The sequence below is a fragment of the Oncorhynchus kisutch genome, linkage group LG18 (genome assembly GCF_002021735.2).
Source record: "Oncorhynchus kisutch isolate 150728-3 linkage group LG18, Okis_V2, whole genome shotgun sequence".
NCBI lineage: Eukaryota > Metazoa > Chordata > Actinopteri > Salmoniformes > Salmonidae > Oncorhynchus > Oncorhynchus kisutch.
Window position 1 is genome coordinate 30,377,702 of NC_034191.2, and position 55,000 is coordinate 30,432,701.

Below are 55,000 nucleotides of genomic sequence, written 5' to 3' on the forward strand. Positions count from 1 at the left end.
GAGAGAGGGAGAGAGAAGTGGAGAGCGCAGGAAGGGCGGGAGCGAGTGAGAGGAGAAGCGAGGGAGGGAGAGGGAGAGAGGAGAGGAGAGAAGAAGGAGGGAGGGAGAGAGGGATAGAGAAGGAGAGAGAAGTGAGTAGAGGGAGAAGAAGGAGGGAGGGAGGGCGAGAGTGAGGAGAAGGGAGAAGTGAGGGAGAGGAGATAGGAGAGGAGGGAGAGAGGGAGAGAGAAAGTGGGAGAGATGAGGGAGGGAGGGAGAGTGGGAGAGAGTGAGGGAGGGAGAGTGGGAGAGAGTGAGGGAGAGTGGAGAGAGGGAGGGAGATAGTAAACTGAAAGGAGGTCAACAATGCTGTCTGTGTGGGTTGTAGGGAGAGGAGAGTTGAGAACGTTTTGCAGGGCAATGATAGAGTTGGTTACAGCATAAGTACATACAGTACATAAGTACATACAGTACATACAGTATATACAGTACAGGCTAATACAATGCTGTGTGTTGGTTGAGGTAAAGAGGAGTAGAAACCATGATGACGGAGTGTAATATCTGTATTTCACATTCCTCAGTTTCACACCAGAGGATTCCTCTAAAATATTGAAGAGGAGAGTGAAGCTTGTTTTTGACGATAGTGTGTAGAACGCAGAATGCTCTTCCTCTGAGCCCAGTGGAGCATAGCAGGTCTTTAATAGGGGTATTTCAAATATCTGTGTTAAATAAGACAGTAATGTTCAAAAGAACATCACATAAAACACTTCCAAGGAGGCTGTTATTCTTCAAATAAAGACAGAGAAGGCCAAACAGAAAGAAGCAGAGGGGGGTTCTTTTTCTTGTTTTCTTTTGAACTAAAATCTATTGATTTTGTGGGTCTCATGTGAACTGTAGACCTTGTTAAAGACTCAAGGTTGTTACGGAACCCACTCTGCAAAAACTGGTTGAATCAACATTCGATTAGTTTCATTTCAACAAAACAATTTAAAGTGATGATGTTAAATTAACCAACTTTTAACCTAAATCCAGTGACGTGGTGACATGTTTTGTTGAATTCATGCTGCATTCACATTAGTTGACAACTCAATCAAATGTAAATCAAAACTAGACTAGTCAAAATTAAGTCTGTGCCCAGTGGTTAGCTTCGATCACTTTGTTTTGGGGAGCATTTGAGGTTTTTAGCATACTTGAAGAAATCTATTGGCACTGTGAAATGTAATGGCTTACTCCAGCCCTCTATAAAACAAAGCTGTTATTTTCTAAAACCAAATCTCCATCTTGAAAAGTCTGTATTTTCACTCCAATCTATTGCTGATACTGTAAATGAAGAGAAAGTGCAGGGTGTTTGATCAGCCTGCAGTGTGCAGTGTGCAGAGCTGTATCCTAATGAGCTCTAACTCTTTTCATCCTCAGATGAACTGAAGAACACTTTGATCTCTAATCAACATATTAGTCCACATCTCCGACTAACAGATTCCAACTGTGAGTTCCTCTATGCTTAATTGGTAGGTAGAATATGATTTTTGTTTAGATTTTGCACACGTACAATAGTGTACCTTTAATTTGTGTCGGAAAGAGATACTGAGAGTGTCAGAGCGTGTGTGTATGGTTCATTCCTGCCAGTCCTTATCTCTGCAACCTGCTTGTTAATACTCTGTTTCACACAGACACTTGGCAATTACTCACTGCATGTGCAGAACACCCCTGCTGGGGTAGCACAAAGACCTGCCTCATCCCATCCCACCCCCAACCACAACCCTATCTACAGCCAGTGAGCCTGGAAAGCAAGCTGTTGGGCCTTTCATGTTCAACTTGTCATGTGCTATTTGCCTCTCTGCAGTGTACATATGTACAGATAACTGTCAAAATAAAGGAAACACCAACATAAAGTGTCTTAATTGGGCATTGGGGCACCACGAGCCGCCTGAACAGCTTCAATGCACCTTGGTATAGGTTCTACATGTGTCAGGGAACTCTTTTGGAGGGATGCGACACCATTCTTAATTTGATAACAATATTGGTGCTGAAAATTGTCCATCTCCGCAGGCAATACAGATGACTTTTGTGATTTACATAAATTCTCTGAAAACATATGGTTATATTAGCAGTACTGCACTTTTCAAGTTGCCTACTTTTGGTCAGCTAATGGCCTAACCACCGATCAAGCAACATTATGGACTAAAGGTTAAAATCCTGTTGCTGCAGGATTATTTTGCTGTGACAATATGTACAGTCTAAAGTGTGTGTGTGTGTCTCTCTGTTGGAGAAAGAGTGCTTTGGGTGCATGAGAATCAAAGTGCATCGCGGGAGTTTAGAGCATTGTCCGCTCTGGAACCTTCTTGGGCCCTCAGCACTGAGAGACCTGCTTCTCAGAGGTCATCATAGAAAGGAATCATATAAATAGAATAAGCAGAACCAAAAACAGGTTCTCAAGTCACTTTGGATAGACCAAATGTATTTAGCTAAACCGTGATCTGACTGGCTAATCTATCTCCTCTGATTTCGGTTATAGCTTTCAGCCCCCACTCCCCCTTTCCACCCACTCACCCATCTCTCTCTCTCGGTCTCTCCAGGGTCGCTCCGTCACTGTCACCTCACAGCGTCATAGTTTTATCCCCATGGCCTCTCTTTCAGGAGCATAGGGCCACAAGGCCATGTTCTGTTTACCATACTTTCAACACACACACAAAGCACCCAGACAGGGCATGAACACTATGCCCTCAATGGTGACCCGCTTAGCTACATTGTCTGTAAGTGAGTGGTCAACCGAGAGGAACGTACACAAAGAGGGTGTGTGCGTGTGCGTGTGTCCGTGCATGTGTGTGCGAGCGTGCATGTGTGTGTGCGTGCGTCCATGTGAAATTAAGCAGTTCGGCTAGCTTCATGCACTGATATAGGGAAGGTTTGTCATTTGAGGATATAGTTCAGTCAAAGATTTGTATCTGCGGTTCAGTATTGGGGTAGGGAAATCTAAACCCTAGAGTGGTAGAATAAAGAGCTAATATTTGCTATTATATTCATAGTGTTTTCAATTAGCTCTACCACTCCTCAGGCTCAACCATCACTCTGGTGAGGATGATCTCTCCCTTGGGACCAAGAGGGTACATGGAGTACATGGAGGTAGAGTTATAATTAGCTAATGAAGACTCAATGTATATATGTGTGTGTGTGTGTGTGTGTGTGTGTGTGTGTGTGTGTGTGTGTGTGTGTGTGTGTGTGTGTGTGTGTGTGTGTGTGTGTGTGTGTGTGTGTGTGTGTGCTCACACACCCAGGGGAATGGGAGCTAAGGTAGCGTAGCCAAACAAAGTATAGTCATCATATTCTTTCAATTAACTTTAGGCAGACATGGCAGCGCGTTATGAACAGATGTTTTGTTCGTTTGTTTGTTAGTTACTCTGTCACTGTTATGTTATGTAGCTGCCATGGAGGAGAGGGGACTGAATATTCAATTAGCTGGTTCACCTTCTACAGTAGCCTATCTATGTAGCTTCAATGGGATTTTTAAATAATCCATTTGACTGATCTCTATGTCTGCAGGTGTTCAGACATGCTGTGGGTTTTGCATTGTGAACAGTCATTGTGAACAGTTGGTAGGCACACTGTTTGGGATGGAAACTTTAACAAACAAACACATGCTTGCATCCTCGCATCCTCGCCAACTCCTCCCCAGGTGACTTCCGGCGCCGACAGAGATGGCCGCCTCGCTTCGCGTTCCTAGGAAACTATGCAGTTTTTTGGTTTTTTTTACGTGTTATTTCTTACATTGGTACCCCAGGTAATCTTAGGTTTCATTACATACAGTCGAGAAGAACTACTGAATATAAGAGCAGCGTCAACTCACCATCAGTACGACCAAGAATATGACTTTCCCGGAAGCGGATCCTGTGTTCTGCCTTCCACCCAGGACAACGGAATGGATCGCAGCCTGTGACCCAAAACAACGACGCTGTAAAAGAGGCAAACGAAGCGGTCTTCTGGTCAGGCTCCGGAGACGGGCACATCGCACTCCCTAGCATACTACTCGCCAATGTCCAGTCTCTTGACAACAAGGTTGATGAAATCCGAGCAAGGGTAGCATTCCAGAGGGACATCAGGGACTGTAACGTTCTTTGCTTCACGGAAACATGGCTCACTCGAGAGACGCTATCGGAGTCGGTGCAGCCAGCTGGTTTCTCCACGCATCGCGCCGACAGAAACAAACATCTTTCTGGTAAGAAGAGGGGCGGGGGCGTATGCTGTATGGTTAACGAGACGTGGTGTGGTCACAACAACATACAGGAACTCAAGTCCTTCTGTTCACCTGATTTAGAATTCCTGACAAACAAATGTGGACCGCATTATCTACCAAGGGAATTCTCTTCGATTATAATCACAGCCGTATATATTCCCCCCAAGCAGACACATCGATGGCTCTGAACAAACTTTATTTGACTCTTTGCAAACTGGAATCCATATATCCTGAGGCTGCATTCATTGTAGCTGGGGATTTTAACAAGGCTAATCTGAAAACAAGACTCCCTAAATTGTATCAGCATATTGATTGCGCAACCAGGGCTGGTAAAACCTTGGATCATTGCTATTCTAACTTCCGCGATGCATATAAGGCCCTGCCCCGCCCTCCTTTCAGAAAAGCTGACCACGACTCCATTTTGTTGCTCCCTGCCTACCGACAGAAGCTAAAACAAGAAGCTCCCACGCTGAGGTCTGTTCAACGCTGGTCCGACCAATCTGATTCCACGCTCCAAGACTGCTTCCATCACGTGGACTGGGATATGTTCCGTATTGCGTGAGACAACAACATTGACGAATACGCTGATTCGGTGAGCGAGTTCATTAGAACATGCGTTGACGATGTCGTTCCCATAGCAACGATTAAAACATTCCCAAACCAGAAACCGTGGATTGATGGCAGCATTCGCGTGAAACTGAAAGTGTGAACCACTGCTTTTAATCAGGGCAAGGTGACCGGAAACATGACCGAATACAAACAGTGTAGCTATTCCCTCCGCAAGGCAATCAAACAAGCTAAGCGTCAGTATAGAGACAAAGTAGAATCGCAATTCAACGGCTCAGACACAAGAGGTATGTGGCAGGGTCTACAGTCAATCACGGATTACAAAAAGAAAACCAGCCCAGTCACGGACCAGGATGCCTTGCTCCCAGGCAGACTAAATAACTTTTTTGCCCGCTTTGAGGACAATACAGTGCCACTGACACGGCCGCAACCAAAACATGCAGACTCTCCTTCACTGCAGCCGAGGTGAGTAAAACATTTAAACGTGTTAACCCTCGCAAGGCTGCAGGCCCAGACGGCATCCCCAACCGCGCCCTCAGAGCATGCGCAGACCAGCTGGCTGGTGTGTTTACAGACATATTCATTCGATCCCTATCCCAGTCTGCTGTTCCCACATGCTTCAAGAGGGCCACCATTGTTCCTGTTCCCAAGAAAGCTAAGGTAACTGAGCTAAACGACTACCGCCCCGTAGCACTCACTTCCGTCATCATGAAGTGCTTTGAGAGACTAGTCAAGGACCATATCACCTCCACCCTACCTGACACCCTAGACCCACTCCAATTTGTTTACCGCCCAAATAGGTCCACAGACGATGCAATCTCAACCACACTGCACACTGCCCTAACCCATCTGGACAAGAGGAATACCTATGTGAGAATGCTGTTCATCGACTACAGCTCAGCATTTAACACCATAGTACCCTCCAAACTCGTCATCAAGCTCGAGACCCTGGGTCTCGACCCCGCCCTGTGCAACTGGGTACTGGACTTCCTGACGGGCCGCCCCCAGGTGGTGAGGGTAGGTAACAACATCTCCACCCCGCTGATCCTCAACACTGGGGCGCCACAAGGGTGCGTTCTGAGCCCTCTCCTGTACTCCCTGTTCACCCACGACTGCGTGGGCATGCACGCCTCCAACTCAATCATCAAGTTTGCGGACGACACAACAGTGGTAGGTTTGATTACCAACAACGACGAGACGGCCTACAGGGAGGAGGTGAGGGCCCTCGGAGTGTGGTGTCAGGAAAATAACCTCACACTCAACGTCAACAAAACTAAGGAGATGATTGTGGACTTCTGGAAACAGCAGAGGGAACACCCCCCTATCCACATCGATGGAACAGTAGTGGAGAGGGTAGCAAGTTAAGTTCCTCGGCATACACATCACAGACAAACTGAATTGGTCCACCCACACAGACAGCATCGTGAAGAAGGCGCAGCAGCGCCTCTTCAACCTCAGGAGGCTGAAGAAATTCGGCTTGTCACCAAAAGCACTCACAAACTTCTACAGATGCACAATCGAGAGCATCTTGTTGGGCTGTATCACCGCCTGGTACGGCAACTACTCCGCCCACAACCGTAAGGCTCTCCAGAGGGTAGTGAGGTCTGCACAACGCATCACCGGGGGCAAACTACCTGCCCTCCAGGACACCTACACCACCCGATGTCACAGGAAGGCCATAAAGATCATCAAAGGACAACAACCACCCGAGCCACTGCCTGTTCACCCCGCTATCATCCAGAAGGCGAGGTCAGTACAGGTGCATCAAAGCTGGGACCGAGAGACTGAAAAACAGCTTCTATCTCAAGGCCATCAGACTGTTAAACAGCCACCACTAACATTGAGTGGCTGCTGCCAACACACAATAATGGGAATTGATGGGAATTGATGTCAAATATATCACTAGCCACTTTAAACAATGCTACTTAATATAATGTTTACATACCCTACATTATTTATCTCATATGTATACGTATATACTGTACTCTATATCATCTACTGCATCTTTATGTAATACATGTATCACTAGCCACTTTAAACTATGCCACTTTGTTTACATACTCATCTCATATGTATATACTGTACTCGATACCATCTACTGCATCTTTCCTATGCCGCTCTGTACCATCACTCACTCATATATCTTTATGTACATATTCTTTATCCCTTTACACTTGTGTGTATAAGGTAGTAGTTTTGGAATTGTTAGCTAGATTACTCGTTGGTTATTACTGCATTGTCGGAACTAGAAGCACAAGAATTTCGCTACACTCGCATTAACATCTGCTAACCATGTGTATGTGACAAATAAAATTTGATTTGAGGTTGTCATGGGAACCGGGGCTGCCCCCACCCCCTTCAGTCCCTTTGTCTTCATTCACTCTTCAGTCCACCACTTTGCCTTGCAAGTGAGATGAATTCAAGTGATAAAGTAAAACTTAGCAGAAACTGTTACTCTACTTAAGACGTCCGATATTGACCTATGACAATGCCTTGGTTTGGTTTGTCTTTAACAGTCATGATCAGTTATGTCATTTATATAACAGTGTTATGACAAGACACTCCAGAGATCCTATAGAATAAACACTCTCTATAGAGATACTGTTGGAACAGTCAAGATCTACACTCTCTCTGGTTGAAGATCTCTCTGTCTAATCTACTTCTAATGCACCTCAATAATCTCTATTCAGATCATCCAGGAGCAGGGTGGGAGGTCGAACAACATCCGCATTTCTGTCCCTCTTTTTTTCCTGACTCTTTCACTTTATCTCTCTCTTCTTTCTCTAACTCCCTCCCCCTCTCTATCATTATCCTCCTACCTCTCTCCCCTCACTTCCCTTCTCCCTTCCCCTGACTCACAAACTGAATATTTCTCTCTCCTTCCCACCATTCTATCCTTCTCTCTCTCTCTCTACCTCCCTTTCTCTCCTCCTTTGATGTCATACCCAAACTCTCCCTGAGGGGTCAGGATGTGTAAACGTTGAGGTCTCAGATTAGCTTCTCCCCTCCTGGCTGCGTTGAGGATTCAGGACAGACAGAGCTGCAGACTTTGTCATAGTACAGCTACAGTATGTGCAGTGATGGGCCCCAGTCCGGGGCCTCCAGCGACGGTCTCCAGTCCGGAAGTCCCTGCACCAGAGGCGCCACCGAAGTGGGGGGAGCCTCAAGCGGAGCGGGGCCTGCGTCCCACACCGGAGCCCCCACCGAGAGCAGATGCCCACCCGGACCCTCCCCTATAGGTTCAGGTTTGCGGCCGGATTCCGCACCTTTGGGGGGGGGGGGGGGGGGGTTCTGTTTAGTATCTGAGCCTGACAGAACTGTGCGCTTTCGTTTTTTGTCTTTGTTATTTTGTTTGGTGTCGTCGAATAAAAATACGATGTACGCATACCACCCTGCGCCTTGGTCTCCTTCTACAAACGGAGCCGTTACAGTATGAGGTAGCTAGTTTATTCCCATTGGTGACACTTGGAATATACTGTGGTAATTAACGTTACAAGACAAACAGCCTAATTTTTTATAAACTATTTGTATCAAATAAAATATAATGGCACAGCATCCCTGCTGCTTTTCTTTTGTATGCTTCAAAATGCGTTTTACAAACAGAAAGTTGTGCAGTCCTGGGATACTGGTCTCTTTCAAAATATTTGTCTCTTTTATAAACACTCCCTGACTGACTGACTCTATAGCTTATCCTCAACCTGTCAATAATGAATAACCGAATAGCGTGTCAATCAATAGTACTGTACTTTAGCATTTCAGCTGAGGTCAGGGCCATCACGGACACTGCTATCGAGCCTGTCAGTCAGTGGAGAAAAGAACTCCTGATTATAGTGCTGTGGTACAGTATACAGTCTGGAAGGACATGAGAGAGATTGTCTGATATAATTAGCTAAGGTAGGCTACTCTTAATGCTTTTGACTGTTAGTGTTATGTCTCTTGGTTGGGGATTGTTTTCAGCATTACTCCTTAAACAGGAAGTGTAAGAGGGACAGGAAGTGAGCCACAGAGGATGTGGTCGCACAATTTGACGTATTACCCCACATCTCTGAGTCACTGGTGTGGCGTACCACCAGTGTGCACTGAACCAAGCCGGCATACCACCTCTGTGCATCAAGCAGGTTTCCAGCAAACCAGTGCTTACTGCTTAACCAACAACAATCTACCAAAAAAACAGTGTCTATGACATTTCCGAGTGTTGTCTGTGCAGATCTGGCTAGACATACTGCACAGTGTGTGCGTGTGACCAATGGAGTGTGAATAGAGGACTTGTTGCCGCTAGCATTTGGCTAGATGAATTCTCAGAATTTATTGATGTCATAAAAAACAAACTGCGTCAAAGTAGATAAGTGTTAAGATGACATTTGAGTTGTTTACGCCTTTTAATTCATTAGAGGATAACATTTGAGGCTGAAGTGGGTTTCGCCTAAATACGAGTCTGTCTGGTCAGTGGTCACAGACGTCAGTCAACTACACCCTGCATTCTACCTACGTCATGATGGGGTTCAGGAGAGGGACAGTTTAGGAGGACAACAGAGGGAGGAAGTGAAGCTTTAAAAAGATGTTGAAGCCAAAACTTTCATTGGGCTCTTGAGCTTCTCTGCATCCTGATAGCAATAGACTTCACACATGTACTGCATGTTAGCCATGTTATGTCAAGGTCTCAGTGGTGGATGTTGCCTAACAGAATTTGGGATCATTGTACATTAAAAAGTTGAATTGAAATGTAATGTAATATTGTTGGATGTGGGGTTCAGGGATGTGGTTGACACCAGAGTGGATGAGCTCATACTCTATCTGAAAAAGCAAACTGAGGTAGTGTTTGCCTTCTAACACAGGTCTTGGATCATTTAACTCCACACTGATCAAGCCTTTAGTGATTCAGAGACAAAGAAGCAGAACTGAAGTTATGTCAGAATTGAGGTGATCTCATCCCACATCAAAAAGGTTACTTGAGCTTGTGTCATTGTGTGAAACTTTTGTTTTGAAGTAGTGGTAGGCTGGGTTTAAATGTAGACTCCACCCCCCTCACACATGTAGTGTTGTGACTCCTGCGAATGGTGCCATGGTGACCGTGGTGGGTGAGGAGAGGAAGTGAGGGTAGAGGAAGGATGGGGAGAGGTTGGAAGGAATGAGGAGAGGATGGGGGGGGGGGCGTACACAGGGGGCAGGCAGTGTTGTGATGATAGTTCCCAGATGGAGGAGGGAGAACACACAAGGGGGACACAACACACAGTCCTGTTGGACAGCCTCTGACACTACTATCATTTCAGTCTTCCACACTACAGCTGGTTTCCATTCCCATCAGGGAGGCAATGAGATTTAGAGGGCGGGGGCCATTTGTTTATCCAAGCCCCACAAATCAGTTCTCTACACATAAACTATGACTATGAATGAGACATGAGGCCTCCCACAGTTTCCTCTCTCCTCTCCTCACTTCACCTCTCCCCCTCTTTATCTAGCTCACCATCTCCTTGGTGACATCATACTGTATACGTGGCTGGAGATTGAGCTAATGTACTTCTGTTTTGCGTTTTCCTTCAGAAAACCAATCAAAAGATCAATATCAATAGATCATGTAGAAAATAGAAATCAGCTGTCAAAATCTGTGTTTAGTGCACCATCATCAAATGCTAAATACTTAATCATGAATCTATTGAATCTATTATAAATCTATTAATAGTTTGATTTCTCATTCCCAGTTCAAACACACCCTGTATGTAACGGCTGTTGGTGGAAGAAGGTGAGGACCAAGGTGCAGCGTGGTACGTGTTCATCTTTTTATTTTGAACTGAACACTAAATAATAAAAGAACAAAGAGAATGACCGAAACAGTTCAGTCTGCTGCAGACATAAAAACAACTACCCACAAAACCCATGTGGGTAAAAGCTACCTAAGTATGGTTCTCAATCAGAGACAACGATAGACAGCTGCCTCTGATTGAGAACCACACCGGTCAAACAACAAAGAAATACAAAACATAGAAAATGAACATAGAATGCCCACCCTAGTCGCACCCTGGCCTAACCAAAATAGAGAAAAAAAGCCTTTCTATGGCCAGGGCGTGACACTGTATTAAACTAGTATGACCTCCGCTGAACGATCAACGCTCCGGCTGTGAGATGTGTCATTCATAATGCATACTGAACACTGGTTGTATAATTCAGACATTCTGTTCTGCAGGAGCAGACTGGGGATGTGTCCCAAATGGCACCAAATCCTTATATAGCGCACTACTTTAGGCCATAGCCCTATGGGCCCTGTTCAAAAGTAGTACACTAAATAGGCAATAGTGTGCCATTTGGATGCAACCTGGGTGTTATTTCCAGCCAGTGTTTTTTACATTTAGTCAGCACTCCTGGGGAGGGAGTCCAGATTTAGCACCACGTCCCTGGATCAGTGTTCAATAATAGATGAGGAGCCTAGCCTAGCATGTGTGTGTGTGTGTGTGTCGGGTGTATGTGAGTGTGTGTGTGTCGGGTGTGTACATACCCATGTGTGTGTTCGTGTGCGTATATGTGCTTCAGTGTAGACCATTGTATGCCTCGTCAACTGCAGGGTCAATGCTTTGGCAAAGCCATGACAGGTGTGTCCTGTCTCTAGGGCAGACAGGGAGAAATTATTCATTCATTTATGCATCTGCCAACACACCTCATTTGTCTGGAAAGGTTGTTTTAATAGAGAACATCTCTTCTACAGTACATTCACTATTTTACTATAGGATGGAGAACAAGAGACCTCTGCTTAATGCAAGAAAATCAACAGAACAGTAACACATAACCATCCACTCTGTTACAGCAATTATTTATATGTTATGGTGTAACTATCATTAGAGGACAATGAAAACAGAACACAACACATGACAAGGAACATACAGAGAAGGGTCATTTAGGGCTATGTTCATGGGGAAGGGTGGAGGTTGTTCACCCCCCATTACAGGACACTAGAGCTGCTAGATTCTGCCCTTCATGGCTCTTCTTATGTCAGAGAGTGATTTGTGTCATATTCTCTATGGCACCGTTTCTCTTATCGGTGTCCTCTGGTGTGTGTGTATTTATGTTCCCAGAACTCTCAAAGACCCCAGCCCCTCTCAAGGACCATTCCCCACCAGTTCCTGAGTTCACGTGGTACACTGTGTGTGTGTGTGTGTGTGTGTGTGTGTGTGTGTGTGTGTGTGTGTGTGTGTGTGTGTGTGTGTGTGTGTGTGTGTGTGTGTGTGTGTGTGTGTGTGTGTGTGTGTGTGTTCCCAAAACCTTGGGTCATGCGGAAACAATGTATTGTCCATAAACAAAACAATAAAGGGTGTGTGCTTGTTTTTAGATATCCTGTGACGTCCTTCGAGGGTGTGTGTGACGTCCCTCAAGGGTGTGTGATGTCCCTTGAGGGCCATAACATGTCCTGAGAAGCAGGTGTGTTGAACAATCTATAACAAAAACCTCCAGGCACCATAACCCCTATCCTTACTGCATGTCAACTCTCTCTCTCTAGATACACTATCCTCCCTGTCACTCCTCTTGTTCTCTTCCTCCCTTTCACTTTCTTCCCTTTCTTTCTAATCAGCAACCCTCACTCCACAGACTTAGAATATCATTTGTCATGACTATTAAAAAGATGAGTGAGGCCAAAGTTCTGTTCCCTTAATTTCTTAATTTCTCTTCTTTGGTTCAGCCTCATGAATAACATTAGCTGTTGTCTTCTTGTGTCTCGCCAACTGAAATCGTCTCATCATAGGCTCAAAGATAAACAGCTGAACCACATGCACCAACAACAGACTGCAGTCTGGTTAATGTCTAAGCACACACACATATACCCACACAACACAACACAACACACTTGGATTCAAGCCACGTATACGCTACGTGTATTACCTTACAACAGTTATTCAACATGTTTTCTAGGAATCCAAAAGGATGGGGGGCGGAAACCTTTTATGAAAGGTGATGACAAACTCCTCTAGAGAAAGTAGCAACCAACACAGACATTTACCAAACACAAAAGGCACACACTTCTCTTTATGGACTTTACAAAGACCTAACTAAGTGTTCAATAAAGCAAAATAAATTGCCAAATGTATGAAACAAGGGGACAAACACAATGTTCTGCTTTCTTGTCGTTACTATCTGCCTAGTTAATTACACTGACTCATCCACCACAGATCCTCATCATCAGTCCTCTCTGACAGGCTACATTTCGCTGTCAGTCTGGTCCTCACCATCAGTCCTCTCTGACAGGCTACATCACTCTGTCAGTCTGGTCCTCACCATCAGTCCTCTCTGACAGGCTACATTTCTCTGTAAGTCTGGTCCTCACCATCAGTCCTCCCTGACAGGCTACAGCTCTCTGTCAGTCTGGTCCTCACCATCAGTCCTCTCTGACAGGCTACAGCACTCTGTCAGTCTGGCCCTCACCATCAGTCCTCTCTGACAGGCTACAGCTCTCTGTTAGTCTGGTCCTCACCATCAGTCCTCTCTGACAGGCTACAGCACTCTGTCAGTCTGGTCCTCACCATCAGTCCTCCCTGGCAGGCTACAGCTCTCTCAGTCTGGTCCTCATCATCAGTCCTCCCTGGCAGGCTACAGCACTCTGTCAGACTGGTCCTCACCATCAGTCCTCCCTGGCAGGCTACATCACTCTGTCAGTCTGGTCCTCACCATCAGTCCTCCCTGGCAGGCTACAGCTCTCTGCCTGTCTGGTCCTCATCATCAGTCCTCTCTGACAGGCTACATTTCTCTGTCAGTCTGGTCCTCATCATCAGTCCTCTCTGACAGGCTACAGCACTCTGTCAGTCTGGTCCTCACCACCAGTCCTCTCTGACAGGCTACATTTCTCTGTCAGTCTGGTCCTCACCATCAGTCCTCTCTGACAGGCTACAGCACTCTGTCAGTCTGGTCCTCACCACCAGTCCTCTCTGGACAGGCTACATTTCTCTGTCAGTCTGGTCCTCACCATCAGTCCTCCCTGGCAGGCTACAGCACTCTGTCAGACTGGTCCTCACCATCAGTCATCTCTGACAGGCTACAGCTCTCTGTTAGTCTGGTCCTCACCATCAGTCCTCTCTGGCAGGCTACAGCTCTCTGTCAGTCTGGTCCTCATCATCAGTCCTCCCTGGCAGGCTACATTTCTCTGTCAGTCTGGTCCTCACCATCAGTCCTCTCTGACAGGCTACAGCACTCTGTCAGACTGTAGTCAGACTGCCATCATTTTCAGATAGGTCCAAAACAGCAACAACTGCATCATTATCACCCCATACAAGCAGCGGTTTACGAGCACTACCTAACATATATTGCCTCCCTAATGTCCCTCTATTCCTTACATCTAGCCATACTATTTCACATAGAATGACTTCTTTGAAAGAGAAAATGTTGCTGTACATCCATAAGTTAATTTGATATGTTTTCGCCTCTGACAGTCTGACACCGAGGGTTTCTGCATGGGAGCTGGGAGGCGCCTGCCTGCCTCGCACTTGAAGCATGAACAGTGCAATGCATTCTGACGTTTCTCTCGCTCACACAGCTGTTGAGGTTGAGGAGCGAAGCTTGCGCAGCTCTGCATGAAATGACTGATAATTCAAAGGCGCGCGCCGAGAACACCATGCATCCCGATTTGGAACGTGCTGTCGGAGAAAACACTTTGCGTAATTTACCCAGGAATGCACCTTGAAGAAGGCAGCCATTCTGTAGCCGAGCGCTTTATTTTGAAACAGTGGGTCTTTTCCAGTCAGTTTCTGCTTCAACGATCTGTTTTCAATAAGGATGTACAGAACATCTAATCAACCATAAAAGGCTGGAGATATCAAAGTGGAAATGTTACTCTGGGAAATAAAGTGGGGACTGTGACTGTGCGCATTCTGGTTTCTCCCAACGAAAGCAAGTAGTCTATATGGTTACGCGCACGTTGTGCTTTGTGAGAACAAGACATCAACCAACCGAAGATGGTCCGGTTTGTTCTTTGTGCTTTAATATTAGCTTTGGCTGACTTGAATTAAAGAATAACTGTAGGCCTATATAACATCCGTGGAATTGACCGTTTATTCCCCACCGTTCAAATGCTGGAATGGCTAGTGGTTTTGTGTATTGTGATTCTGGTGGCCGTTATTTGGCCAGCTTCGAAATATTTTGGTACCCAGGGCGAGCCAGACGCACTCTTCCAGGGGCTCGGAATTTCACGGCGGCAAACGAAGGAGAGGGTCTCGGAGAGGTGCGTCTCAGACCGGGAGGTCCCGGGGGACTGTGCTAATGCCCAGACACCGGACTTGGAAGGTGAGAATAAAGTCCCCGCTGTTGCGCTGATATGCAAACCCTCGGCGCTGGCCAACTATCTCTTCAAACACTGCAGGACTTTCAGCAATTTCACGGCGTGCACCGGATGGACATGGCGGGCGAGTGCGTTTCTTCAGACAGTCTACGGCGCGTGCTGGCCGTACAAGAGCCGGGTGCATTTCGTGCGAGACTACTTGCAGTTGAGTGACGATGGTCTCGTGGCACTGGACTGGGCAGTATCGGTGGCCGGTGCGTCGTACCAGAAACGGAGGAGAACCTCGAGTAATTCCACGAGCCCAATCCTCCTCATCATACCCAACTCTTTCGGGAAAATCACTAGAAATGTGCTGAAGGTAGCCTAATGATTTAATGAATGATGAAATACCATGCAATACCTTCTCATAACCAGGCTTATTCTTGTTCATCATGTGAAAACACCCTCAACCATAGTGTGCCCGGTGCCCACCTACACCTGTTATTAGGCCTACAGTATGTGCTAAGGCTTGTCTTATGGTCTTAATGGGGGCAAAATTATACTAATTGTCTTGCTCCTTTTTTACCTCCGCTCTGACAACATAGCTGTCACTTAGAACACAGCTTACAGTGCTATTGATGTCTATTAGGGGCTGTTGTGAACTGTCTCAGGGGCAGAAATAAGATTTACATCAACTCTAGACATCTCTACACTGTAATGGGGTTACTGTGAATATACAGGCAGCTTGGTGGCAAGTACAATGATGTATTTCATATAACAGTACATCTACTGTAATAACACAGTCTCAAAGCAAGTACTGTATAATGACATGCAGTACAATACTGTAAAATTGACTGTATTATACTGTAAACAAGTAAAATGCTACCATAATCAGTATGAATGGATGGATTAATTAATTAAATTAATTAAGGGGAGGGTTTTGTATTTCACAAAACTGTAATTACAAGGGATTAGTGCAAGCAGGTTGGCTGCTAGGGAAAGTGTTGACACATTACACATTAATGAATATGTGGGGCTTTATATCACTTGCACTTCTAGAGGTCATAACAAAGGTTTGGCAGCGACTACAGATCAAAACAGACCAAAAGGGCAAAATGCTCAACCATTTAAGGTTTAGGACTTACTGCCACTCCAATCTGTCCCCCATACAAATGGATGGATCACTATAACCAGAAAGGAGTCCCATTGTTACATCATTCTCACTCACAGGTGCAACAAATACAGCCTCTTACAAGGCAGCCTCAAAATATGTTCATGAGCCAGAAACAACAATACCATGCACCCACTAGTGGTCAAAATGTTTTTGGTGCTCCAAAGACACATTACAGTATTGTATTCTGTGGGGTGGAAATACATTACCATTTGAAATACATCAATTATTTCCCCGCCCACAACATTTTACCACAATGCACCATCATTTACCGTATGCTGCAGCAAAATGTTTCATAGTATTTTACTGTTGATAATACCCCAAATGACTGTATAATTTACTGTTTTCCGTTACAGTGTAGTTATTATGACTTATTTGGTAAACATATATTATATGCATACACATAACAAAGCCTATCTCATGGTCATACAATTCTATGCTATACCATTCATTGTTGAAGGTTCAATCTGTGAAGTTATTTGTAATGGTGAAATTACATAAATAGTGAAATTATGTCTAATTCATCGTTGCAGTGGTGTGTGGGGGGGGGGGGGCATCTTCATTCAAGTCAGTCTTGGCAAGGTGAGGAAGAGAGAAAGAAAGCGAACAACGAGCACAGCGCCATGCGGTAAAACCAGGGTTCAATACAGTGATTGTGGTAATTGAGAAACGCTTTTACAAGGCTTTGCTCTGCCTGGGCAGGTTATGAGTGAAAGGATCACATCACTGCAGCTGTACTCCCAATAGTCTAGTCCCAGATCAATTTGTGCTGTCTTGCCAACTCATACCATTATCAGCAAGACAGCACAAACAGATCTGGGATCAGGCTACACTCCAATGCCCATTAGCCTTATAATGTGTCAGAGTGCCCTGCGGTCCAGGCAATGTGGCTAGATTCTTCTGACACATTCTATCCCAACTAGATCAAAAAACCTGCCCAATCCACTATAAAGTATCCCAATTGATTGTAAAACTGATTTATGTACTCTTACTGTTGTGAGTAACAAAAAGTCACAACCTTGACCGCCAACACCCCCTACTAGCCTAGTCTGTCAACAATGGGAGCATTCATAGGCGCTGATACACTATCAACAGCCTGTCAAGAGTCAGCAGAAGAATGGGAATTTAGACTACGGTTTAAGTTAATTATTTTGTTTGTAGCCTAGGGAGATGTTGGGAGAAAGAGATGGAGGGAGGAGAGGGGGAAATAGAAAGAATGAGAGATGCGAGAGGGAAATTTTGAGAAAAATGTATTCTATCAAATGTGTCAAATGTGACTTTTCTGTTTTCTGGGAGATGGAGAGCTGAAGAAATTGAATTTTGAGTAAAAGTTAAAGTGAATGATTTTTTACGTCCGTAGCCTAGGGAAATGGGGGAAGAAAGAGAGAGAGAGGGATATGGGAAGAAAGATTTAACTAAAATGTAATTCTGTCAGATTTGACTTTCCTTTTTGCTGGGAGATCGAGGGTGCATCAGAGCAAAAGAGAGGGTGATGGGAAGAATGTAAGAGAGAGAGAAGAAATAGAAAGATAGATTGAGTAAAGGGCAAATTATGTTGGATTCTTTTTTCTTTTGTCTTTCTGGGTCAACTCCAATTGTGTATGTGTGTTTGTATGTGTGTTTGTGTGTGTATGTGTATGTGAGAGAGAAAGAGGGAGTCAGAAAGAAAGAAAGAGAGAGAGAGAGAGCGAGGGAAAGATAGAGATGAGATAAGAAGAGACAGGGAGAGGAAGAGAGAGCACATTCGTGTATTTTGAGAGAGCTAAATCAGTGTGTTTGGACATCATCCTTTCTAGATGAGACTTTGTCATCCTTTTTCATAATGAGATTGTCTTTGTTTTACCCCCTCCCCCATGTTATGTTCCAGTAGTTGGGCATATACTGTAGCGTATGGGCCTACATTCCATCACAGCAAACGCACACACCATAAAAGTGTCTAGAAACAGACGGTGAATGGCAGGTGTTGCAAATTGCATCCCAAGTGTGCCTATTCCATATGTAGTGCACTATATAGGGAATAGGGTGCCATCTGCATTGCTTGCTGTTTGGGGTTTTAGGCTGGGTTTCTGTACAGCACTTTGAGATATCAGCTGATGTACGAAGGGCTATATAAATCGATTTGATTTGATTTGATTTGGGATGCAGTCATATTCTTGCTCAGTCCTGCTGCCCTGGCTATACAGTATGAAAGTATGCAGAGTGTGCGGTGGATGATTTGTTAGAGGACAGTTATAGGATTTATGCCCTCTATCCCCCTAACGGCCTGAGTTGTAGCAAGCTAGTCTGCGGTCTTTCCACTCCCATTTTCCCTCATAACTCCCCAACACAGATCTGAGCTGACTGGGTTGGTTTAGCATTGCGCTCCAAATAGTTTTCACCATATTTCTTTCGCCTGTCCAGTACAGTCTGATCTGTGAAGGGGATTAGGGAGGGACCGAGAGAAGGGAACAAACAACGTTGTGGAGTGAAATGGGTCCCATGACTCCTGTATGCTCTCTTTAAGGTCAGACATAGAGCCAAAGGTGAGATCACATCTGAGTGTGGATTTTACAGGCTTGTGTCCAGACATAGGACACCATACTGTCTACACGTTTATTACACAATTAGTCGAGCCAGTGAATAAGACTGAACTATGGTAATTCGGAGCTAGACAAATGCCTGGTTCAAAATATACCCTCAGACTTCCAACATGGCAGAAGCCCAAGTCCTGCGTTAATTCACACATTGTTGCATTGATGAGTACGTTTCTATAAGCATTTAATCAAAATAGGAATGCTGATGATGAACTTGACTGCGATACCCTCCAGTATGATGAACTTGACTGTGATACCCCTCCAGTATGATGAACTTGACTGCGATACCCTCCAGTATGATGAACTTGACTGTGATACCCTCCAGTATGATGAACTTGACTGTGATACCCCTCCTGTATGATGAACTTGACTGTGATACCCTCCAGTATGATGAACTTGACTGTGATACCCCTCCAGTATGATGAACTTGAATGTGATACCCCTCCAGTATGATGAACTTGACTGCGATGCCCTCCAGTATGATGAACTTGACTGCGATACCCTCCAGTATGATGAACTTGACTGCGATGCCCTCCAGTATGATGAACTTGACGGTGATACCCCTCCAGTATGATGAACTTGACTGTGATACCCCTCCAGTATGATGAACTTGACTGTGATACCCCTCCTGTATGATGAACTTGACTGTGATACCCTTCAGCATGATGAACTTGACTGTGATAGCCCTTCAGCATGATGACTTTAACTCTGCATTTAACAGCTGTGTTATGAGAGTGATGATGTCATTTCTACTTCCTCCATTTCTACGGGTGGTTGAGTCAGAGACAAATCCCTTTGGTCTTGTTCACAGCTATGTTCAGAGCTATGTTCAGGCTGAATGGTGGACCTTCAATATTTGTGGGAGTTTGTGAGAGTTTGGCATCGTTCGTCTGAAGAATGTGGCAGTGTGTAAATGTGTGTGCAGATGCATACACATGAGTGTGTGCAGGGGTCTGTGTAGGCATGTGTGTGGCAGGATGTACTGCAGGCGTGTGCATGCTTCTGAGTGAGAGTGTGTAGGTGTGTGTCTGCGACTGTACAGGCATGAGTTTAAGTGTGAGTGTTGGCGTGTGCATACTTCAGTGTTTCTCAAGGCTCAGTGACAAGAATTCCTCATGGGCTCAACACTGGCAGCATCGTCCAGAAGTCCAGAGGGAAAACAAATGGAGGACTGGAGCAAAGATGATCTGCTTTATACCTCATCATCCTTATGTTGGAAAACTGTACTTCAATGAAATAGTGTCGCCACCTCAATACTACTGTGATCCACGATAATAGTAGGATGAATTAATTCAGAGAGAGGGAGAGAGAGATGTTGAGAAAGGGACAGACAGAGACAGCGGGAGGAAGAGAAAGAGAAGGAAAGGTTGAGACAGAGGAAAGAGAGAAACGCAGAGAGAAAAGATGATATCCAGGTATAAGTGCTCTTGCGAGTTTCTTAGCTCTGTAAATATTTAATGTAGTGATCTGTTACACCTCCTCTTGGTCTCTCTCTAATCACTGTCTTTTTATATCTCTGTGAAGCTGTACATTCATACTCTGTTCGTGTGTTTCTAATGGCACCCTATTCCCTATAAAGTGGACTACTTTTTACAATTAGTGCACTATATAGGGAATAGGATGCCATGTCAGATGCAGCCTGTGTTGGTGTTGTTACAGTTCATAGTCAGTTGAAACATCATGCATTAATGAATTCATGTATTTAAATAGGGCTTTTACATTGACCTAACACTATGAATTACATTATGTTCTGTTTCTGTGTCCTTCAGCTCTGTGAGGTGGCGTTGTCCCATGGCTACCTACCCGTGGTGTTTAACCGGCGCAGCCACAATTCCACCCCCCTCAGCACCGTCAAGCTGCAGCAGTTTGGCGACCCAGGTGACCTACGCGAGGCCGTGCGCTACGTGCGCTACAGGCAGCCTGTGAGCCGGCTGTACGCGGTGAGCGAGAGCACCGGGTCCGGTCTCCTCCTCGCCTACCTGGGAGAGTGTGGTTCATCCAGCTACTTGACGGCCGCCGCCTGCCTCTCGCCAGTGTTCCGCTGCCAGAGCTGGTTTGAGAAAGGACCCATCTGGCCCATACACTGGGCTCTGGTGACTTACCAGAGGATATGCCTCAGCAGGTAAAGGATGGAGGAAGGAAGGGAGTGGGGAGGAAGGGAGGGAGAGGGTAGAAGGGGACAAACACACAGGGTAAGTATGGAAAGGGAGGGATGGTGGAGAGAGAGAGAAACCTGATTGAGAAGAGGAGAAGAAAGGGAACAATGTCAAATACCCTGATATTATAGGATTTGATTAAAATACAATACCATAACCATGGCAACCAGTGTCCTGCCCACAGTGCTATTGATCGAGCGGGGCATCGGGACCCAACTTGTGGTTTCACAATCAATGCTAACAAGGATGTTACAGAGCCTTGCAGCTCTTCTAAATGTATTTACTGATTGTACTTTGTTTACTGATTGTACTTGTTTGTGTGTGTGGGTATGTGTGGGTGTTGTGGGTCTGTCTCTTTGTTTGCGTGTGTGTGTTCATGTCTGTGTACTGTATATCTAGGTACAGGACAGTGCTGGGTGAGACAGTGCACACCGACACCCTTTTCTCCAGCTGTTCCCTGCGTGGCCTGGAGGAGGTGCTGTTCTGCCAGCAGCCAGGCCCTAAAGGAGCCCTGGCCCTAGCAGGGGGAACCAGCAGCAGCAGTGGGGGAGCCTGGGAGGCCTACTGGGAACGCAATGAACCCCTCCGGGACGTAGACGAAGTCGCCATCCCCGTTCTGAGTGTCTGTGCTCAGGATGACCCTATCAGAGGAGACCCCCAGTCTACCCTACCCCTGGAACTCTTCGAGAGCAACCCCCACTTCTTCCTGCTGCTGACCACCAGGGGGGGACACTGTGGCTTTAACACCCAGGAAGGGAGTGCTTTCTCTGGGGGAATGACCGGTGGAGGGACCCCTGGGACTAGCTGGAGTCACCAGGCCCTGCTGGAGTTCTTCAGGACCACCACGGACTTCATTGCGGCAGAGGAGAGGGCTAAGCAGGCTGCCAGACGGAGGGGCCTGGGGGGTAGCAGCCAGGGCAAAGTCTTCAGACATCGTAGTGTCAGTACCTGTAAGAGGCTGCCCGCATGCTCACATAATATACACACTATCTACAACTGGCAGAGGTCTTATACACGATGAGCTGGGGTGATGATATTGGATATTATGGATGATAAGGGATTGATATTATGGATGATAAGGGATTGATATTATGGATCATAAGGGATTGATATTATGGATGATAAGGGATTGATATTATGGATGATAAGGGATTGATATTATGGATGATAAGGGATTGTATCTGCAGAACAAGAGAGCTTTGCATTTAAGGGCTGAAAATGAATCTGTGTGCCCCAGCCACCTGGGTAATTGTTGGAACAGGGTTTCATCGACACACACTCTCAGAAATTGAGGATGAACACTTCAAAACACACTAGGGGTAACCAGAAAAGTCTGTGTGTTTGTGTGCGTTTGTTCCCGCCCGATGACTGTCCAAAAATGCCCATCTGGACACTGGACTGCCAGTATTTCTCTGACGAGCCAATCAGATTCAAGAGGAAAATTTGTGTAATGATATTGTGATATTTTGCTGAACTGGGTGGAACCTGTTGGGTCTGTGGGTTTTCCCACATGTTGTAATTCAAACTCTGACTGAGGTTTGTTGAATGTAGCTGGAATTTACAACTTTGAATTGGCACTGTTAGTGACATGATGATTTTCCTGTAGATTTCTCAACAATGTTAAACCTCTGTTAAATGTGTTAAATGATGTGAATGATTGTTCCTTACCAATGTAATAAAACAAAACTATGAGGGAACATGTATCATGCAAGCATTTCATTTTGGTCACATACTGTAATTATGTCTGGATACAAATTAACAGTAACACTGTAACATTGTATGAATTACAGTTACTGTATGTGGAACTTTATGTACTGTACAATACTTTACGTGTGATACTTTGAGACTATGTAAAGCAGAGAGATTCATAAAACGATTCATAAAACGCATGGAGAGTTTTCCATTTAGACCACTCCTAAAATAGCTGTATGCCCAGAGCGATGCCACTGTCATTGTGTGTGTGTGTGTGTGTGTGTATGTCTGTGTGTGTGTGTGTGGTGCGTGTACGTGTGTGTGTGCCTCTGTGTGTGGGTCTGCGTGTGCGTGTGTGTCTGTGTGATCTAATTAGACATCTCTCTGCAGTGTGTCCCTACAGATCCTCATCCACTCAGACAGCTGCTACTGCTGGACCACAGCTTCAGTTAACATCTAACCCTAATACACTCTACCTTTCCTTGGAGGCATCTTTGGGAGCAATTTCCAAATGCCTGAAGGTACTACGTTCATCTGTACAAACAATAGTACGCAAGTATAAACACAATGGGACCACGCAGCCGTCATACCTCTCAGGAAAGAGACGCGTTCTGCCTCCTAGAGATGAACGTACTTTGGTTCGAAAAGTGCAAATCAATCCCAGAACAACAGCAAAGGACCATGTGAAGATGCTGGAGGAAACAGGTACAGAAGTATCTATAACCACAGTAAAATGAGTCCTATATCGACATAACCTGAAACGCCACTCAGCAAGGAAGAAGCCACTGCTACAAAACCGCCATAAAAAAAGCCTACGGTTTGCAACTGCACATGGGAACAAAAATTGTACTTTTTGGAGAAATGTCCTCTGTTCTGATTAAACAAAAATAGAACTGTTTGGCCATAATGACCATCGTTATGTTTGGAGGAAATAGGGGGAGGCTTGCAAACCGAAGAACACCATCCCAACCATAAAGCACGGGGGTGGCAGCATCATGTTGTGGGGGTGCTTTGCTGCAGGAGGGAGTGGTGCACTTCACAAAATAGATGGCATCATGAGGGAGGAAAATTATGTGGATATATTGAAGCAACATCTCAAGACATCAGTCAGGAAGTTAAAGCTTGGTCGCAAATGGGTCTTCCAAATGGACAATGACCCCAAGCATACTTCCAAAGTTGTGGCAAAATGGCTTAAGGACAACAACGTCAAGATATTAGAGTTGCCATCACAAAGCCCTGATCTCAATCCTATAGAAAATGTGTGGGCCGTGCTGAAAAAGCATGTGAGAGCAAGGAGGCCTACAAACCTGACTCAGTTACACCAGGAATGGGCCAAAATTCTCCCAAATATTGTGAGAAGCTTGTGGAAGGCTATCCAACACGTTTGACCCAAGTTAAACAATTTAAAGGCAATGCTACCAAATACTAATTGAGTGTATGTAAACTTCTGACCCACTGGGAATGTGATGAAAGAAAGAAAAGCTGAAATAAATAATTATCTCGACTATTATTCTGACATTTCATATTCATAAAATAAAGTGCTGATCCTAACTGACCTAAGAAAGGGAATTTTTACTAGGATTAAATGTCAGGAATTGTGAAAAACAGAGTTTAAATATATTTGGCTAAGGTGTGTGTAAACTTCTGACTTCAACTGTATATGTAGTCTACTATCTCTCCCCCTTTGCAAACCTCTGCATCACAGTATGCAAACAGGCCTTGTAATGTAACAATGTGCACCTACATTGTAATGACACTGTAACTACCATGTAAATACAGGTATTACATATGATCCCAGTGCCCAGACAACTTCAGCACAGAACATAGCCACTGTTATTTGTTACAACAGTCTTTCTGGTTCTACAAATGACAATGAGCTGAAGCAGCCTGCTTAGAATCCTCATTCTTTTGTTGTTCATTTTCATTTAGTGAAATGTCAACTGGAGCAGACAGACATAGGGGCGACAGAAACAATAACCACCAGGCCTCTCAGCCTCCCGGCCCAATTAAGTTGTTAACATTGAATTGACCTTTAACACTTTGCTTATTTAATTCCAGCCCCAACGTCTGTGTCTGTCCAATTGGATTTGCATTGATTGATATTTCATTAGCTTACATAGCTTATAATAACCTAGTCCATTGATATAATCAAGATATATGCATAGGTCAGTGAGAAAACCTGCTTTGGAATAGAGAGGATATAATAATGGAATTTGTTTGATGACTAAGTGAAGCAGGCTAGTGCTGTGTTGATGTACTGTAATATTTCACTAAAGTAAGGAGGGCCATCTAGTGGCTGTTGGGTGCAAGTGACATTCCACCAGTTTCTGAAAAGCCGAAGCCTCTTGTATAGATAGCGGCTGTGATTAGATACTAATGCTAATGCAGCATTGAATTTAAACAACGTTATGACGAATGGATACTGGACTCAACACAGCTACACATGAATCTATCTTGATTTTCATGAGACCGTTATAAGAAATGTTGCAAAATACCGGCAGTTACTTTTTACACATTTTACAATGCACTCAATGAAAACATACATTATTGTAATGATTCAAGGACTACCCGTGATATAATTAACAGAAAAGAGTCTAAATAACGAACATAAAACAACAGGAACATTAATAGAGCATACGTTTCCCACCCTATGCACATGAGAACAGGTTATGTTGTGTGAAGGGCATATCGCCTAACAACCTGTCTGCATGACTTACATTTCTAATGATACTCTTACTTTGGCGTTATCGTCTGATCTATTTACCCATCACAATGATGTCATTAAGACCAAGTCCCACAAACCTCTAGTGTCCAGAAGGTGGCAGCACTGGCTGGGTTTCTGAATGGTTTCTGTCTCTCTGAGAGACTGCCTAAAAGACACAATGACGCAGCTATATCTCTGCTGCTTTAGGCTGGGAAACTGGAGCACAGCACATGGAGGCCAGATATAGCCCTGGTTTAAAAAGATATCTGCCGAGTCACAAGTAAATCTAATCACGGAAGTGATGCATTTATTTTGTGCCAAAAATGCGCAGAATTATGTGCTATTTCACATGGACCAGTGAATTTGACATCAGTCACGATGGGTCGCTCTCTTACTGTTCTCATTTGCAGTGATGAAGTATAGCTTGGCCTATCCGATGTAGCTCGGATTCCAAGCCTCTTCTCTAATCCAATATGTTACCTTTACATGCCAATATGTACAGCTGCATAAACTTCTAAGAATCTGTGACTGCCAGCCTAGGCAGTATTTCTGAAAAACATTAAAAAACACAAGAATCTCACATGTCAGATCATCAGGAAAAACATCTGCTCATCTGGAGCTTTTTCAACCCTGTTGCACCTCCTCTCTCCTTCTACTCCCCCTCTTCTCTCTTCCTCATCTCCTCCACCACCCTCAACCCCTCATTCCTTCTCTCCCCCCTCCCCTTCTCCCCTCCTCCTATATCTCCCCCCACCCAATCCTCTCCTCCCCTCCTCTCCTCTCCTCACCCTCAGATGGGTTGGTGATGGTAATGTGTGAGTAGCTCCATCTCAAGCAGAATATTTGTGGTGCATACTAGCCTTTACACATTCCTCTGCAGACACATGCCATAGGCATATTGGGTGTGGTGTGGGGATATCTGCTAGGAAAGGCCTAGCTAGCTATTACATCAAATTCTATATGGTTCTGTGTTAGGTTTGGATGTTGTGATATCTGCTAAGGAAAGCCTTCTCTATTTACTGTAGATAGCACATCAAATCCTCAATCCTATATGTTATGCTCTGTGGTTCATACTGGTTCAGTGGTGACATCTGCTTAAGGAAAGGCTCACTATTATTCTTTATAACTAGCTAACACATAAAATCCTGTATGTATAGCCTCTGTGGTTCAAAGTGGGTTTAGTGGTATCTGCTAGGAAAATACCTCACTGTTCTCTATAGATAGCTAGTAACATGCTATATACATGACATCAGAGTTCAGGGTCTCCGATTCACTGCTCTGGGTATTGACTGACAAACGGTCTGAGTTGCCCAGCTCATGACAAGTTGCACCATAACTCCTGTTAATTGGGAAACTTTAGCAAATGTTTTGTTGTCTGAGTGAGGGAAAAGTTGTAAATACCACTTTGATGTCATACAAGAAAGCCAAACAACCATGAGTCAAAATGTGCACTTCACATTTCCATATCATAAAACTCATGTAAATCAAATGTTATTTGTTACATGCACAGAATACAGCAGGTGTAGACCTTACTTAACCAACAATGCAGTTTTAAGAGAATAGAGTTACGAAAATATTTACTAAATCAAATAAAAAAGTAACACATATATATTGGGTAACGGTACCGAGTCAATGTGTGGGGTACAGGTTAGTCGAGGTCATTTGTACATGTAGGTAGGGGTAAAGTGACTATGCATAAACAGTGACATGTACGGTGGGGCAAAAAAGTATTTAGTCAGCCACCAATTGTGCAAGTTCTCCCACTTAAAAAGATGAGAGAGGGCTGTAATTTTCATCATAGGTACACTTCAACTATGACAGACAAAATGAGAAAAAAAATCCTGAAAAATCACATTGTAGGATTTTTAATTAATTAATTTGCAAATTATGGTGGAAAATAAGTATTTGGTCAATAACAAAAGTTTATCTCAATTATATACCCATTGTTGGCAATGACAGAGGTCAAACGTTTTCTGTAAGTCTTCACAAGGTTTTCACACACTATTGCTGATATATTGGCCCATTCCTCCATGCAGATCTCCTCTAGAGCAGTGATGTTTTGGGGCTGTTGCTGGGCAACACGGACTTTCAACTCCCTCCAAAGATTTTCTATGGGGTTGAGATCTGGAGACTGGCTAGGCCACTCCAGGACCTTGAAATGCTTCTTACGAAGCCACTCCTTCGTTGCCCGGGCGGTGTGTTTTGGATCATTGTCATGCTGAAAGACCCAGCCACGTTTCATCTTCAATGCCCTTGCTGACGGAAGGAGGTTTCCACTCAAAATCTCACGATACATGGCCCCATTCATTCTTTCCTTTACACGGATCAGTCGTCCTGGTCATCTTTGCAGAAAAACAGACCCAAAGCATGATGTTTCCACCCCCATGCTTCACAGTAGGTATGGTGTTCTTTGGATGCAACACAGCATTCTATGTCCTCCAAACACGACGAGTTAAGTTTTTACCAAAAAGTTATATTTTGGTTTCATCTGACCATATGACATTCTCCCAATCTTCTGGATCATCCAAATGCTCTCTAGCAAACTTCCGACGGGCCTGGACATGTACTGGCTTAAGCAGGGGGACACGTCTGGCACTGCAGGATTTGAGTCCCTGGCGGCGTAGTGTGTTACTGATGGTAGGCTTTGTTACTTTGGTCCCAGCTCTCTGCAGGTCATTCACTAGGTCCCCCCGTGTGGTTCTGGGATTTTTGCTCACCGTTCTTGTGATCATTTTGACCCCACGGGGTGAGATCTTGCGTGGAGCCCCAGATCGAGGGAGATTATCAGTGGTCTTGTATGTCTTCCATTTCCTAATAATTGCTCCCACAGTTGATTTCTTCAAACCAAGCTGCTTACCTATTGCAGATTAAGTCTTCCCAGCCTGGTGCAGGTCTACAATTTTGTTTCTGGTGTCCTGTGACAGCTCTTTGGTCTTGGCCATAGTGGAGTTTGGAGTGTGACTGTTTGAGGTTGTGGACAGGTGTCTTTTATACTGATAACAAGTTCAAACAGGTGCCATTAATACAGGTAACGAGTGGAGGAGAGAGGAGCCTTTTAAAGAAGAAGTTACAGGTCTGTGAGAGCCAGAAATCTTGCTTGTTTGTAGGTGACCAAATACTTATTTTCCACCATAATTTGCAAATAAATTCATAAAAAATCCTACAATGTGATTTTCTGGATTTTTTTCTCATTTTGTCTGTCATAGTTGAAGTGTACCCATGTTGAAAATTACAGGCCTCTCTCATATTTTTAAGTGGGAGAACTTGCACAATTGGTGGCTGACTAAATACTTTTTTGCCCCACTGTAGGTAGTGGTAAAGTGACTATGCATAAACAGCGAGTAACAGCAGTGTAAAAACAAAGGCGGTCAATGTAATAGTCCGGGTGGCCATTTGATGAATTGTTCAGCAGTCTTATAGCTTGGGGGTAGAAGCTGTTAAGGTCCTTTTCGACCTAGACTTGGTGCTCCAGTACCGCTTGCCGTGCGGTAGCAGAGAGAACAGTCTATGACTTGGGTGTCTAGAGTCTTTGACAATTTTTGGGCCTTCCTCTGACACCGCCTAGTATATACATGTCAAGTCGGAAGTTTACATACACTTTGGTTGGAGTTATTAAAACTAGTTTTTCAACCACTTCACAAATTTCTTGTTAACAAACTATTGTTTTGGATGTCGGTTAGGACATCTACTTTGTGCATCACACAAGTAATTTTTACAACAATTGTTTACAGACAGATGATTTCACTTATAATTCCCTGTATAACAATTCCAGTGGGTCAGAAGTTTACATACACTAAGTTGACTGTGCCATTAAACACCTTGGAAAATCCCAGAAAATGACGTCATAGCTTTAGAAGCTTCTGATAGGCTAATTGACATAATTTGAGTTAATTGGAGGTGTACCTGTGGATGTATTCAAAGGCCTACCTTCAAACTCAGTGCCCCTTTGCTTGACATCATGGGAAAATCAAAAGAAATCAGCCAAGATCTCAGAAAAAAATTGTAGACCTCCACAAGTCTGGTTCATACTTGCGAGCAATTTCCAAACAATTGAAGGTACCACGTTCATCTGTAAAAACAATAGTACGCAAGTATAAACACCATGGGACCACGCAGCCATCATACCGCTCAGGAAGGAAACCTGTTCTGTCTCCTAGTGACGACCGTACTGTGGTGCGAAAAGTGCAAATCAATCCCAGAACAACAAAGGACCTTGTGAAGATGCTGGAGGAAACATGTACAAAAGTATCTATATCCACAGTAAAACAAGTCCTATATCGACATAACCTGAAAGGCTGCTCAGCAACGAACAAGCCACTGCTCTAAAACCACCATAAAAAAGCAAGACGACAGTTTGCAACTGCACATGGGGATCATACTTTTTGGATAAATGTCCTCCTTTGTTTCATCCCTCTGATGAAACAAAAATAGAACTGTTTGGCCATAATGACCATCGTTATGTTTGGAGGAAAAAGGGGAGGCTTGAATGCTGGCAGCGTCATGTTGTGGAGGTGCTTTGCTGCAGGAGGGAGTGGTGCACTTCACAAAATAGATGGCTTCATGAGGCAGGGAAATTATGTGGATATATTGAAGCAACATCTCAAGACATCAGTCAGGCAGGTAAAGCTTGGTCGCAAATGGGTCTTCCAAACGGACAATGACCCCAAGCATACTTCCAAAGTTGTGGCAAAATGGCTTAAGTACAAAGTCAAGGTATTGGAGTGGCCATCACAAAGCTCTGACCTTAATCCTATAGAAAATTTGTGGGCAGTGCTGAAAAAGCATGTGCGAGCAAGGAGGCCTACAAACCTGACTCAATTACACCAGCTCTGTCAGGAGGAATGGGCTAAAATTCACCCAATGTATTGTAGGAAGCTTGTGGAAGGCTACCCAAAACATTTGACCCAAGTTACACAATTTAAAGGCAATTCTGCCAAATTCTAATTGAGTGTATGTAAACTTCTGACCCACTGGGAATGTGATGAATTAAATACGTTTAAATAAGATGAAATGAGGGGGGATCACGTGACCCTTGGACGAGATGGCCGCATGAACTAAGAGCTCCGCACAAGTAGTTTCCAATTCCTAATCTTACCTCCACTCCAAGTTCAAACTCATTTAGCTTTAGTAAGAAAAAGTCATGGCGGCTACAAAAGGCGACACTACAGGTGACATTTTTACCCGGACTCGAGTATTAGCGACGGAAAAAGCCTCCAAGAAGAAGCTAGCTTCAGAAAAAACTAGCGCCATTAGCCAGGAGCAAGAGAACCCGCTCCCCCACGAGGCACAACGAATGCCAACCTTGCACTCTGTCGAAGACATCCTTTCTGAGTTGAGATCCCAACGTACAGAACTAAACACTAAATTAGATGCCATTAACTCTCAGCTCAGTGCAATAGGGGGCAAGGTGACAATCCTGGAAAACGCTTTGCCTGACATCAACAACAAGATAACCATAAACGCGGGGCGCCTGGACGAGGCAGAGGGGCGAATCCTATCCATGGAAAACTTATTGACAGATGCCATGGAAACAATAGCATATGCTAAAAAGAAAATCGAGCATCTGGAAGAGAAAACAGAGGACCTGGAAAACAGGGGGCGAAGGAATAATTGTGTTCTATTCAATCTGGGCGAAAAAGAAGAGGGAAACATGCCACTGATCCGCTACCTGCAAGACAAACTTCCTGAGTGGCTCCACCTGTCCACCGACAGGCCCATAGAACTCGAGAGAGCTCACCGAGCACTGAGGCCCCCACCAGCAGCCAGACAACCACTGCGCCCAATCACCATACGTTTCCTGAGATTCACCGACAAGGAACGAGTCCTACAGGCGGCGAAAAACAACACCATCACAGTGGGAAACGCCAAACTCGCTTTACACCAGGACCTGTCAGCTGGAATACGCCGAAAGCGCCGAGAATTTGACGAAGTGAAGAAATACTCCATTGACCGAGGCATCTTCATGGGATTCAAATACCCAAACGAGCTCAGGATTCTTCACCAAGGAGCCTTGCGACACTTCAAAACTCCCGAAGAGGCAAAACGTTTTTTGAAAGACAATCCTGGCCAATGAGAAACAGACCAATGACTAAATGCGATTAATGCCATTACTAAAGGAGGTAAGACTACATATAGCCGATATCCAGAGACCCACCCCCTAAATGTCATTATAGCCGTCCAATTTATATTTATTTCCCTTTAACTGAGAGGGATGGGCTGTATAGCCTAACCCAGGCCTACTAATGTTTCAGCCTACTTTTATTTCCCTGTTTTTGTTGTTTTTTGTTGTTGCTATTATTACTTGGGGTTCCCTATGTCCCTTGGGGGAGGTATATGTAGGCTGGGCTATTGATTTTATTTTACCACTTTTACTGTGGTCTGGACGAGGGCAACTGTGTTATTTACTCAATGCGGGGTGGAGAGGATGAGGCATTTCTTTGGTGGGGAGAGGGAGACGTTGTGCGTTGCTAACTGTTCCCGGTTTTTGTTTTATTCGGAACACAGAATTGAGACTGAGCTGGGGGGTAATAGATCCAACGGGATGTGTCGAGTTGTTTGGGAACTCGGCTGGGGTGTTCAGAGATGATTATTTTATGTACACCATTTATTTTCCTTTTATGTGAACGCAGCTGTAACTACTATCCACTTTTACCCAGCGATGACTTGCACTAAAGTTCGATGACGATGACTAGTACCTTAAATCTATTGACATGGAACTGCCATGGTCTAGGGCATGCAATAAAAAGAAAAAAGATACTATGTGCTCTAAAAAAGGAAAAAGCAGACATCGCGCTATTACAAGAGACACACCTCTGTGATGCTGAACATGCCAAACTCCGCAGAGCTTGGGTGGGACAGGTGTATTTCTCATCTTTCAAATCAAACAGTAGAGGCACAACCATACTTATCCATAAGAATGTTCCATTCATAATTGACAAAAACATATCTGATCCGGAGGGGAGATTTATTTTGATAACTGGGTCACTATATGGTCAACCAATTACTATATTAAACATATACGCCCCTAACACAGATACTCCTGCCTTCATGTCAAAAATTATAGCCCTGTTCAATGAGCATTGTGTCTCCTTTGGCGTGGTGGCCGGAGATTTTAATTGTACCCTTAACCCAACCCTAGACAAATCATCTCAAGTCCCCACCACAAATCCTAGATCTGCAAAGATGTTGAACTCTCTTACTAAAGAGATGGGACTGATAGATATCTGGAGAGAGACTAATAGCTCATCTATGGACTATACATACTACTCTAATGTCCATAACACCTACTCCCGTATAGATTACATTTTTATCCCAAAGAGTTTCATAAATTCAGCCACTTGTACAATCGGACCCATAGCACTTTCAGATTACGCCTTTGTCCACCTCCGCTTTGACCTCTGCAAAAACATCCCGAGGTCAAAGAGCTGGAAATTCAACACCTCCATGCTATTAAACGAAGCGTTCCATACATTGGTAACTACATGGATAGACAACTACACACAAGACAACAAAGATTCTCCTGTTTCTCCGGCCACAATGTGGGACGCTGCTAAAGCCACACTAAGAGGTCATCTAATTGCATATGCTTCCTCTAAGAAAAAAGCAATGGAAGCACACAGGCTAGATCTTGAGAGGGAGCTGGAATGCTGTGAAAAAAATGCATAAACAATCCCTAGACAGCACCTCCTGGAGTCATCTTAAAGCAGCCAAAGCCAAACTGAATTTGGACTACACTCGGGAGATAAAAAAAAAGTTTTCTTTACTAAACAGAAATACCATGAGTATAGCAATAGGCCCAGTAGATTGCTTGCTTACCAATTAAAAAAGGAGCAGTCAGAGCGTACAATCATGGCTATCCGAACAGCAGAGGACGAGGTCACATATGACCCAAAAAAGATCAATTTAACCTTTCATGATTTTTACTGCAAACTATATACCTCTGAGAGAAAACACATGGAGGCAGAACTCCACTCTTTCCTAGAGGGAATCTCGCTACCTAAACTATCAGAGACCGACCAAGAAGATCTCAACTCCCCCTTCACTCCTGAGGAGATCCTGGAGGCAATTACCTCTATGCCACCTAATAAGTCCCCAGGCCCAGATGGATTCCCCAGAGAGTTCTACAAAGCTTTTTGGCCCCAGCTCAGCTCTATCTTCATGCCAATGCTGAAGGATTTTAGCAAAAACTGAGTTCTCCCAGACTCAATGCACACAGCTCGCATTACAGTGTTGCTAAAAAAGGACAAGGACCCCCTATCCTGCTCGTCCTTCCGGCCCATAAGCTTGTTGGATTTCGACTATAAAATAATTACCAAATTGCTCGCCAAAAGACTAAACACTCTTCTTCCCAAAATAATAAAAGCGGACCAAACTGGATTTATTAGAGACAGATACTCTTCTGATAACATTCGCCGTCTTTTTGATATTATTGATCAAGTAAACGCACAGAAGACCCCTGTCCTGCTGGCTTCACTGGATGCTGAGAAGGCGTTTGACAGGATGGAGTGGAGCTTTCTGTTTTCAGTCTTAGAAAAGTTCAATATGGGCCCAAATTTTATTAAATGGATCAAATCACTATACTCTCATCCAAATGCCATGGTGACTACTAATGGACTGAACTCTGACAGATTCCCTCTGGAACGGGGCACAAGACAAGGGCGCTCGCTGTCCCCACTGCTCTACTTGTTGGGGGCGGAGCCTCTGGCAGAGCTGATAAGGAGCAATTCAAGTATTATGGGTGTTTCTGCAGGCGGCCTGCAGCACAAGATTTCGCTTTACGCGGATGATGTCTTGCTGTACATATCCAACCCTGAGAAAATCCTCCCTCTCATTTTAGACACAATTGCTCAGTATGGCAAGTTTTCAGGTTATAAGATCAATTTTAACAAATCCACTGTCTGCCCTCTCAATATTACACTCACCAGCTCTATGAAGACACTTTGTCCTTTCCAATGGAAAACACAGGGGTTTCAATACCTCGGGATCTTCATAACACCAGATCTGAATAGCCTTTTTAAGGAAAATTATCTTCCACTCCTGGATCGAATCAAGAACGATCTCCAAACCTGGATCTCCCTCCCAATTAGCTTAGTAGGAAGAATTAATGTAATCCGTATGAACGTCCTCCCTAGACTGAACTACTTATTTCAGATGCTCCCATGCTATCTCCCAGTTTCCTTCTTCAAAACAACTAACCAAAGCACCACCAAATTTATATAGGGCAATAAAAAACCTAGGATCAAGTTTTCCACTCTATCGAAACCTGAATCTAAGGGTGGTCTTGCCCTTCCCTCTCTTCAATTGTACTACTGGTCTGCTCAAATCCGCAACATGCTAACATGGATCACAAACAGACAAGAGTCAACGTGGATTCAGATCGAAGCCCAATCCTGCGGTTCATTGCCCTTAAGCTCAATTATATTCATTAATAACTTTAGTGAAGTGGGCAACATAGCCAAAACCTTTGTGATTTACAGCACCCTACCAGCGTGGAGGGACTGTAAGAAATACCTGGGCATTTCCTCCCAAATATGTTCTCACTCGCCTATAGTAGGCAACCCAGACTTGCCAAAAGCCCTGAGGGATGCCAACTTTAATCTTTGGCATACTCTAGGAATCAGGACCTTTTCAGACCTATTTCATCAGAAAACCACTACACTGAAATCCTTTCAAGAGCTCTGCAGTGAATTCGATGTGCCAAGATCCCATTTTTTTTAAATATCTTCAAATTAGACATGTAATTTCCTCATTTACCTCCAAGAGGAGGTTTAGAACTCAGTTGAATGAAGTTGAAACCCTTCTTGTCACAGCACAAGGCAAAATATCTTACATCTATAGACTCCTTTCTGAGAAAGGAAGCTCCTCCTTTACTCCTTTGAAAATAATCTGGGAAAAGGACCTTAGTCTGACTATCAGTGATGAGTTATGGGCGGAGGTTTGCGACAGGGTATACTGCTCCTCTACCAGTGTAAAAATGAAAGAATCTAATTACAAATGTTTGTACAAATTGTATTATACTCCTTTGAGACTCCATAGAATGAAAACAGATATGTCTCCTAACTGTAAAAGATGTACCTCTGAAAGTGGAACCTATATGCATGTATTTTGGAGCTGTAGAGATAGCCAGATTCTGGCAATCTGTACATACTGCTGCACAGAAAATACTAGAGGTACAGTTTGATATGACCCCGTGTATCTATCTTCTTAATGCCCAGCAGGACTTTGTTCTTGATCCTGACAGAGAAAATTTGCTTATGACTATTACATACTTTGCTAAGAAATGTATTCTTCTATTGTGGGCCTCTAATACCCCTCCTACATTTAAAATGTGGATTGACCAGATTGTTGACTTTCTTCCTCTTGAAAAGCTCACTTATGACCTCCACGAGAGACAGCCCAAGTTTGATAGACTCTGGTCTCCACTATTCAACTATATTTCAAACTGGACAGAGTGAACTAGGGGTGACTAGGGAAATGCGCAGATACATGTTGTGTAAGGTACTGTAAAACCTAAAAACAAATTATTGGCCCGTCGTCTCAGCGAATGCTTGAAATAGCTGATAAGAACCTTGACCCTCCTGACCCCTCCTGTCTCAGCCTCCAGTATTTATGCTGCAGTAGTTTATGTGTCGGGGGGCTAGGGTCAGTTTGTTATATCTGGAGTACTTCTCCTGTCCTATTCGGTGTCCTGTGTGAATCTAAGTGTGCGTTCTCTAATTCTCTCCTTCTCTCTTTCTTTCTCTCTCTCGGAGGACCTGAGCCCTAGGACCATGCCCCAGGATTACCTGACATGATGACTCCTTGCTGTCCCCAGTCCACCTGGCCGTGCTGCTGCTCCAGTTTCAACTGTTCTGCCTTATTATTATACGACCATGCTGGTCATTTATGAACATTTGAACATCTTGGCCATGTTCTGTTATAATCTCCACCCGGCACAGCCAGAAGAGGACTGGCCACCCCACATAGCCTGGTTCCTCTCTAGGTTTCTTCCTAGGTTTTGGCCTTTCTAGGGAGTTTTTCCTAGCCACCGTGCTTCTACACCTGCATTGCTTGCTTTTTGGGGTTTTAGGCTGGGTTTCTGTACAGCACTTTGAGATATCAGCTGATGTACGAAGGGCTATATAAATACATTTGATTTGATTTGATAGTGCTGCTGCAAGTGTTATGTTTTTTTGTGTGTTTTTATTTTAATTTAGTTTTTGAGTACGTGTGCGTATGTGTGTGTGTATATATGTATATGTGTGTATGTATGTACATATGTATGTATGTATGTATGTATGTATATATATATATATATGCACCAAGGAAAATAAATAGATTAAGAAAAATAAATGCTTTTATTTGACTTTATCATTCATTTTAATTGTATTTTAATTGTTTATTTTTTCAAATGTATTATTATTTTTTTACTTTTTCTTTTTTTAAAGCCTGTCACATCTGTGAATGTGGAATGTGTTTTTAAAGCCTGTCACATCTGTGAATGTGGAATGTGTTTTTAAAGCCTGTCACATCTGTGAATGTGGAATGTGTTTTTAAAGCCTGTCACATCTGTGAATGTGGAATGTGTTTTTAAAGCCTGTCACATCTGTGAATGTGGAATGTGTTTTTAAAGCCTGTCACATCTGTGAATGTGGAATGTGTTTTTAAAGCCTGTCACATCTGTGAATGTGGAATGTGTTTTTAAAGCCTGTCACATCTGTGAATGTGGAATGTGTTTTTAAAGCCTGTCACATCTGTGAATGTGGAATGTGTTTTTAAAGCCTGTCACATCTGTGAATGTGGAATGTGTTTTGAAAGCCTGTCACATCTGTGAATGTGGAATGTGTTTTTAAAGCCTGTCACATCTGTGAATGTGGAATGTGTTTTGAAAGCCTGTCACATCTGTGAATGTGGAATGTGTTTTAAAGCCTGTCACATCTGTGAATGTGGAATGTGTTTTTAAAGCCTGTCACATCTGTGAATGTGGAATGTGTTTTTAAAGCCTGTCACATCTGTGAATGTGGAATGTGTTTTTAAAGCCTGTCACATCTGTGAATGTGGAATGTGTTTTTAAAGCCTGTCACATCTGTGAATGTGGAATGTGTTTTGTTGGTTGATTGAAAAACAAGAAAACTTAATAAAACTTTAAATTGAAAAAATAAGATGAAATACGTGGAAATAAGTCATTCTCTCTACTATCATTCTGACATTTCACATTCTTAAAATAGTGGTGATCCTAATTGACCTAAGACTGGGAATTTCTACTAGGATTAAATGTCAGGAATTGTGAAAAATTGAGTTTAATGTATTTGGCTACGGTGTATGTAAACTTCCGACTTCAACTGTAGGTCCTGTATGGCAGGAAGCTTGGCCCCAATGATGTATTGGGCTGTAAGCACTACTCTCTGTAGCTCCCTACAGTCAGATGCCAATCAGTTGCCATACCAGGCGGTGATGCAACTGGTCAGGATGCTCTCGATGGTGCAGTTGTAGAACCTTTTGAGGATCTGGGGACCCATGCCAAATCTTTTCAGTCTCCTGAGGGGAAAAAGGTGTGGTCGTACCCTCTTCACAACTTTCTTTGTGTGTTTGGACCATGATAGATTGTTGGTGATGTGGACACCAAGGAACTTGAAACTCTCGACACGCTCCACTACAGCCCCATTGATGGGGGCTAGTTCAGCCCTCCTTTTCCTGTCCTCCACGATCAGCTCCTTTGTCTTGCTCACATTGAGGGAGAAGTTGTTGTCCTGGCACCACAACACTGCCAGGTCTCTGATCTCCTCCCTATAATCTAACTCATCGTTGTCGGTGATCAGGCCTACCCCCGTTGTGTCGTCAGTAAACTTAATGATGGTGTTGGAGTTGTGCTTTGCCATGCAATCTTGGGTGAACAGGGAATACAGGTGTGGACTTAGCAAGCACCCCTGAGGGGCCCCTGAGTTGAGGATCGGCATGGCAGATGTGTTGTTGCCTACCCTTACCACCTGTTGAGTGCCCGTCAGGAAGTACAGGACCCATTTGCAGAGGAAGGTGTTTAGTCCCAGGGTATTTAGCTTAGTGATGAGCTTTGTCGGCACTATGGTTTTGAACGCTGAGCTGTAGTCAATGAACAGCATTCTCACATAGGTGTTCCTTTTGTCCAGGTGGGAAAGGGCAGTGTGGAATGGAGTGGGTCTAGGGTATCCGGGATGATGGTGTTGATGTGAGCCATGACCAGCCTTTCAAAGCACTTCATGGCTACCGACGTGAGTGCCACGGGGTGGTAGTCATTTAGGCAGCTTACCTTTGCTTTCTTGGGCACCGGGACTATGGTGGTCTGCTTGAAACTTGTAGGTATTAAAGACTTGGTCAGGGAGAGGTTGAACATGTCAGTGAAGACACTTGCCAGTTGGTCAGCGCATGCTCTGAGTACACGTCCTGGTAATCTGTCTGGCCCCGCGGCCTTGTGAATGTTGACATGTTTAAACTTCTTGCTCACATAGGCTACAGAGAGTGTGATCACACAATCGTATGGAACAACTCATGCAAGCTTCAGTGTTGCTTGCCTCGAAGCGAGCACAAAATATATTTAGCCCATCTGGTAGGCTTGTGTCACTGGGCAGCTCGAGGCTGGGTTTCCCTTTGTAGGCTGGGTCTCCTAATGTAGTATACAGTGTCAACGTTTATTATCACGATGTTTGATGTACAGTTAGAAGATGACATGGCATTAAACCCTGGGTTGTCCTGAAAAGAATGAGCCTATGTTTATTGTATTTTGAAGAACATTTGCCATGGACCACACATCTGAATTCACTCATGACTCCATTCTATGTGCACCAACATTATCTGCTTCTCTGCATTGCCTTTGTGAAATCCTCACACTGTAAGATCATATTTTATCATTTAGCTAATCATGTTGGCAATAGAACAAGCTTTCAAATTATCCCCCCCCGACCCAGACTGCGATTTATAATGTAACGCTTTTGGATTGTGAAAACAACAACAGTAAATGTGTGATGCAGGGCTGTGTTCCAAATGAAACAACTACAAATGTGATTTCTCTAGTTCCTCAACGGCAAAGCTAGGAGAGCTCAAAACGCTCTTCTTTGAGTTTTAAAAGTGCATTGAAATTACTTAGGAACTGTTACACTGTCTAATGTTTGGATTGCGCACAATTGGAGAGGTGTGTGGCCACTTGTCAAACTGGTGTCTCCCTCTCACTCAAATCTTTGTATTTTTTTTGTCTTATGTTGTACCTACCCCATATTTTCCAAGAATATTCTCATCATATTGTTGAAAGTATCTACAGTGTAATGTTTTGGATTCAGCCTTATGTCAGGTGAACTGTTGTGTCCTCACCTTCAGTCTAATAATTGCCCCATAATCTCCAAACTGTTCCCTTTTAATTGTTACCATGGTTATGTAAATGCTTTCCATAACTCTTCTGTAAGAAACATTTCAACATCCATGACATCCATATAGGCCAATTCCCACGAGTGTAAAGGGTTAAATGGCTATGTTGCATATTGGGTGTGGTGTGGGGATATCTGCAAGAAAAAGCGTTGTTATTCTCTATGCTAGCTAGTACATGAATTCCTGTTTTGTAGTATCATGTGTAGCTAAGGTTTAAGGACTTGAGTGTTAACGCCCGTGCCTGAAGCTAAGGGAGGGTAGCCAGACACTATGGGAGAGAGCTAATGCCATGTGACAGCTAGGTACCCAGCTAGCACATAATGTTCTGAGAACCATATGTTTCTTAGCTCCAGGGGTGAAAGTAAGCCGGTCCGGTACGGCGTCCTAGAAAAAGAAATAGTGGAGGTATGCCGTACCTGTAAAACATGAGACTATCACAATTATTAAAACCCCCAAAAAATCAAGAAAACTGTAGGCTTTTACAACATTATTTATCGTGACCGAATGTCAGCCACATGAAAAATGAGCGAATGGACTTGAAAACAGGTGGTATATACACTCCAAAATGCGGTGTGGTTTGATGAGAACACTGACATTTTTCCATGGAGGAGATGACTGGCCGAGACTGAAGTGCCCGGGCAGCAGCAGATGCATCAATGCAATCGCTGAATGTCATCAATCGTCGAATGTCATTAAACTAATTGGGTGTTTTAACAGATGTTTCTTTCCATTCATCAAATGGCGGGTGCACAGAGCACTATTTGGCTGCTGGAAGTCATTTGTGAGTGAACAAACATGCGCGGATAGCCTACATGAGCCTTTTGTTTTGTGTGTTTTTTCACTTATGTTGTCAGAACATTCAGTTTTATCGATCAGGACACTTATGGCTTTCTTCTCACAACCAATGTCAAACCAAAAACATACTTTCCCACAACTTCCAAGGAACCGAATGTGCTAGCTGGATAGCTTTGTGATTGTCACTCTCTGTTCCTTAGCAGGGCTGAACTACGCTTGACACCTAAGAGCCAAGCCAAACAGATCTGGAGTCGAGAGAGAGAGAAGAGAGAAGAGAGAGAGAGAAGTGAGAAGAGAGAGAGAAGAGAGAGACTGTTTGTGAAATGCACAATTATTATCATGTGAAAATGTGGTTTAACTCATTGCAATGGAAGAAAACAATATAATTTGATGTCTCTGGAGGGAGGAAAGAGAGAGGGGTTGCGAGAGAACACTTACACAATGTCGCTTTCCATTCTGTGGCAGCTATCAGTTCACTGTTTGGTAGGCTGGGTTTGGATATTTGAGTAAAAGCTATCTCTTGCTTTTTCTTTCTCTCTCCATTCCCCCTCTATATACTAAACAAAAATATAAACACAACATGTTAAGTGTTGGGCCCATGTTTCATGAGCTGAAATAAAAGATACCAGAAATGTTCCTGATGTACAGAAACCTTATTTCCCTCAAATTTTGTGCCCACATTGTTTTACATCCCTGTTAGTGAGCATTTCTCCTTTGCCAAAATATTCCATCCACCTGACAGGTGCGACATATCAAGAAACTGATTAAACAGCATGATCATTACACAGTTGGACCATGAGCTGGGGACAATAAAAGGCCACTCTAAAATGTGCAGTTTTGTCACACAACACAATGTCACAGATGTCTCAAGTTGAGGGAGTGTGCAATGGCATGCTGACTGCAGGAATGTCCACCAGAGCTTTCACCAGATAATTTAATGTTAATTTCTCTACCATAAGCCGCCTCCAACGTCATTTTAGAGAACATGTCAGTACCTCCAACCGGCCTCAAAACCGTAGACCATGTGTAACCACGTCAGCCCAGGACCTCCACATCTGGCTTCTTCACCTGTGGCATCGTCCGGGACCAGCCACCCAGACAGCTGGTGAAACTGAGGAGTATTTCTGTCTGAAAATAAAGCCCTTTTGTCTTAATCTCTATCTCTCCCCCTCTCTCCTTCTCTCCCTTCTCCTCTCTTTCTCTGTCTCTCTCACAAACCACCACCACACGCGCTCTCTCTCTCCTTCTCCCTTCTCCTTTCTTTTTCTGTCTCTCTCTATCACTCTCACTCTAACCCCGCCCCCTCTCTCTTATTGTGGAACCTTCCTGCATTGTGTAACCCAGGCAGTGTGGTCTGTGAGTCCTGTTAGCACCCTCTTCCCAGGGATGCTATGACGAATGGCGCTGTGTCAAGCACACACATGTAGGCAGGTATACATGCACATACACAAACACACACACATGCCCTGGCCTCAAAGACGTCACAAGGATAGTGTCTGTGCTGTAAAGGTTGTGCCTTGTTCTAGTCGGCCTGTTTGCTCAGGTGTTTCACAGCGATGCATAAGAAAAAAGCAGCATATGACCTGCTAGTTTCTAAATTGATCTCCACACACAGGCACAACCCTTCTCTTACAAACATACCTGACATGCACAGTCTCTCTCTCTCTCTCTCTCTCTCTCTCTCACACACACACACGTTTGTTTTACTATCTTTGTGCGGATCAAACAATTGATTCCCATTCAAAATCCTATTTTCCCTGACCCTAAACCTAACCCCTAACCCTAAATCTAACCCTTAACCTAACCCTAACCTTAAATCTAAACCCTAAAATACATTTCCTTGTGGGAACAGGCGAAATGTCCCCACTTTTACGTACTTCTGGTCCCCAAAAGGATAGTATAACCAAAACAACACACACTCTCTCTTTCTGCCTTTCTCTCTCCTTCTCTCACGCACTCTCATACACAAACACACTCACACACTCAAATTCCCCCCACCCCAGACAGTTTTGCCAAGTCAGGCTGTCATACTGTATCAGTGGGATCCTCAGTCTCCTCCAGAGGATGGTACAGTGCCCTTTGTGCCTCACTGCCCTGCCTCCCTGCCTGTCTCCCTGCCTGTCTCCATGCCTGTCTCCATGCCTGTCTCCATGCCTCCCTGCCTTTCTCCCTGCCTCCACGCCTTTCTCCCTGCCTCCCTGCCTGTCTCCCTGCCTGTCTCCATGCCTCCCTGCCTGTCTCCATGCCTCCCTGCCTTTCTCCCTGCCTTTCTCCCTGCCTCCCTGCATGCCTCCCCGCCTTTCTCCCTGCCTGTCTCCATGCCTCCCCGCCTTTCTCCCTGCCTCCCCGCCTTTCTCCCTGCCTTCCCGCCTTTCTCCCTGCCTCCCTGCCTGTCTCCATGCCTCCCCGCCTGTCTCCCTGCCTCCCCGCCTGTCTCCCTGCCTCCCCGCCTTTCTCCCTGCCTCCCCGCCTTTCTCCATGCCTCCCTGCCTGTCTCCATGCCTCCCCGCCTTTCTCCCTGCCTCCCCGCCTTTCTCCCTGCCTCCCCGCCTTTCTCCCTGCCTCCCCGCCTTTCTCCCTGCCTCCCCGCCTTTCTCCCTGCCTCCCACCTTTCTCCCTGCCTCCCGCCTTTCTCCCTGCCTCCCCGCCTGTCTCCCTGCCTCCCCGCCTGTCTCCCTGCCTCCCCACCTGTCCTGAGCTGTCCTGGATCTGTGGAGGCTGGAGATAGACAGAGACAGAGAAAGAGAGAAAGCGGGGGGAGCGATACAGGGAGAGTGAGAAAGACAGAAAGGGAGATAGAAGGGAAGAGAGGATGAGAGATAGAGGGAAAGAAAGAGAGAGGGTAGTATGCCTTGAATCCAGACAGACATCTGCCTTTCTCTTTGTCCCAATGCAACCTTCAAAGGCCTTCACATTTACACTCATCTTCCCCAAAATAATGCAGAGGGCAGGGCAGAGAAGGCTGGATTGGTGGCACAAGGGTATGTGAGTCGCTGTGTGCGTTTGTGTGCGTTTGTGTGTGTGTCTCTTATCTCCCCAACCTAGGATATGTTGTGTCTCATCAACATCCAATTCCGCCCGTCCCCCGTCCCCTCCTCCGTGTCATACTCCTCTCCCCCTCCTTCTCATTCCATCTCGCCCTCCTGTCTGCTTCTATCCTCCAGCCTGTTGATTCCAGCTGTGGGCATCAGAGAGAGATTGATAAAGAGACCAGACAGACCTTCAGACAAGGTAGGCAGGGGAGAGTTCACTGGCTGAAAACCATTGAGGAGAAGTGCATAGTTAAATGTAACACTTACTATGGAGCACATGCCTCAATGTAACACCAGCCATGTAGCATAGAGGGCATATGAAACAAACAAAAAAGTCAAAAGTGGATTATAGTGCAATAACGTGACTTTTCAAACATAGCTGTTGGCTTTAAAAGGTATCGCAGTGTACCTAGAAAGCCATAGAGTTGAATGAGGTCCCAGTGAAACATAGGTTGAGGGGTTCCTATCGTCAGTATGTTCCAGGAATTAATGATTGTCTAATTATAGCAGCAGGAAACACAAGATGCTGATGAGTCATACTGTTCCCCTATGCTAGTCGCTAGTGGGCGGCTGACTGACACAGCAGCAGGACCAGCCCCACAGTCTCACTGAGTCATATACAGTTCCTCTATTTGCTATAGACTAGTGGTCACCAACCTTTTCTGAGTCAAGATCACTTTCACAGTCAAAAAGCAAGCTGAGATCTACTGCTCAGATAAAATAAAATTACATTAATCCACACAAACAGTGTTTTAGGAATGAGGTTTGGGCAGTAGGCCTAATACATAATCACAGGATATTGGCTATATGATTGGCCTGAGAATATTGCTAATCAGATCATATTATATTTCAAAACTCGAGCTTTGATAACTAAATATATCAGTTGGTTTAGCATTTGTGAGGCACTGTGGAGCTCTATGATGAATTGAAATAATTGGCTTTTTTATTTCACTGGACTGATGGTACCTGCATCTGATGGTCAACGAGGTCAAATCACCACGTCACTGATATTCAGGTAGAAAAGTCGGAGCTCTAGAAAGATGTCCAAGTTTCCGACTTGGAATTCCGAGTTGGATGACCGTTCTCTGCTCTCTCCTTCCTTTCCTCCTGTGAGACTGACCAGAGAGAGGGGGCACCGTCTTCCACCTGATGGTGAAACTCGAGTCGCACCGCATCTGTCTCATGCACACATTCATGTTGTTCCTATAACCAGAGAAAGTTAAATATTCCTTCATATTAAAATCGACAGGACGAGCTGCTAATAATAATAAAACGCAGGGTTATCGATACTTGGCTACTCATTCATTGCAGCTGCGGAGAAGTACGTTTGTAATAGTGTTGAATAAAAACTGTGACAGTGGTGAATATACATTTAGACATGAACACAGTCATAAAAACAGCAGCTCTTTGCTGTATTCATTGACAGTCTCTCTGTGGTCATGGTTTTAAAAGTTATTAAATCTTACGTAAGCTAGTAGCCTATTAAACTTGGCTGTAGCCAGGGTCACGGAAGCTCTGTAGCCACGGTGATTTGAGCTATCCGATTGGGCAGCGCAGTAGGTGCACTCGATTTAGTCTGCCGAGTAGGCGGAGTTTGTCTCATGGAAACACTTTGCTTACCCGGTGCGCAGGCCTTTTGAATCAAGTGCACCTACCGGCAACAGCGCAACACAATTTTTAAAAAGGTCTTTTCTACAGAAATATTTGGTGATCGACTAGGAATGCCTAGAAGATCACTGCTATAGACGGTATCCGAAAAAAGCCATGCCCACACTCTGTATCAGAGGCAAGCAAACGGCCTGATGATGGGGTTTGGTTCTTGGTAATATCCCATCTTTGAAAAGGTGGTTACCAAAAAATCTCCCTCAAATATATATGCTTTGTGTTGTAGTCATGACAGAACCATTCCCTCTCTTTGATTCCCTATCTCCTCTCACCTTTGAACACGGACAGGACACAAGTCTGGAATCGTTTCACCTCTGAACCTGGACAGGACACAAGTCATGATTCGTTTCACCTCTGAACCTGGACAGAACACAAGTCAGGATTTGTCTCACCTCTGAACCCGTCAGGGTTCCTCTCAGGTTGAGTCATAATTATTACCCAATGAGTACTTGTCTGGTCTCTGAGGTGGCTAGTTACTTTCCATGTTTGGTATTATCTTGGCTGTGGACTCACTCTTAAAAACAACACTCTTAAAAACAAAATGGCTGTCTATAAGGTCTTCTGGCTTCATGCTTCAGTTTCCACAGGACCTTGATTAAAGATGACTTTTTATTCACAACGTATTTCAATGGAGTACTTATGAACAATTTCAGAAACATCTATTGGCTTTGTAAAGCGTTCATGCTGTCACCGTCACAAAGAGTAGATGGTTGGTTCATGTTTTTCTAAAAGAAGGAAATATCTGTACAAAGTATGCTCCCGTGCTTTATTCCTGCACAAACATTTATGGAATAGAGCAGTAATGCAAGAATAGCATTTTATTATCTTATTGTGAAACATACATTTTTCTGGGTTGCATTGGCAGATTTTGAGTCCTTAGAGTTAGTGGAAGACATAGAGAAATGTCTTTATGTTTTGTAAATGTATTTTCCTGAAAAGCTTTGGGTGGTGCTGAACAGGGATGTGTGAAGTTGTTCAAGATAAGGCTGACTGTTTCTATAACACCAATGGAACAGTGTGACACACAGGGCAGGGCAAAAACGAAGGTGTATACACCGCAGGCACAAAGTAGAAACACTAGTTACCTGGCTTGGTGACATCATTATCTAAGGTCATCTCACCTATCATATGCCCTTTCTACTATTGCTAAGTGTGTGTGTGTGACTGTGTGTCTGTGTGTTTGTGGCACGGTGGCAGCTAGGGCCTTGTCTGGCTGGTGACAGCCCAGCCTGGCTCTTTCCATGAACGTCCCAACAGTTAAGTCATGAGCCACTGCCCAACAAATGCCCTGCTTGGAGCTGCCTGCGTATCTCTCTCTCTCTCTCTCTCTCTCTCTCTCTCTCTCTCTCTCTCTCTCTCTCTCTCTCTCTCGCTCTCTCCCTGCTTTCCTGGGGGTTGAGGGTTGTGGTTATTGGGGGAGAGCATAGGGGGGAGGAATGGGTGATGTTGGAGGGGGGAAGGGGGAGAGAATGTGGGTCATCATCCACACCCAAAATCTACATCACGTGTCCCAGGCAGCTGGAATCCCATCTCCAGCTCAAACAGGCACCAATGAGGCACGTTATATAAGCGGTTATTGATCCATCAGAGAGAGTGCACTGCATGAAAAAAAACACCACAGGGACTGATGGACGGAGGGAGGGTAGAGGGTGGTTCAGTGATTTGGCTGCTGCAGAGGTGTCACAATATGTCACTATGACTCAGGGTCCAAAATATAAAGCAGCCTGCCCTATGATTGAGGAGTGCTGTGCTAATGGTGCATTCTGAAAGCAGCTAGCACTGGTTTGTTCAGACATTCGTGTTATTAAAATGCTATAAGGCCAAGAGGCCTACATAATACACCTGATATTTTTTGGGAAATATATCTACTTTAGTGTTGATCACTCTCTTAAATGAGGGTCAATCAATATTCGCACTGGGTGCTACAGTAGGTCGATTTTTAGGAGGATAAAATCAATGATTACTCTGAATGGTGAAGAGATCACCAGTGAAGTTAATGGATTGAAAATGCAGGGCTGACTCGCTAGTAACGCTGAGTTAACACTGAGTGACTCTGAGTGCCTGAGAGTAAGCTGTCAGTTTAGACATATTCAGGTCAGTGACACGTCGACTCCCAAAGTCTCCAATTTGGGATGTCATAGTTTTCAGCAGCCATGCAATTCTGCTGCTCCTACCACATCAGTGGCGGTCAGTGCAGTTTAATATTAGGGAGGAAAATAGTTTTTATTAGCATGGCCTTATTTCTATTACATCATATTGAAGGACTGCCATTCATATTCCATTCACCCAGGTCAATGTAACATCGATAGGGTTAGGCTGCTACATGATACTTGAATTTGCCCTATCTATACCCATCATGAGCTGCAACCTACAAATGAATGTTTATAATGTAGGTGCACAGGTTGAGAGACAAACCGGAGTAATCAAGGTGACAGACAGTGACACATTCAATACTGCCTTGCACACACTTGCCTGCATCTAACTGATCTGGGGTGTAGTCATTAGTCCAAACAGAGAGTTCCTATTGGACAAATTCCAGTAGGTCTCTCCCAGTTTTGTTTTGTTTGCTTCTGTTTAAGAAACGTTTTGCAACAGAATCGGCGGAATGAATACACCCCTGATCACCTGCACACGCAGTTCAATTTCATAACAGCCACATACAGCATCATCACTTTTCTTGTTGTAGAATTCCTTCTCCCAACTACACACTCTTAACTTTTCACTTCGCTTGTGGACTTCAGTGCACAACACAACAGCTGTCTGTGACCAGGTACAAAAACCTCTCCAAGCCAATCCTTTGTACCATAACCGCTTAACAGATCCTACATCGTAGTCACCATATTAAAGTTAAAGCTAATCGACAAACTAGAACTAACGCGTAAGTAAACCCATATCCAATCCATGTGTACAATCACGCAGTACTGTGTACAGCAAGCAGTTTAGCAGTTACATCGGCGAGCCCCTGTGGCAATAAATTCATAAAAACTAAAGCTTACCTTGACTTGGAAGAGTTAGCCAGATAGCTAACCTAAATTGCATTCCTCTTTGTTTGAATCCGATTGTTGAGTAGGCTAAATGAGCTGCTTTAGCTATTTAAGTGAATGGTAAACTAAGATTAGTAAGACGAAAAAAAACTAAACGAAATTCTTCTCTCTTACTCTGCTGCTTCTCCTTAATTTATGAAGAGATGCATTTGTTCAAAACAGTTAAACTATTGTCTCTCTCCTTGAATAAACTTCTCACCACACTGCAGTGCTAGCTAGCTGTAGTTTATGCTTTCAGTACTAGATTAATTCTATGATCCTTTGGATGACAACATGTCTGTTCATACTGACGAATCCAAGATGGCGTAGCAGTCAGACGTCTTGTCGTGTCGTGTCCCTTGTATATATCATTTTTTTACATATTTTTCTTCGCATATCTTTTAAAACATTTTGCTAAACCTCAACTTCTAAATACTCTCCTGCAACTCGCCTCACCCAATGTAGCGCGGATCTGCTTTTTTTTTCTAAAGTATTTATATTTACTTCGGATCCGGAACCCCCCTCAACTGAAGCTAGCCAGCTAACTACCAGCTATCAGCAAACCATTGCTAGCGGTCTTCAGCTTTCTTTAGCTCGGAAAGCTCTCGCCAGTTCGAACAACGCGACTCTAACCAGAGCATAACGGACCTATTATTTTTTATCCCCAGATTCCCACCGGATTCCCACCGCAAACGGAACATTTTCAGCTGGATCTTCACAACTAGCTAACTAGCTAACCGCAACCCCGGATGATTACTTCTGGCTAGCGTTTCCACCCACTTAGCTTGAAGCTATCCCGGCCAGAGCTCCTGTGCTACCACCGAAGCATACTCCTGGGCTACAATATCCGGACCCATGACCGGTCTATCGATGTCACCGCATGAAGAGGCATAAACAGACTCACCCCATCGCGACGTCCCCCAAAGGCTAACTTTCTAGCCCTTGCTATCTCCTTGCTTGCTAATTCGGCCTGCTAACTGCTAGCTTGTTTAGCCCCGGTCCGCTAACTGCTACCTTGTTTAGCCCCGGCCTACTAACTGTTAGCTTGTTAGCACAGGCCTGCTAACCATCTGAATCGCCGCGTCCCAACCACTCACTGGACCCATATTTATTTTCAATCTCTTTTCGATTTTTAATTCGTTTATACCTTCCGGTAACCTGCCTCACCCAATGTAATACGGAATCGCTATTATTTTAAATTTTTAGAACACACTCAAGAACCTCCAGAAGCTAAACAGCTAACTAGCTACAAGCTATTTAGTCATTGTTAGCCACTGCTAGCGGCTTTTACCTTTTACCTTCTGCACAGCCAGCCAGTTTTTTTTACCTGGATAATACTCGCCAGTCTACCTTCCCTGCCCCATCCACCGCTGCCCCCTGGACACTGATCACTTGGCTACATAGCTGATGCATGCTGGACTGTCCATTAATCATGGGACTCCATTCTGCTTGTTTATGTTTTATCTGTCGGCCCCAGCCGCACTCAGGCTCTGTGTGTAGTTAATCCGACCCTCCCTGCCTAGTCAACGCCATTTTACCTGCTGTTGTTGTGCTAGCTGATTATCTGTTGTTGTCTCACCTACTGTTTTAGCTACTGTTTTAGCTAGCTCTCCCAATTCAACACCTGTGATTACTGTATGCCTCGCTGTATGTCTCTCTCAAATGTCAACATGCCTTGTAAACTGTTGTTCAGGTTAGTTATCATTGTTTTAGTTTACAATGGAGCCCCTAGTTCCACCCTTCATACCCCTGATACCTCCTTTGTCCCACCTCCCACACATGCGGTGACCTCACCCATTACAACCAGCATGTCCAGTGATACAACCTCTCTCATCATCACCCAGTGCCTGGGCTTACCTCCGCTGTACCCGCACCCCACCATACCCCTGTCTGCGCATTATGCCCTGAATATATTCTACCATGCCCAGAAATCTGCTCCTTTTAATCTCTGTTCCTAACGCCCTAGGCGACCAGTTTTGATAGCCTTTAGCCGCACCCTCATTCTACTCCTCCTCTGTTCCGTGGGTGATGTGGAGGTAAACCCAGGCCCTGTTTTACTCACTGCTTTAGCACACTCTGCTAACCCTGATGTCCTTGCCGTGTCTGAATCCTGGCTCAGGAAGGCCACCAAAAATTCTGAGATTTCCATACCCAACTATAACATTTTCCGTCAAGATAGAACTGCCAAAGGGGGAGGAGTTGCAGTCTACTGCAGAGATAGCCTGCAAAGTAATGTCATACTTTCCAGGTCCATACCCAAACAGTTCGAACTACTAATTTTGAAAATTACTCTCTCCAGAAATAAGTCTCTCACTGTTGCCGCCTGCTACCGACCCCCCTCAGCTCCCAGCTGTGCCCTGGACACCATTTGTGAATTGATCGCCCCCCATCTAGCTTCAGAGTTTGTTCTGTTAGGTGACCTAAACTGGGATATGCTTAACACCCCGGCAGTCCTACAATCTAAGCTAGATGCCCTCAATCTCACACAAATCATCAAGGAACCCACCAGGTACAACCCTAAATGTGTAAACAAGGGCACCCTCATAGACGTCATCCTGACCAACTGGCCCTCCAAATACACCTCTGCTGTCTTCGACCAGGATCTCAGCGATCACTGCCTCATTGCCTGTATCCGCTACGGAGCCGCAGTCAAACGACCACCCCTCATCACTGTCAAACGCTCCCTAAAACACTTCTGTGAGCAGGCCTTTCTAATCGACCTGGCCCGGGTATCCTGGAATGACATTGACCTCATCCCGTCAGTTGAGGATGCCTGGTCATTCTTTAAAAGTAACTTCCTCACCATTTTAGATAAGCATGCTCCGTTCAAAAATGCAGAACTAAGAACAGATATAGCCCTTGGTTCACTCCAGACCTGACTGCCCTCGACCAGCACAAAAACATCCTGTGGCGGACTGCAATAGCATCGAATAGTCCCCGCGATATGCAACTGTTCAGGGAAGTCAGGAACCAATACACGCAGTCAGTCAGTCCTGTAGCTCCAACTCCAAAAAGTTCTGGGACACTGTGAAGTCCATGGAGAACAAGAGCACCTCCTCCCAGCTGCCCACTGCACTGAGGCTAGGTAACACGGTCACCACCGACAAATCCATGATTATCGAAAACTTCAACAAGCATTTCTCAACGGCTGGCCATGCCTTCCGCCTGGCTACTCCAACCTCGGCCAACAGCTCCGCCCCCCCCGCAGCTACTCGCCCAAGCCTCTCCAGGTTCTCCTTTACCCAAATCCAGATAGCAGATGTTCTGAAAGAGCTGCAAAACCTGGACCCGTACAAATCAGCTGGGCTTGACAATCTGGACCCTCTATTTCTGAAACTATGCGCCGCCATTGTCGCAACCCCTATTACCAGCCTGTTCAACCTCTCTTTCATATCGTCTGAGATCCCCAAGGATTGGAAAGCTGCCGCAGTCATCCCCCTCTTCAAAGGGGGAGACACCCTGGACCCAAACTGTTGCAGACCTATATCCATCCTGCCCTGCCTATCTAAGGTCTTCGAAAGCCAAGTCAACAAACAGGTCACTGAACATCTCGAATCCCACCGTACCTTCTCCGCTGTGCAATCTGGTTTCCGAGCCGGTCACGGGTGCACCTCAGCCACGCTCAAGGTACTAAATGATATCATAACCGCCATCAATAAAAGACAGTACTGTGCAGCCATCTTCATCGACCTTGCCAAGGCTTTCGACTCTGTCAATAACCATATTCTTATCGGCAGACTCAGTAGCCTCGGTTTTTCGGATGACTGCCTTGCCTGGTTCACCAATTACTTTGCAGACAGAGTTCAGTGTGTCAAATCGGAGGCCATGCTGTCCGGTCCTCTGGCAGTCTCTATGGGGGTGCCACAGGGTTCAATCCTCGGGCCGACTCTTTTCTCTGTATATATCAATGATGTTGCTCTTGCTGCGGGCGATTCCCTGATCCACCTCTACGCAGACGACACCATTCTATATACTTCCGGCCCGTCATTGGACACTGTGCTATCTAACCTCCAAACGAGCTTCAATGCCATACAACACTCCTTCCGTGGCCTCCAACTGCTCTTAAACGCTAGTAAAACCAAATGCATGCTTTTCAACCGTTCGCTGCCTGCACCCGCACGCCTGACCAGCATCACCACCCTGGATGGTTCCAACCTTGAATATGTGGACATCTATAAGTACCTAGGTGTCTGGCTAGACTGTAAACTCTCCTTCCAGACTCATATCAAACATCTCCAATCGAAAATCAAGTCAAGAGTCGGCTTTCTATTCCACAACAAAGCCTCCTTCACTCACGCCGCCAAACTTACCCTAGTAAAACTGACTATCCTACCGATCCTCGACTTCGGCGATGTCATCTACAAAATTGCTTCCAACACTCTACTCACCAAACTGGATGCAGTTTATCACAGTGCCATCCGTTTTGTAATTAAAGCACCTTATACCTCCCACCACTGCGACTTGTATGCTCTAGTCGGCTGGCCCTCGCTACATATTCGACGCCAGACCCACTGGCTCCAGGTCATCTACAAGTCCATGCTAAATAAAGCTCCACCTTATCTCAGTTCACTGGTCACGATGGCAACACCCATCCGTAGCATGCGCTCCAGCAGGTGTATCTCACTGATCATCCCTAAAGCCAGACTTTTATCTCCCTCACCAACTTCAAACATCTGCTATCTGAGCAGCTAACCGATCGCTGCAGCTGTACATAGTCTATCGGTAAATAGCCCACCCATTTTTACCTACCATCCCCATACTGTTTTTATTTATTACTTTTCTGCTCTTTTGCACATCAATATCTCTACCTGTACATGACCATCTGATCATTTATCACTCCAGTGTTAATCTGCAAAATTGTAATTATTCGCCTACCTCCTCATGCCTTTTGCACACAATGTATATAGACTCCTAGACCCCTTTTTTTCCTACGGTGTTATTGACTTGTTAATTGTTTACTCCATGTGTAACTCTGTGTTGTCTGTTCACACTGCTATGCTTTATCTTGGCCAGGTCGCAGTTGCAAATGAGAACTTGTTCTCAACTAGCCTACCTGGTTAAATAAAGGTGAAATTAAAAAATTAAAAAAATAAACTGCAAGAGCTCTGATAGGTTGGAGGACATCCTCTGGAATTTGTCATAATTATTGTGTAAGACTATTGAAGGGGGTGATCTCCATGAGCCTCGGTTTTATATTGAAGTCAATGTACCCAGAGGAGGATGGAAAATAGATGTCCTCTGGCTACACCATGGTGCTACCCTATAGGGTGCTATTGAGGCTACTAGAGACCTTCATTGCAAAACAGTGTTTTAATCAGTTGATCGATGGCTTGTTGGTTCAAGCCACAAGCAGACAAATAAGAGTATTTGAAAAACTGAGAGACAGAGGAGGACAAAGAGACACACAGAGAAAGAGAGAGAGAGAGAGAGAGAGAGAGAGAGAGAGAGAGAGAGAGAGAGAGAGAGAGAGAGAGAGAGAGAGAGAGAGAGAGAGAGAGAGAGAAAGAGTGTCCAAGGATTGTGTATTCCCTTTACATGTACAAGGCTAATCATATCTGTAAGTAGGCCTTGGCCTTACCTCCGTGTGGCAACGCAGATAAATACTCAAAAACCTTTCTCTGACTGGTGCTTCTGGTCCTGGGGCAGGCAGGCATAGCGTTCACATACACAGAGTCAGAGTTCCCTGCTCGTTATGGAGATTGTTGAGGGGTGAAACGTGAAGTAGGGCAGATGTGGTAATACAAGGTAATAGTAAATGTATGACACTCGACTGGTGACATGGCAGGGTCAAATGAGTCCAATCGTTTCTCACTTATTCCTAGATTCCTGGAGATAAGGCTTAAGTAGTTAAAGTTTCACTGTTTACTGGTGTGGGTCTTTAAATGCTCCAAATGGTGTCCAAATGTGGGCTACAGAGAAAGCTTCAGTCTGTGTCAGGCTCAGCAGTGCGGAGAAAGGCATTGATGAATGCCCTAGCTATAATAATTAAAGTTACTGTTTTACCAATATAGAACTGACTCCATTCAATGTCTTCTCTGCCTATCCTCTTCTCCTTACTTCGTAATGTAGTTATATGAATAGGTGTTGTTGACGTGCCAGTCACAAAACCACCGACCGGACAGAAAGAGGTACAAAAAGAAGAATGAAGGAGAGGGATCACGGATCACATAGATCGATACGGAAATGGCGGATTGCTCCTCCGGGAAAAGTGGTGAAGTTGAGATCTCTTAAAGGGTCACGAACCGAAGTTTCAAGTCATAATATAGCTGTTATGTCTACACACAGTCAACAGTTAACCTCGATGAGGAGGGCTGTGTGAAAGAGCAAAGCTAGTAGGCTACAGTTCATGTAGAATGTAATGGGATACACCTACTGTATTCAGAATTCAATGAACCGGGAACCTACCTAATCCAGCACTGGTAACTATGAGGGATGTTCATAATTATGTCATTAAAACAACGGGTTACAGTAAGTAATGCAAATGCTTATTCAACCTAACCCTCCAAGAATGAATGTGAGTCATGTTGGCCTTCATTTGTTAGAGCTCATTTGCACATAGCACTAAAATAACCTTGTCTGACATGTTTTGCAACAGTGTGATTAGTTGACAGAAAAAAACCCTTTTCTCTCCTTTACCCTTCAGCCAAGGACATGTCAAGTAAGACCAAATGATTGTGTACGCATGCATGTGTGTGTGTGTGTGCCTGCGTGAGGAGTGCGTGTGCGCATGTGTGGAGAATGATTTAGTGAGGGTTAAATATTTTTGCATTTCACCAACGTAAAACCTCCTTCGCCTTGTAAGCAGCGT

General features: G+C 44.5%; 1 protein-coding gene and 1 long non-coding RNA gene across 3 annotated transcripts; one reads left to right on the forward strand and one right to left on the reverse strand.

Moving 5' to 3' along the window:
- The first annotated feature begins 12,199 nt into the window (after window positions 1-12,199).
- Window positions 12,200-22,797, forward strand: abhd15a (abhydrolase domain containing 15a). Of its 2 annotated transcripts, none has more exons than XM_031796170.1 (3): window positions 12,200-15,034; window positions 20,522-20,874; window positions 21,308-22,797. In XM_031796170.1, the coding sequence occupies exons 1-3, from the start codon at window positions 15,011-15,013 to the stop codon at window positions 21,927-21,929; spliced, it is 999 nt and encodes a 332-aa protein (XP_031652030.1). In that variant the 5' UTR covers window positions 12,200-15,010; the 3' UTR covers window positions 21,930-22,797. The 2 variants fall into 2 exon arrangements, with proteins under 2 accessions (XP_031652030.1, XP_031652029.1); XM_031796169.1 differs by having other exon boundaries at window positions 12,209-15,387; window positions 21,308-22,609.
- A 17,354-nt stretch (window positions 22,798-40,151) lies between these two features.
- LOC116354821 (uncharacterized) lies at window positions 40,152-41,151 on the reverse strand. Its single transcript, XR_004204048.1, has 2 exons — window positions 40,911-41,151; window positions 40,152-40,717 (listed from the first exon to the last, which is right to left on the reverse strand). It is a non-coding gene; the product is annotated as an uncharacterized LOC116354821 (long non-coding RNA).
- Between the last annotated feature and the right edge of the window lie 13,849 nt (window positions 41,152-55,000).

What these genes read in the sequence shown, in the direction of transcription:
- abhd15a (XM_031796169.1), top strand. Translation starts at nt 14,821, where the DNA reads ATGCTGGAATGGCTAGTGGTTTTGTGTATTGTGATTCTGGTGGCCGTT. An exon ending in TCACTAGAAATGTGCTGAAG is followed by an intron (nt 15,388 to 20,521) that starts GTAGCCTAATGA and finishes TGTGTCCTTCAG; the next exon opens with CTCTGTGAGGTGGCGTTGTC. An exon ending in CAGAGGATATGCCTCAGCAG is followed by an intron (nt 20,875 to 21,307) that starts GTAAAGGATGGA and finishes CTGTATATCTAG; the next exon opens with GTACAGGACAGTGCTGGGTG.